Below are 72,089 nucleotides of genomic sequence, written 5' to 3'. Positions count from 1 at the left end.
AGATGAAGAAAAAGGTACCAGAGCCACGGTGATGACGCCAGACGGCAACAGTGTTTGACATCCTGGCCAGGGGTGTTGCAGGGGGGACGCCCTCGCTTGCATCGAGCGCTCCGAATGGCATGGTCAGTGTGTGAAAGTCCCAACCTCCCCACCATATCAAGCTCAGCTTCTTCTCAGTCCTGTAGAGTCCGTTCTCCTGTACAGCTGCGAATGCTGGACCATGAAGCCTGCTCTACAGAAGTCCCTGGCCACTGTGTAACACCAGAACGCTATGTGTAGTACTAAACATCAACCAAGCACCTGTATGGGGGCTACCAAGGGTGAGTGAGAAGATGGCAGTCGGGAGAATGAGGCTGGTCGGTGCCATTGACACCGGCAGCTCCCAGCAGGGTAGGAACGTACTGGCGAGCTAGCCAGCTGGATGGAGGATGGAGATGACTGGAGACGCCACTGGAGGGCACATCCAATGATGAACTAGAGAGAAGAGGGCTCTATCTCTATCTCCATGGGTTCATTTGACACTGGCCATCACTTACACAGCTGATGGAAGTCAAGTAGAAGACGACTCAAGGTAGGAACCTTGTTTGTTATTTTTCTTTGCTGCTTCTGCTTGTGTTGTATGCTGTATGTACTAATGTGATTCAAGCTGTCATTTTGGGACCCAATCACTGGGTGGCAATGAAACATGACTGTTTCTGGCTTTGGAATCGAATGCTGATGTGAATCTACAGCTTGTATGTTGTGTTGTGTCTGATGTTGAAGGTAGTGAGTTGTAGTAGGGAACAGTATGTGGATCTTGGTCACTTCAATCATGCTGTGTGAGTTTGCTATTTCCTTTTAAGTTCAAGCTTAGTTTTTGGTTTTTGGTTCTGACAAAACAGCCATTAATTCCAAATGTGTATTTGGAATTAAAGACGATGTGGATAGATGTGGATCTACATTCTGTCTGCTCTGTTGTGGCTGTTTATGAAGGTTGTGAGTTGTGACAGGGTGGGTGTATTGGTTCATGACTGTCTTGGTGGCAAAACCTGTCTATGTAGGCCTATTCCTCATGACCATTATTCATTCATTCATTCTTTCTTTCTCTAATACAGTAGTTCTTCACCTTTATTGTCTCCGCCGGAGGTGGAGAGTATGTTTTTGCTTCGTCCCGCTGTGTGTTCACCTCCCTCCTAGCCAAGCTAACATTGGTCAAGCTCCACGTGACACGTGTCAATATGTTGACACCAATGCCCTTGATTGGCTAGAGGGACGCATGACGAAATAAAATCCTATAAATAGGTGTGTCACTTCAAAAAGCCATTTATGTTATATTTTTTGAAGTGAGGTAAGACAGGATCAATCAGTCTTGATTGGAACAGTACGTTCCAGTACAAATCACCCGTCCGTGCGTGTGTGTGTCCCTCTGAGAACACCTAACATTGGTCAATCAACTGCTGAAACTGTTCAAGACAATGAAGATGACGAAGACAGACAAGCATTTGAACAAACCAGTCAATTACGAGGACTCCCATATGACACATTGCTTCAAGAAGATTTTTTTTTAGATGCAGACACTACATATTCAGTCGCCCCTGCAGAACACCAAAAACCACGCACATTCTACCAAGACGACCTGTGCTATTAAAATAGCACGGGTCTGCTGGCGGAGACTTGTGCTCCGAGGAGCACATTTTCTAGTTATTATTTATTTACTCCGGACCACAAGCATATTTTGAACAATCATCAAGGTACAAAGGGTAGTAGCACACATCCAACCTCTCATAGGCAGGTGCTTGTCAAGCTGAGGTTTTTGTACCCAAAAGCGGGGCTGAGGTTTTAAAATTAACAGTTCACAGAAGGTGTTCATACAAAGTCCATGAAAAGATTTCCACAACTGTAAATGCATATGTTACTCTTCCTATGAATGTATCTACTGTACTTCTAATGCCCTGTATCTGTAACTTAAACTGCTGTGCCTCTGGCGCCTGAATTCCCCCGAATGGACCCACACACACACACACACACACACACACACACACACACACACACACACACACACACACACACACACACACACACACACACACACACACACACACACACACACACACATAGAAGCGACTAGCACCAACCCTGTCTCCAATGTGGATCTCAGATTTCATGTGACCGGCCTGTGACATCAGTCATCTGTGACGTCAGTCGTCTATGACATATCGATGACATATGACTCCAAATTTAGGGAAGGTCTCAGTGTGATCACAACCCCCTCTGACTTCCTTTATAAAACGACATTACATATTAAAAAAAGGTATACAACATGTGAAAACAACTTGAGGAGGTACATCTGTGGCCTACTGGCAGTGTATAAAAGGTTTGGCACTAATCGGTACAGCAGATCGTGAGGTCAGCTGTTGACAGACACACGCAAACCCTCTGCATCTTCCAGAGCCGTACTGTAAAAAAACAATACAAAAAACACAACGTTAACAAAAATACTGCCAGTTCTAACATCCGTTTCCTGAAGTTCTCTTCCATAACTGTCAGTTCCTTTGCCCAAAGCATCTCTTTGTTTCTACATGAATCCCTGAAAGAGATTAAACCTGGGCGTAGAAGTTTTATTCTTACAGATCTTGGCAACCGTCATGGTCTGCCTTATAGGTGCAGTTCCGGTGGTAGTAGATAGACTTCTCTATTTCCCTGTATGATGTTGTTTAGTTCCTGGTAGGTATCACTGAACACATCCCCGTTCTTCGTTTCCTTTCCCATCTGAATGAACAAAGCATTTTAAGGACGGCTATCTCCTCATCTTCCCCTTTCTTATCTCTGTTTCTTTTGTTCCCTGCTGTTTTTGTGTTGTTTTCCCAGTGGGCTTGTTGATTCATTTTAGTGGGCTGTTACTATTTCTGTCGTTGTTGGTCGTGATGGATGCCAGTTCCCACCTGATGTCGTGCGGGAGTCCCGACAGCTCCAGACCGTACTGCATAACCTCTTTCTTGCATAACGTCTTCAGACTGGGACTTAAGTCTAGAAGGTACAGGTTATCATACACGTCGGTGTCGTCGTCATCATCTTCTAGATCTTCAACATCCACTCGAATGGCTGTGTATCTGCATCCACCAAATAGGATGACACGCTCTGCCACCACGCAGCAGCACATCCTAGACATCCATGAACGTGGGACCTTCCCCTTGGCTTCCACTTCTGTCCAAGAGAAGGTCGCTGGATTGAATTTCCACAGGTCGTTGAAGGTCCGGCCAAGAGAATAGTTGTGGCCACCGAATATGTACAGCTCTCCGTTGAAGGCGAAGGCTGAATGACCCTCACGTTCTTCCGGAAGGAACTGTTCAGAAGACATTCTCAGCCAGTAGTCGTTCTCGTAGGGGCCTTTGTAGAGGTGTTCTTCGTGGTTGTCCTCGTGGTTCAGCCAGCAGTCGTACTCAAGCTCGTCCTCTTGACTCAGCCAGCAGTTGTAGTCGTCTTCATAATCGTCACCATTTTTCAGCCAGAGGTTGTACTCGTCATCGCCCTCGTCCTCTTGGCTCAGCAAGCAGTTGGGCTCGTAGAGCTCTTCGTAGAGCTCTTCGTAGAAGTCCTCTTCGTCCTCATCCCCTTCACCCAGACAGCAGCTGTAGTCGCCCTCTTGGCTGAGCAAGCAGTTGAAATCATCATTGTCCACTTGGTTCAGCCAGCCGTTGGACTCCAGGTCAAACACTGTGATGTCGTTGTGCTCTTCGTTCGCCTCGTCGCCCTGGCTCAACAAGTGGTGGTACTCGTCCTCGTCCTCTGAGCTCAGCCAGCTGTTAGTCCCCGTGTCGAACACGGTGATGCTGTTGTTGTACTCAAACTGGTCCCCTTGGCCCCCGAATATAAACATCTTTGTCCCGATGATTGTGGCAGAGTGACATTCTGACGCTGGTGCTGGAGTGCCTCTGGTGTTAATTAAAGCCCAGACCATTGTGGTGGTGTCCAACGTGTAGATGTCATTGGTGCATCCGGTCTGGTGGATGAATCCTCCAAAGATATACATGACCTTCCCCAAGACACAGGCCGAGTGGTCGGACCTGCCCTTCGGAACAGTCCCGGAAACCTTGGGATTGAACCATCTGTGGGTGTTGACGTCGAATGCATAGAGCACACTGCAGAACTCCCACGTGTAGGTAATCCCGCCCCAGATGTAGATGACGTCCTCTATCAGTCCGGCTGTGTGGCGGTCGCGCCTGGAGGGAACGTCCAGGGGACGTTTTCCACTTTCAGTTGTCTGCGGGGGCAACTTCATCCAGCGTAAAGACACGGTGTTGAAGACGTGCACATCAATCTGGTCCATGGCACTGCTAGGTCCATAGCAGTACCCTCCGAAGGCATATAGCTTGTGCCCCACTGCTACAGCAGCATGGTCATAGTCCCTCCCTGGTCCTCCTTTCAGATGCACCGTCCAGTGCAACATTTCATACACAGACAACAGTGTAGTTAAAGGGGATGTATGAAGTACTGCTCTCTGAAATAATAGGTTTATTGTTCGCGTTAAACCTCTTATATAATGGTAGAGCGGCACCAATGCCACACAAAGCTTGGGCCAATCCCACAAAGCTGATGGGTTGGGTAAGGGGGTTGGCCAATCAGGGAAGCAGTAACGCCCTAATGTGGCATGTAGAAAGATGTGAACATTGTGAAGCTTGTCGTTCCCTTCAGACTTCATCTCATTCCAGTGTTTGTGACTGATGTGACTGAAGTGTTACTTTATTCGGTTGTTATATAGTTATGTGGTAACATATTTGGTTCTCAAACCTTTTTCAAATTAATTTCTAGGAGCATGCACCAGTATGCATTAGATCACGGACCCCCATAACCCTCAGAGTGTACACTCTTAGAGTTACAGACCAGTAAGGATCCATTTGGTTCCTATCTATCAAACATTTAGCTGGGGACCCCCTGGTACCACCTCAAAGGACCCCTGGGGTCCTCAAACCACACTTTGATAACCCCCGAATTAGAGGTCCTATAATTTGACGTTTAACTTTTTCTTAGTTTTTACATATTTTGGGGGGTCTGTGGTGTGTCTTTACCAAACGAAAGTAAGAGAGAAATAATTAAGATACACTTACAGAACCAGAAGTACTGTAAATACAGTAGGATAAAGACATCACACACAAAAGCACCATCAATAATGAACAAACAATACAACGGTATACTAGGGTGACCATTAATCCTCTTTTACCCGGACATGTCCTCTTTTGGGGGGCTGTCCGGCCTGTCCGTTTTTTTTTTTAATAAAATCCTTCAAATGTCGGGGGTTTTGAGAATTTGGGTAGTGTATACTGTATCTGTGTATCAGTAGGGGGGGACATATCTTAGCAACAATGAAAGCACTAACTCTCATTGGCCGTGTCATGAGCCAATGAGCTGCTGAGCAAACATCCAGACGCCAGGATCTTAGTGTTGCCATGTCCGCTTATTTACCAAAACTTCTGGACAAGTTTTGGCTGGTTTTTCTGGCTTGTTTTTTGAGGTATGCTTCCTTATTTCTCTCACGAGACTTGGCAACACTGCTGACAGGCTGAGACACACTCACACACACACACACACACAGCGCTGCCTGTCATTCATTGAAAAAACCTCCGACATCTTCTACACTTCATGGAGTAATTGTTTTGTACCTAATTACGCAAAATATAAAAGGTAACAAAAACCGCCCATAAAAGTAGCAAACCCGATAAAAAAAACGAGAATTGCTGTGAAGTGTCCTCTTTTTGGGAATTCAGAATATGGTCACCCTAAGTATACACCCTCACCAAAGCTTGCATTACGCAGGACAAAATAAATAAGAATACACACAGTAACCATATCAGACAGTGTCCTTACTGTAATGAACTTACTTCAGAGCTACTGTATAATATCCATGTCTATGAAAAATGATAACATCCAGTCATGGTTTTGTCTGCACCGATGTTGAAAAAGGCAACCCGTCTAACCCTTCTGGGTCTGACTTAAACAGAACTTGAAACTTCGGTTTTGGAAAAGGGTAGTGACTTGTAGCATTGCCAATCAAGTTTGTGGTTTATGTATATTTTAAACTTAATGTCACACACTAAAATATAAAAACACTGCTCTATTTAGCTGCTTTACATCTGTGTAATGTGAGCTCTGAGTTGCTGTTAAGTAGACATCCACTAGAGGGCAGTGTTGGCTCAGGCATCAGGTTTACAACAAAGTACAACACAGTGCAAAGAAGGGCTGCTATTAGTGGGGCGGCATGGCACGAGAAATCAGCCTAATCGTTAAATTTTACGAAGAAAGCGTCAAATTTGGCAGAAGTGTTGATTGATATATTGGGAACAAAACTGGATATTGGGACATCACAAATTCTCACCCTGGTGGGCGTGGCAGACATTTTTCTAAATGGCCACCAGCAGTTGATCAAATCTTCCTAGTTTTTGTCCTAGTAGGCTGAAATGTTGCTCAAGTATGTGAATATGAAGGTGTGTGGGTGTGCTCATGCTAATTGCCTAAAAGGGGGCGTTGCAATGGGAGTGGCCTAGTTAACAGCGATATTTTGGGAGAATTGTTCAAATGGTGATACAAGCGAGAAATTTGGTACAAATCATCTTTGGAGATCACACTTCGATTTAGGACACCGGGCCAGTCATAAATCAAAGATGGCAGCCATTTTTTTTTCCAAGATGGCTGCCAAAATCTGACAGTTTTTGCATTTCTGCATAATTTTGACTATAATTCTTTGAGGTAAATTACCAAATCACCAAAAAGCACTCCCATAGTAAGTTTTGAAAATGTTCAAATAGGAGTTACCATTTACGGTGAAGGTGCCAACTCAGCATATCGAGTAGCATGGCTTGAGTCCTGTGGTAGGTACTGGGAGCTGATGTAGGTGTGAAGATGAAGAAAGAACAATGCTCTGTGGAGCTCAGGGAGGAGATAAGAAAGGCAGCCAGAGAGATGAAGAAAGTAGGGAGGAGTACAAAGAGATAAGGGGTAAGGCGGAGAGAAAAGTGGTGAGGGTTAAGGAAACGAGTATGAGAAATTGTATGAAAGGTTGGACACCAAGGAGGGAGAAAGGGACCTGCACCGATTGGCTAGACAGGTACTGAGATGGGAAGGATGAGCAAGAGGTTAAGGTGATGAAGGATGGTTGGAAATGTTCTAGCAACCGAAGACCGAAGAAGTGTGTTGAGAAAATGGAAGGAGTACTTTGAGGGAACGGATGGAGGACAGTGTCGGTGTTATTCTATGCATAGTGGCTCATAGGAATAGACTATGTGACAACCAGGAATAGTTTGGTGACCACTGGAGAGACGGTAATATGGGTTAGCGCCCTAGCCTGTGTCTTCCGTGAGGAAGAAGCCCAACAAATCCACGGTGAGGTTTAAGGAGGGCTATTCAAGCAAGCTGCAAGTGGAGCCTGTAGTACCACCACGGCCCAAGAAACCATCACGCCAGAATGAAATGTTTGGAACAGGGGAGTCTGGTGCAACGCTCAGGTCCTGGACCTGGTGAGACGAAGGAGGAGCCCGGCCAGGAGGCCATCCACAGAGCCTAGTCCCTCCACATGCCAGATCCTCCGCTCTCCCCCAGTCCTGGCAGTGTAGCCCCGGATAAGCGGCCTGAGAGGCCCTGTCTTGCCCTAAGAGGACTGACCGTGGGTAGCTACTGGGATGTAAGTCGGGCACTTGACAAACCTTGTCCTTTTGTCCTTGAGTTTGACTCAAGGCGTGTTTTTGAAATATTTTAATTTATATGGTTATAAATGGTAACTCCCGTTTGAAAATGTTCAAAAACATACTATGGGAGTGCTATTTTGGTGAATAATTAAAAGATTATGCAGAAATGCAAAAACAGTGTTGGCGGCCATCTTGAAAAAAAAATGGCTGCCATCTTTGATTTAGGAGTGGCCCGGTTTTCTAAATCGAAGCGTGATCTCCAAAGATGATTTGTACCAAATTTCCAACTTGTATCACTATTTGAACAATTCTCCCAAAATATTGCTGCTAACTAGGCCACTCCCATTGCAACGCCCCCTTTTAGGTAATTAGCATGAACACACCCACACACCTTCATACTCACATACATCACGCAACATTTTAGCCTACTAGGACAAAAAAATAGGAGGATTTGATCAACCGCTGGTGGCCATTTTGAAAAATGGCTGCCACGCCCACCAGGGTGAGAATTTGTGATGTCCAGTTTTGTTTACAATATGTCAATCAACACTTCTGCCAAATTTGGCGCTTTCTTCACAAAATTGAACGATTCTCGTGCTACGCCACCGTACTATATCAATTAATTTCTTACAAATGTAACCATGGCACAAATATAACAGATCATGTAACTTCGACTACGCCACCTTGGGAGTTTCGCCCAAAGAATCAATTAAAGTGCTAAAGTAACTAAGTACAACACAGGTTCGTTTGTAATTGACTGGAGCAGAGACGTGCTTCTCAAGGTAATCAATAATATTTATTATAAATGCCACAGTATTATCATGCTATTATACTTTAATTAAACAGGTATATCACAAAGAAAGGTTAAATGAATCGAAAGCACTATAATAAAATATATCAGTGAAAGACCACAGTCAGACTGTGGGGGGGGGGGAGGAGAGACAGAGGAGTTAGTACAGTGACACTTCAAACACTTCAAACACTAAAAACACACTTACACACAACACTATGGTGGGTTAGGTGCCCACAAACCACACACACGGCATGCAGTGAATAGAAGAAGTTCTCCCCCACAGTGCGACTGCGGTCGCCTCCAACTAGTAGGGTACAAGAAATGGCAATTAGATAAAGATATATAAACAGTGGCAGAAACAGTGGCAGTTGGATGATCAATGCAAAAGTAAAATACAATACATAAGAAATGACTAACAAAAAGGGGCAAAGGCAGCAATGGAGCTAAGGAGCGCCTATAAAACAAAAGACAGCCGTTAGCCCCCACCAGGCATTATAATTATACATCAAAATACTTTCAAATCAAAATACAGAACATTAAGTACCTCAACAGTCAAGGTCTGTCTATACTGCAGGGGCACGGCAGCATACAGTGGCACCATAGCAGCAGTACAATGTCTGGAGAATACAGGGGCCTACAAGTACAGAATTGTGTTAGAACCACCATCTGAGGGCACAATATAATTATACAAAAGGCAACTACACACCACGTACCTCCGGTTATGTGAGGTTTGGGCCCTACACACACAGCCTCTTGGCCTCTGCTCTGATCCTCAACACTGAGGCAGAGAGGAGGGCGCCTGAGGAACATTACAGTCATTTAGCAGAACATAGGACCAGTAACCATAAATACCATGGTCTAAACAATGGGTTAAAAGCAGAACCACACTCCATTTCCTACCTTGCTCAGACAAGCCAGTGCATTACAGAGAGCCAAGCTAGAATGAGTGCATGAGCACCAGGCTTTATAGGGGAGGGGATAATCAGTGACTACCTACACCTGTGTAATTGGGGCGTGGACCCAAAAGCCTGCATGGAGACAGGTCTCCCTGTTACAACCTACCCCTCCTATTTGTATCGGCGCCCCGACGATAGAAAAAAATGAATTCAACCACTATTTCCATGGCCTATAAACGGCAGCTGTCATGTTGCTTGTCCCAGGAATCCGAGAGGTTGCAGCCCCATCTACCCTATCCCTCACAGACAGTGGGAGGTGGTGGATGTTTGCGTGCCTCCCGGCTATCTCCCGAGTGGTCCGGCGAAGTGACATTTCCGGTGGGCAGGCATCTGCATTAGCGATTACTGAGGAAGCCTCCTCTATAGGTGGTGTAACCGGTCTGACGTCTCCTGGGGCTGATGACAATGGAAGAACATGAGATGGGCCAGGTATGGGTGGATGTGCTACCTCACCTGGGGGCAGGGGCTGAGTCGTGGTCCACCATTCACCATCAGCATCTTCCTCTATACTACTGTCCATCGGGGCGGTGTGTCTGGTAGGACTCCCCCTCTGTGGGACACAGGAGTTTGGAGGTACTGGTTTAAGCTGTGTACGGTGGACATGCTTGGTCGGACCTGGGGCGGCGAGGGGTGTGATGGAATACACAGCACCACCCTCTGCAGGTGCCTTTATAACTCTGTACACAGTTGGGCCCCACAAATCTTGAATCTTCGTTCTACCTCGAACACTGTGGTCCCGAAGATAGACCTGTTCCCCCTCCGCAAGTGCATTAGGCACCAGTCGTTCATCATGACGCTCCTTTCTGCGATGGGCTGCTGCCTGTAGCCGGTCTCTGGCCCCATCGAAGGCAGTCTGGAGGCGTTGTTGATGTTCTCTCATCCAATCACCGATGGATCCTTCGGTTGGAGCGGTGATCCTACCAAGGAGGAAATCCACAGGCAGTTGAGGTTCCTGACCAAACATTAAGAGATAAGGCGTCTCACCTGTGGATTGATGAGGGGTCGTATTATATGAAAAGACAACCTGGGGTAGATAATGTGGCCAGTCCCGTTTCTTGGCCGGTGGGAGAACTCGCAGGAGGCCGTGTAGAGTGCGATTGAAGCGTTCACACTGGCCATTGCCTTGAGGGTGGTATGGGGTGGTATGGCTCTTTTGGATGCCATAAAGGTTACAAAGCTGCTGTATCAAAGAGCTCTCAAAGTTTCTTCCCTGGTCAGAGTGGATTCGAGCTGGTATCCCAAACTTATAAAACCACTCCTGCACCAGGACACCTGCTACTGTCGAAGCTCGCTGGTCCCTGGTTGGGATGGCCTGGGTGAACTTTGAGAAGACATCTGTCATTATTAACACATGCTCCCTCCCATCTTGGGAGCGCTCTAAAAGGGTGAAGTCAATTGCAAGAATTTGGTTTGGCCTACCTGCCAGCAAATGACCCATAGATGTCTTAATAGGGGGCAGGGTGGGCTTGGACAAGGCACACCGCTCACAGTTCTGGCACCACTTCTTGACATCTTCATACATCCCTGGCCAATAGCACCTTTCCCTTACGAGCTCTGTCGTCCTCTCAACTCCTTGATGGCCATGTCCCTGATGCAGCTGGTGCAAAATGTCCTTTCTCAAGGACTCTGGCAGGAGCAATTGATGCACTCCTTCCTCTCCATCCGGCCTGCGAATTCTACGGTGCAAGAGCCCACCCACTTCGGTCATTCGGTCCCACTGGCGCAGGAGCTCCAACACTGGTTTTGACAGTACTTGCCGCTCTGCACGATCAGGGCCTCGATTGCGGCGCCAATACTGATAGAAGATGCCAATCGATGGGTCCTCTCTCTGCAGCTTAAGCAAGTGGTTGGTGGAGTAGGAAGGGAAAGCAGTCATGCTCATTTGGGCTACCTGCCGTGGCCGCTCTGCTGCCGTCTGTCTCAGGAGTTCAGGGATGGACGTTCCAGGTAGGGCTGCCTCCAAAACAGGAGACCCGCTGGGGGGGCGATACTGCCTGGAGAGAGAGTCAGCATTGACATTAGTACGACCAGAGCGATACTTGAGGGTAAAATCAAAAGCTGATAACTCAGCAGCCCATCGTTGCTCGACAGCCCCCAATTTGGCACTATCAAGGTGGCTGAGGGGGTTGTTGTCAGTCCACACTATACATTTGTGTCCCAGCAGGTATTCCCTGAATTTCTCTGTCATTGCCCATTTTAGTGTCAGAAATTCAAGTTTCATAGAGCTATAATTGGACATGTTCCTTTCTGAATGGTTCAAAGCTCTACTAGCATAGGCTACTGGCCTCACCTTACCCCCTTGCTCTTGCGAAAGCACTGCTCCCAGGCCACTATGACTGGCATCTATCTCCAAGATGAAAGGGAGGGAGAAATCAGCATATGCCAATACAGGTGCGCTGACCAACCGTGCCTTGACGTTGTTGAAACTGTCTTCACAGTCAGTGGTCCAGTTATCCCCTATCGGCTTCCTGGCTCCCCTCTTAGTCTGCGTGCCAGAGAGCTCATTGACCAAGCGATGCAAGGGGGCAGCGAGCTTGGAAAAACCCTCCACATAACGCCTGTAGTAGGACGCGAAACCCAAGAATGATCTTAACTCTGACACATCCTTAGGGTGGGGCCACCGTGAGACTGCTGAGAGCTTTTCAGGATCTGTAGCGACTCCGTCTTTGGAAATGATATGACCCAGATTTTCACCTCAGTGCGGAAGAAGCAGCATTTCTCCAGTTTGGCTTTCAGGCCTTCCTCTCGCAGGCGGGACAGAACGGCATCCAGGCGTTGCAGGTGTTCATCTATAGAGGATGAAAACACTACCACGTCATCCAAATACAGCAACAATGTCTGGAAATGTTGAGCACCGAATATTCGCTCCATCAACCTTTGAAAGGTGCTTGGTGCATTACACAGACCGAATGGCATTCGATTAAACTCGAAGAGTCCAAAAGGAGTACAGAAAGCGGTCTTCAGTTTGTCCTTCTCCGACATCGGTACCTGGTTGTAGCCACTTGCCAAATCCATAGTGGAGAACCATCTTGCCCCAGATAGGGCGTCCAAGGACTCCTCAATTCGAGGAAGAGGGAAAGCGTCGCGCCGTGTCTTGGTGTTGAGCTGCCGATAGTCTACGCACATACGAATGCTGCCATCCTTCTTCTTGACGATGACTATCGGCGAGGCATATGGGCTGCAACTCTCTCGGATTACCTGGGCTTGCAACAGCTGATTAATATGTGCTTTAACTGCATCGTAGTCAGCGGGAGGTATACGCCTATATCTCTGTCGCACGGGCACGTCATCTAAGAGAGGGATGTCATGGATATTAGATTAGTGCAGCCCAAATCACCCTCATGGGTTGAAAACACAGATTCATATTGCTGTAGGTGAGATCTGATTTTAGGCTGTTCTGACTCTGGAACAGCACTTAAATCCATTGAGTCAAGAAGGCTTCGTATATTGCTTACCTGGCTTGTCTGAGAGTTCATAGTGGCTACCACCCTTGCCCCATCTGGCTCCCGACGGACCTCCTTAACACCTGCAGGTAAACTTACAATCTGGGCCTGGCTCAACTTGCCTATGGGGCAACGACGGGGTAGTTTGATGCTAGTGGTTCCTACATTCACTACAGGGATGTAAGCTGTACCTCTAACTACCTTGACCATTGCAGGTGAAACTAGGAGGCCGGCTGGGAGAGAATCAATTTCCATAAGAGGCTCAAAAAGTGCAGTGGTAGGTGCGCTGAACAATTGCTGAGCACAAGTGGTAGCCACCAACTTAACAGTACCCCCCAAAATATGAACTGTATGCCTGCCCCTAACCTTGGCTGTCCCACTGCTGCGTTCTGCTGGCTGCTCCTGGACTTGATGGCAATATTGGAGAGCTTGTTGCAAAACCTCTGGGGCCTGTGTCACCTGAGAGAGGGTAAAAAGGGCAGGGCCATACTCTACAAATAACTCATGGTAGCATTCACGAAGGATATTCATACCCAAGATACCAGGCACGTCTGTGGTAGGCAGAGAATTGGGCTGATCTTTCACAATCAGAATGCCTCGTTTGGATATTGCTCTACCCAACACCTGAACATCAAGCTCTACATACCCAATATACGGGATATCGAGACCATTAGCTGCCGTAAGCTGTAACCACTGACAAGCATTAAGAGTCCCTCTGAGGTTTTGGCAAAAGAATGTTTCGGTAACAGTTGACACCATTGACCCAGTATCTACAAGGCATTTCACGTCTACACCCCCAATCTGCACCACAACATGTGGGCATTCCCCTACTAATTGTGAGACTGTCTCAGTACTCACTTGACCCTGATGGCTTGAGCCGTTGATTGCCCCCTCTGAACTGTAGCTCGGCAGCACAGAGGGCGTCAGTTTTCCCCCTGCTGGCTGTTGGAGGCTGCCCGACGCATGGGATGGTTTGGAACCTGGGAAACCACTCTTTCGTTATCGCACACAGTGGCAAAATGACCAGGCTGCTGACAACGCCTACAAATTATTGGGCCATTGTGGGCAGGTTGAGGTCGCCTAGGGGGGTTTTGCAATACTAAGAGTGCCTCAGTAATCTCATTCAGTTGTTGTTGTTGCTTCTTAAATAACTCTTTCAACTCAGCCAATTCACTGTGGTGACTGGAGGTGTTCACTATACCTTGGGGCACCCTAGAAGTTTGAAGAGCACAAAGGGAGGGAACTGAGTAACTCCGAGGCCTACCTTCAGCTGGTCTTCCCTCCTGCTCCCACCTGAGGGCCTCGCTCCTAACACTCAGCAGTGTGGCATTGGGATTTGCACGGACCGCCTGCTTCAATGTCCTACGTAAAGTTGGGTCATGAACCTGCTCTACAAACTGATCTCTCAACAAGATGGCGGAATTAGGAACGCCATTAGGGGCACCCCTGACAACCCTTTCCATCAGGCTGAACAAGGCATGAGAATATTCCTGCAAAGACTCTCCTTCCAGCTGCTTCCTAGAAAAAAATAACTCCTGCAATGAAACATAGGATTGAGAACAGGCATATAATTCCTGCAGGATAGTTAAAACCCTTTCAGGATCCTCCCTCTCCTCTTTAGGCCTATATTTGATTTCGTCTTTAGCCTCTCCGTCTAGGTGGTCATAAATAAAATAGGCTTGGTCAATTGGGGCTAGGTGTCTGGCCCGCATACTAGCCTGGACTTCTTCAACCCATTCCATTACTCCTATACCAATATTACCACGGAACATGGGGCACTTTCTTTCTCTAGGCACATAAAGAAGACGCTCTGGAGCCATACTGGAGGGAGTAGAAGACCTAGAAGCAGCGTTAGTGGAACCTGAAGATGCAGGAGTTGAGGCCGGTGCCTCCGTACGCTCTCGTGTGAGACGTTCATTGTCAGCCCTAAGCTGTACAACCATGTCCCTTAGTTCCTGCAATTCCCCCTCCATCCCTACAAATGTCCAAGAGGTTAGATGAGAAGGCAATTAACAGTCTTGGTTGTTGGGTTCCGTCGTCCGATGGACCCTTCAGCTCCAATGGCAATCCAACTGCTTTGCCTCTTTTCAAAATACTATCAAGATTACAGTTAATATTCCAAACTTAATATATGGGAAAAAATAAAAAAATGTAAAAGCAAAGATAAACCAACTGCTCAAAAACTTAAGAAACACGTCTTTGCTTTACAAGTCCTGCCGACTATCGCCAAATGTAACCATGGCACAAATATAACAGATCATGTAACTTCGACTACGCCACCTTGGGAGTCTCGCCCAAAGAATCAATTAAAGTGCTAAAGTAACTAAGTACAACACAGGTTCGTTTGTAATTGACTGGAGCAGAGACGTGCTTCTCAAGGTAATCAATAATATTTATTATAAATGCCACATTATTATCATGCTATTATACTTTAATTAAACAGGTATATCACAAATAAAGGTTAAATGAATCGAAAGCACTATAATAAAATATATCAGTGAAAGACCACAGTCAGACTGTGGGGGGGGGGGGAGGAGAGACAGAGGAGTTAGTACAGTGACACTTCAAACACTTCAAACACTAAAAACACACTTACACACAACACTATGGTGGGTTAGGTGCCCACAAACCACACACACGGCATGCAGTGAATAGAAGAAGTTCTCCCCCACAGTGCGACTGCGGTCGCCTCCAACTAGTAGGGTACAAGAAATGGCAATTAGATAAAGATATATAACAGTGGCAGAAACAGTGGCAGTTGGATGATCAATGCAAAAGTAAAATACAATACATAAGAAATGACTAACAAAAAGGGGCAAAGGCAGCAATGGAGCTAAGGAGCGCCTATAAAACAAAAGACAGCCGTTAGCCCCCACCAGGCATTATAATTATACATCAAAATACTTTCAAATCAAAATACAGAACATTAAGTACCTCAACAGTCAAGGTCTGTCTATACTGCAGGGGCACGGCAGCATACAGTGGCACCATAGCAGCAGTACAATGTCTGGAGAATACAGGGGCCTACAAGTACAGAATTGTGTTAGAACCACCATCTGAGGGCACAATATAATTATACAAAAGGCAACTACACACCACGTACCTCCGGTTATGTGAGGTTTGGGCCCTACACACACAGCCTCTTGGCCTCTGCTCTGATCCTCAACACTGAGGCAGAGAGGAGGGCGCCTGAGGAACATTACAGTCATTTAGCAGAACATAGGACCAGTAACCATAAATACCATGGTCTAAACAATGGGTTAAAAGCAGAACCACACTCCATTTCCTACCTTGCTCAGACAAGCCAGTGCATTACAGAGAGCCAAGCTAGAATGAGTGCATGAGCACCAGGCTTTATAGGGGAGGGGATAATCAGTGACTACCTACACCTGTGTAATTGGGGCGTGGACCCAGAAGCCTGCATGGAGACAGGTCTCCCTGTTACACATATCATAATGCTTCTATGGATTTAGTTTTTGATTAATTGAATATTTGAGAAGCACTTTTACTGATAATTTAACAATTCTTATACATTTTGTTTCATAATCAACTATCAATTATCAAGTCAGTGTCATACACGAGTAGCCAAAATAGAAGATTTTTTTGTATTAACATTGATTATCAGTTATGTTTTATAATGGATTAAATCGTTTAGTTCAATTAATGTATGTTTTATAATATATATATATATATATATATATTTTTTTTTTTTCTTCTTTTTTTTTTCTTTTTTTTAATATTATATTGGATTCAGAAATCAGAGAAAGAGGTACTGAAGCCAAAACAGTATGAGAACCTCTGAAATAAATCATCGACACAGGAAACAACAACTCTGAAGAAAACTTGACCCGAATGAAGTAAAAATGGAATAGAATGAAATCTTGGAGTCAACTTTATTTATTTTTAATTAAAAGACAGAATACAACAAATAATATACATTAAAAGATTACTACAAGCCTTTATCTACAACTATATACAAAGAGAAGTAACACAGTTGAACATTGTTTTTATAGAATGAATAGAATCAATGTTTTCATATGCAAAGGTGATTCTGCACGAGGAGAGGCTAAAGGGCCGTCCACATCAATAATGATAACTATGAAGATAACTATAATTGAATATAAATATAATATCTATAAAGAAAACTATAATGACAATGATCATCCACACTGATGAAAGTGGAGGGGAAAAAGTCCTGTCAAAATGTTAAACATGATGGCTTGTAAATTGGCATTGATTGTTGTTATAGTTATAGTCAGGACGTCTAGGGATGCAGGAGCGTCCGAAATATTATATTACATTTCCTGAATGACGTCAGCATGTAGTTATTATCACCTCCTTTCCAAAGGAAAGTTGGGAAGTCGGAAGGAGCATGTGCTTAAAGGAGTTTCACAATATTACTAATTCACCATCAGCAGTCAGCTCCACATTCAGCATTAATACAATCATTAGCATAAATTACCCTAAAACAAAAATGTTATCTAGGTAAGCGAACAACAACAGCAAAGAGAGGAAAAACCAAAGCAAAAAATAAAAAATAAAATAAAGCATTCCTGTCTACAGCGTCTCTGGTTTCTCCAACCAAAACCCTGACAAATCCATCCAAGCTGCTTGTTATTGACTCCTCATGGTCCAATACCACCAAATCCCTATTTTATATAGCTACCAATAATAATACACATTATATTGCATTAAAGGAGTAGTTCACCCAAACAATACTTATTTCCATATCAATTACACACCCCATGAAGCATTGAATTAATGGGGAAAACATATTTTTTGTCGCATTCCTAAGCCAATAATTTGATGACTGCCGGCCTAGTGTGTAGAAAATGTACACAAAAAATAAATAAAAATAACGGTTCTGTATGATTGGTTGGGACAGTCTACTGCCCTCCACCAGATTGTTTTTGTTGTTGTTGTTGTTGTTCTGTAATGCAGAACATTTTATAATGTACATTCTACATTGTAAAATGTATACTGATTGAGTGGGCAACACACATGTCTGGGTGTGGTGAGCTCATCCTGCGTCTGTCAGCCCCTCTCACACCCACACTACACTGAGTACAGTATGATTCACAATGCCTTATCGCATTGGTTCTCAAAGTGGGGTCCTTGGGGAGGGGGTCCCCAGCAAAATTAGTTAATATAGCATCACAATATTGAAATTGAAAGTTGAAAACAAATTTTAACCACTTTAAACATATTTTATACCATGGCTATTCAAAAATAGCATATACAAGCTCATAGCTATGAGTTTGTAGATCTGCTATTTTTGAAAAATCGCTGGCACAAAACATTTTTGAGATGGGGTACGACGACAACGACGACCCCCCCATCACAAAAATGGGGCGTCTGACACCTCAGACCCCGATCGGAAGATTATTCGTGCCAGGGACCCCCAAAAGAGAAGATTCAAAATTGGGGTTGTTGAAATTAAAAAGGTTGAGAGCCCCTGGTTAATTTAACCTTAAATGAAGTCCTTGTTTATCAGCAGAGGCTGCATAGCACACAATCTGTTTTAATGAGTTCAGATATTATGATCCAGTTTGTGTGTAAGATTCATAATATCAAAGTGAATATAATAAATACAACTCTGATGCTTCCATGCTGTTCTTCTCTTCACCATGTTTTTTTGCATCTTCATTTATCATCCTGGAAATAAACAACATACAATACAAATCACTGAAGTCGGCCAGAAACCTTTCCATTTCCAAAACTATTACTTTTCAAGAAATGCAAAAAAAATGTGTTCCAATGTAGTTACTATTTAAGCTTTTGTTAATAATTCATATTTATTCAATATTTATAAATACACACACACTTAACCACTTTCACGTAAATAATTTTTCAAACATGGTAAGAATAGCAGATCTATAAGCTGTAGATCGGCTATGTTTGCTACTTTTGTGTGCCACTGTAGTATGACAAAGTAGGGCATTGATTTACAATTTTTTTTTTTTTTATGTTGACATATGGAGATACTAGGTTTCTGCCCGACAGTACTGAAATGTAAACACTGTAACCCAGATACACTGACTGTCATTGTATAAGATATTTGCAGTTTCTATATAACTTCTGAGGTCACAGCATAAACACACAGCTAGACATGGCAGCATCAGCTCTTTGGTAGTGAAATAAAACAGTATCTTACCAAGAGACGTTCCTGGTTTGACCTGAGCATAAACGGTATCTTCAGTTTGCTCTGGAGCTGGTGATTCTGTGAATGGAAAATAATACACAGAACATGTTAGCAGAAAGTATAAATAGTGCATGTTAATTCACATTATGTTGATTTTCTGTCTAATTGCACATCTTAACATTTAACCACATGAGGCTGTGTCTGCTTGTCTTTTCAGCGCTGGCTGTGTTTTCTAGTTGTTTCAATGCAACATATTCATTGATAAAATAATCCTAGGATATTGTGATTGCTCTTATAGGTTATATTGCTCTTTCTTATCCTATTATAATAGGTGGATATGTATTTTACCTACCTTTATAATTCTATTATACTGTATGTGGATACCTCATCTACCTTTCTTATTGTTGGCTTTGGCTTTGTTTTGGTAGTTCACTTGGGCGTAGGTTAGATCTGGTTCTATTGCTCCTTCTACAACACACACACACACACGCACGCACACACACAGACGCATGCACACGCACAACATTTTTAATTACTGCACTTTCACTGTTGAATTTATATCATATATTCCAAATGTGACAGGAAAATGCAGTGAATTGACGCTCTGCACTTTAGGCCACGTGTCCACGGGCCTTTTTTTCTCAACTAAAAACGCCAAGGTGCTCGCCTAACAGCGCTTCTAGGCGTCCGATTCGTTAATATTTTAGCTTTCGTCAGGCAGGGAAAAGCGCTGCATGCGGACACGCCGACAGCAAGATAAATGCCGAGCGCAACGCCAAGCTGCTGGAGTTTACAAAAACGCGGTGCTCCCGTTATAAACAATTAAAAACATGCTCAGGAAAAAAACATCTTTTGGTGGGCATGGTGCCTTACAATACCTCTCTTATTGTTGGCTTTGGCTTTGTTTTGGTAGATAACCTGGGCGTAGGTGACATCTGGTTCTCCTGCTCCTTCTGTAACACACACACACACACACACACACACACACACACACACACACACACACACACACACACACACACACACAGTCAGAGAATAGTATTAGCAGTATTAGTATTAGCAGTATATAGATAGAGACAGACAGATAGACATAAATATTTCTAGCATAGAGTGCATTAAGTTGGAGTGTCTTATTGACCATATCGACCAGGAACGAGGGTGTCAATCCCTTCTTCAATGCACTAGACTAGACCACTGGGAGATGGATTGCTGAGGTGAAGCGCAACACCTTCCATCAGCTCCCAATACTTACTGTTGTACAACACGTCTTAGTTACCAAGCCGTGATACTCAAGAGGTGCCTGGGATCGAACCCACGACCGTGTGCTCCAAAGGTTGAGAGCTCTGAATAAATCAACTGAATGTTCATAGAAGGTTATACATAATACACGATGAAGACGACCTAGTCTTCACCAATACAAAGACTTTCAAGTGGATCAGCAGGATTCTCTGTAGAGGAAACTATACCTAAATGTTTTATGTATTTACAATTTATTGTGAACCCACTCGTACCAAGTGTGAACTGTGTTAACAATCACCACTCTACATTCCATAACCTCCATCTTTATCATATTTCAACAATCAATAATCACGAATCAATAAGTTTTTATTTGTCACTCATACCAGGTACAAGCAGCGATTTCATGTTCATACATGTTGTGTTTATTTGTTTTGTTTGCCCACCCTTCTTCTTGCTGATATTCTTTAGTTCAATCTGTGAATATGTCACGTCACTGGACTCAGCTGCATTCTTATCTGAAAGACAGAACATAGACATCAGTAAATTAAATTACAAATGCATTTATTATCCACCATCTCTGCAATTCTGTAAAATGTGTTACCTCTTTGAAAATCCACATTTTCAGTCAATTGAGGGCCTTGACAACTTATTAGGGCCCGAGCACTGCACAGTATTGCGGAGCCCTATTGAAACTGCAATGATTATTATTCTTCCCGATAATGAATCGTGTTTTTGAGGGGCAAAGCGTACTCCAAAAGTTGCGCAACTTTGTACACACATACAAATCTGTACATACCTGTATCATGTCCCGACTTACAAAAAAGTCTCTTGAAGCCATGACCTTGTCCTAAACCCAGCAGGAAGTGGGCCATTTTGAATTTATAGTGCCGTTTTTGTACATTTCACGCCATTGTCACGGGTTGTACTTTAACAAACTCCTCCTAGGCGGATTGTCAAATTTGCTCAGAGTATGAAAAGTTATCAAAAGCTTGAGTTTCCTTAAAACTGTGTGTCCGTGGCGAAGTGTCAAACTTCAACGCCAAACAGGAAGTGAAAATAGTCGATCTACAGTTCTTATTGGCTGGGCTTTAAACAGCCATAATTCCGGTTCCTAGCATGGTAAACCTCCGAAACTTTCTAGGTGCACTTAGATGGCCAATAGGGACAGGCTGTAATCGCTTAAGCTATGGAGCCTAACTTTTCAGCTGATTGCCACACTGACTTGTATCGTGGACAGAGCTGCGAGGGCCTGGTCATCGCTGCAGCTTTACTTAAAATTATATTTGCTTGTGTTGCCTGGTTTTATAGCTACCGATTGATTGATTGATTGATTCATTCATTCATTAATTCATTGAAGCCTCATTCTCAAAGCAGAAACATCAGTGCTGGGGCTAGTGATCAGCTGATACTGTATCTGAGTGAGTGAGTGAGTGAGTGGGTGGTTGAAAGGCTAACCATGCTGAAGTGGGGCATGCACATTGTCTGGTCTTCCTCTCTGGTTGGTCCTCTGGTCTGCTGAGTTTTGATTGGCTCCCTGGGACTCTACAGATCTATTTCAAGATCAGCACAAAGTAGTAAAGAAAACAGGATCTACTGTGGTCATGCCATTTCAAGTGTGAAGTGAGACAGACAGGGCTGACCCTTCATAGATGTTAGCCCACAAATTAGTTCTTGGAGTCTTGGTGAATATAGTTTTAGATAGTCAAGATACACAAGTGTGTGTGTGTGTGTGTGTGTGTGTGTGTGTGTGTGTGTGTGTGTGTGTGTGTGTGTGTGTGTGTGTGTGTGTGTGTGTGTGTGTGTGTGTGTGTGTGTGGGGCAGTCCGGTGCTTACGCAGCCAACTAAAAACAATCACTGTTTAAAATCACTGTTGAATCCAACAGCAGTAATATTCCACACAGCAGTCAGTGGAATATTACCTAGAGACAGATAGTTGAACATACCTGACACATGGACCTGTAATAAAAGAGTAAAATATGTTAACCCTTGCATTGAGTTAGAAAACTGCATCCACTTGTGGTGTTAGCGGGTCAAATTTGACCCGTGATTTAAATCAGCCCAAAATACTCAAAAAATAAGTATTTTAGTTTTTTTCTCCCACCTCATAGCTGACTTGTAATGCATTCATATCCATGTAAACACTTTTTAAAATATTATGTTGGGTTAGGGCTAGGGTTTCATCTTTCAATATATCTCGTTTTCTATTATACAAATGTTAAAATTCATTCATTAAATTTCCTATAATGAAGGCAATGGATAATGATGTTATCTAGCTATAATAGAATAATTAAGAATAATAATTAGAACACACTTCCAAAAAAGAAATGTAAAAAAAATACTCCGAAATGACCCGTATACCATAGAAGGTAAAAAGTCATTTATTTTTCATAAATTCAAACTTTATTTTACTCCTGATAGCAAATGCTAATTGAGGACAAGTCTCTCTCACTCTCAAACATGTAAACATTGAATATTGACAATTTGGGGGGAATTGAGCCACACTTCTCTGCCGGGTGATTTCGGACCCTAACACCACAAGTGTCACTTTTTTTTGAGACCATCAGAATTAATTAAAATGATGATAAATAATTTTGTTGCGTTAAAATGGCTATTTCTGAGGATATCATGAAGCCTCGTTCCAATAAAGAAATGTAAAGGGTACTTTTTACCTATTCAAACTTGAAAACGGGTCAAAAAAGACCCTAACATAATGGAAGGGTTAAATGGTGTTTTACACTGAAAGCCAGTCCTCTGCTGTTCAATGTCACAACATACCGTAGGAGGGATTTTATTTAAAATATATAATCAATATGTGAGTGTTTCTCACCTTTAGATTTTCTGTATTGACACAGCAGGAGCAGCAGGATGGCCAGTACAAGAAGAACAAGAAGTCCTACAATCAGACCCGCCACATATCCAGACACTGAAGGTTGAGACAGTATGATAGCAAAGAAAATAGCATTTTAATTACCTTTCAAATACACATTTAGCTACAGAACTGCTTCAAGAACAATGTAACTAAGATATTGACTTGGCATTTCCTGGTAGCTGTGATTGTTCTACTTTTTGAGGGACTTATTTACATATACAGTACATAATATACAGGACGTACTGTACAGTATGTGCTCACGCACGTACGCACGCACAGGGTTACTAATCCAACCAGGTCATTACTGTAAGCATGAGAAGTAGAGAGTAAACTAGAAAAGTGTACTCCTGGAAGTGCATAACTCTGCAGACTAGGACTGTAAGTCATGTGTCGCAGTCATCAGAGCCCGAGGAAGCTGGAAGGATAGCATTTCTACAACATACTTTATACGCATTTGTAGGCAGAAGTGAAAGCGCTTTTGGAAGGTGCTCTACAGAGTGTGCAAGCAAATTATGACATTGAAATTAGCTGTGCACATACAGACGACGGACACGGTCACTTTGCGTGAACATATGGGTGAACATTTGGGTGAACATTGCTTTATTTGATCTGTTATGTATCAGCAATTGACTGCACACAGAAACACTGCTAAATATTGTAAGTTACTGCGCCTGTCTAGTCCCTAAGTGTTAGTTTATAGTCCTATAACTGTATATGTGTATATACGTTTTTATTATTGTCATTCTATTCTAATTTCTTTTTTGCTTTAATATATTTTTCGTTATATGCAGCACAATCTGCATGACAAGTCCCAAAAACATGTCACTGCTTGTGCCAGTAAGTGACAAATACAACTTCTTAAATCTTGATTCTTGGAAAAACATAATCTTTGCCCCCCGGCCCTGAGATAATTACTCACCACCAGGTGTGTTCAAGGTGAGAGCATCACTGTACTCGGTGTAGTAAACTGGGTCTCCTCTCCCTCCTCTGCACCTGTAGACTCCACCCTCTGACACACTGATTGATCCATGATCAGAGTATTGAACAGCATCTTGCATGATCTGTGAGTCTTTGTTAATTTCGTACCAGTACAATTTCCATCCAGATGAGCCCTCCACAGAGCAGTTTAGAGTAACACTGCCCCCTACTGGTATGGTTGTTTGGTCAGCTTTCGGTGTGGCCTTGGGTTTTTCTGTTGTTCAGATTAGGAGGAAAAACTTAAAACTAGAGAATAAACTTCTCGGAACTGTGGATTTGCTGAAAGTTACACTGAATACTGTATATAGACTTTCAGTCATAAATACACTGGCTCAGTAGGAATAGCATTTGGCTAGAATATACTTTTAACACATATAACAGTTTTTGCATTTTTGGGGTGGGGGGTATTTCTTATGAAAGTAGAGAATCTAAGCAATACAATTAGACATTCCTTATTTAGACTAACTCAATGCTTTTGTAAAGTACAGCTCTGAATAGCAAGCATTTGTCATAATCTCACTCTTCAAATATGCTTTTCTCAGAGTATAGAATACTATCCCAAGAATACGCGCCTGAATAACGGAGCACCAGAGAGCGCGTGCCCCCCCCCCCCCCCCCCCCCCCCCCCACACTACCATTGACAGTTGCCGGGCTCCCGGTTTAGTCCGAATATCACTGTCTGCGCATGTTGCCAAGTCTGCTTGTTAGGTGATACATTGGGACATGTATTCATAGACCTGGTTGCTTGTCTAGTGTGATTTGACTTTGGCTAGTATAGTGCTTGGCAACGTGTCGTCACCAAGGGGGCGTGGCATATTAGCTGCAGACATACTGGTGGGGGTCAATGTTAAGTCAACCTGTTTATCCCCCACCAAGATGTCCGCCGCTCCAAATGACAGTTGTTGATGCGCCCTTCAGTATTTTTTGCTACGCACTATAGCCAGAAAACAAAAGAGCATTTTGAAGCAAGCACTCGCTTGCTGAAGCACTTCTCAAGGCCACGCTATTGTTGTCTACCTTATTTTCAAGTGATGTAAAGTCATGCACTTGCACATACCTTGTGCAGGACATTGAGTAAACCAAAACTTTGAGTATATCCACTTTTGCATATGATATATGACTCGTGAATATAGCACCTGTGTGTGTTATTGATGATAACTGTCATGTCTCTATCTACTCTTTAGCATTACAACCTCCAGAGTGTCTGTCTGTCTGTCTGTCTGTCTGTCTGTCTGTCTGTCTGTCTGTCTGTCTGTCTGTCTGTCTGTCTGTCTGTCTGTCTGTCTGTCTGTCTGTCTGTCTGTCTGTCTGTCTGTCTGTCTGTCTGTCTGTCTCTCTCTCTCTCTCTCTCTCTCTCTCTCTCTCTCTCTCTCTCTCTCTCTCTCTCTCTCTCTCTCTCTCTCTCTCTCTCTCTCTCTCTCTCTCTCTCTTATACAGTGTAACGGTATACAGAGTACAACTCTGCACATACCTTTAGCAGACACGGTGATGGTATTGCTGAGTTTGGACCATTGTTTGTCATCTTTGCGTTCACCTGCACACTCGTATTCACCACTGGGGTTTTCAGGACGACCTAAAATGTATTCAGATTCCCCCATGGAAGACTTTTTATCCTTCCACCATGTGTACGTCCAGTCAGAGGCACTTCCTTGAATCGTACAATTCAGAATAAGAGTCTCTCCAATGAAAATCTCAGGCCAGTCATGGTGTATGTCGAGTACAGGAAAAGGAGCATCTATAGAACACACAGACACACACGCACGCGCACGCGCACGCGCACGCACACGCACACGCACACGCACACACACACACACACACACACAGTTAACTTGAGTGATACTTTATTGATAATAAATTCATCCTCTGTATTTAACTCACCCTCCTAACCTTTGTAGAGTAGCCAATTGTGTTTTTCAATTTTTTTTCCAAAATGTTGTCGTAGTCAAGTAATCCTCCCCACACATATTTCTGTATTACCACTACAGCAGTGGTAATACAGAAATATGTGTGGGGAGGGGACAACAGCTGTGCCTGTTCATTATTTCCTGTGATGTACATGCAATAATACCACCTTTCTCGCCCGGCTTCCCTCTCCGAACACGACCAATTGACGCTTGACAAAGCCGGATGCCTTAGATGGATTCAAACCCCAGAAAATGCAGTGGTGGCCAGGTACTTTAACCCTGCACTGCCCGAGGGCCCTGAACAACCACAGAGCAGCATCTGGACACCAGATCCAACTCTAAAATGTGCCTTGTTCAAGAGCACTGGCAAGTGAATGTCTCTAGCATGTAGTTGTTTTTATGTAGGAGAAAACAATACACAGAGGCAGTTATGAGGCATTTTAACAATTTCTGTACACTTTTTTGAAAACAATCTTCCTCCTAGTATAACCATAATACCTGATGATTATGTTTTAGTGGGGGGGAAATCACTGAAAAGCAAGGCACCCCGTCTTTAAATATGGTCGAAACGTCCCGATTGTACGAAGACAAGAACCGGAATAAGACCCAAAATGTATGGAAAACCAATAAGAAAGAGCAACTTCTCCGACGTGGAAAGTTTCCCACGCCTCACCGTCCAACCCGTCTGTCATCTCCGCGGCCTCACACACACAGCACATTGTCATGAATGGGATACTTTTTGTGTATTCATTTAACCCATTATTACCGAGCAGTGCACAGTGTGCGCTCGAGTTACACTGCTGTTTTACAGAATAAAGCAGTCATGTATCCCCTGTGAGTCACGGGGCGCCGTGACACCACGTTTATAATTCATAATCTGAACGTTCATGGAGTGATTGATGAAATGGCTGGTGTGTGGTGGGATGGTTTCCTGTATGTGATCTCCCACTGAGGTCCCGGTGGCCCAAACCCACAGCGTGAAGATCACCTGCGCACAGGCACAGGTTTTTATCCTTAACCCAGCTTGCACATAACTCCAGAGGACATAGCTACTGTATATACGTTTGGAGACCTCACTCTCCATGAAATTATTGCAGTGACTCCCACAAATCCTCTTGCATAGCGTTTGTATAGCCAAGGTCTGAGCCAGATCTGCAATCTGAATCACTGTTAATTAAAGCACTTGTTTAAATGGGTGAATGATTAAGCAACTAACTTATAACTTAGCAAATATGTTAGATTGTTTTCATTGCTTCATTTTAATTGCTTGTCATTGGCACTTGGACATTTGTATAGTCTATGTATGCCTTTATAAAATGTTAAATCTTCACAGGGATTATTTATTAGTGTGTTAGATATACATTTTGGAGTGGATACATGTGTCTAGTATTGTTAGACTGTCAAATTGTTAGACAATGCTGCACCACATGTCTAAGATGTAAAACATTTGCGTACACGTCCTGGAGACCTGACGTGAGATTTGAGTGGGCCGTACGCTCAAGTCAAAGTGACGATGGAATGATAAATCCTGAAAGTTACGGTGATCTCGGTGTACAACGTTTTTCAGTCTGAGCAAGTTTGATAAATGAGGGCCATTGTCTAACAGTGTGGACTAGCCTCCACATTGTTGGCTAGTCTGCACTCTCGCATCGCATCGCTGTACCACACATATAGAAACCAAACTTCACTGTTAGCTCAATCTCAATGGCCCCGATTCACTAAGCAATTTACAACAATATTTTGATCTTACCGGCATTTAAGACAATTCCTACACTAGCAGTCAGATTCATTAATGTTTTTCATTCATGTTTTTTTGTCTGTGATTTGAGCGTAAAGTCCGACCATTCTCAAGTCAGCCCAGAGGCTGTCTTACCAGGGATCAAAGCTGTGCGTATGTCATAGAATGCTTTATTCTTCATGCAAAATCAATTACAACAGTGCCAAGCCTCAAATAAAATATGTATGCTGCAAACATTTGTCAACACATATATATACAAAATAAAAATGTAGATTCCACCGCTTTTTATTTATTTTTAGGTCCCTCAGTGTGTTTGCCAGCGGGCCATCTCAGCCAAAAAAAAAAAGAAAAAAAAAAAAAGTCTATCATGGCTTAATGTCACTGCGGAGGCGCAGACACATGTCCGCACGGTATTAATTTATAATACTGTAGGCTACTGTATATTGATCACATGAACGCCACACACAACAGCCTAATACATCTTACCATCCGATGAGGAAACTATAGTGGATGAAAGCTGTGTCCAGAAGATCCATTCCCCATTCCGACGTAGGACATTGATATATTAATCCAAAATTAACTAATTTAATCAATAAGTAGGCCTAATCAATAAGCTCTGGTCCATAATCGGATAGCAGCGTTCCACTTGTATGCTGGATTTTCATTTACCTTGTTAAAGGTGAGCAATGTTCATTAGAAAAGGCTTGTATAATATCCTTTCCATGTTTTATTAGCCTTTTATTTGGTCATTTGTCTGTGTTTTGAGCGTGAGGTGCGCTTGTAAACGTCTTTATTCCCCTTACACATGAAAGCATTTATTACTTGATCCATCGTGCGATCGAAGGACTCGCTTCCAGACAGAACAGTTGTACAAGTTGTCAAGGCGATGCGACGCCGCATCTGTTATGTTTAGACGAGAGACGCACCAGAGAACTTGCACCAGCTTTGCCAGATGTTGTGAGAGAAATAAGCAACCAGATCTAGGAAAACAAGCCCAAAAGAAGCAACTATGGCACTAGGCCATTATGAGCACTTTAATTAAACCTGTATACGTTGAAATTATATAGGCTACTGCTTATTTCTCTCACAACATCTGGCAACGCTGGTGCAAGTTCTCTGGTGCGTCTCTCGTCTAAACATAATAGATGCGGCGTCGCATCGCCTTGACTTGTACAACTGTTCTGTCTGGAAGCGAGTCCTTCGATCGCACGATGGATCAAGTAATGCTCTCATGCTCTCATGTGTAAGGAGAATAAAGAAGTTTACAAGGTTTAACCCCATGACCAAATAAAAGGCTAATGAAACATGGAAAGGATATTATATAAGCCTTTTCTAATGAACATTGCTCACCTTTACTGAGGTAAAAATATGATGAAATCCAGCTACGCTGCTATCCGATAATGGACCAGAGCTTATTGATTACTTATTGATTAAATTAGTTAATTTTGGATTAATATATCACTGTCCTACGTTGGAATGGGGAATGGATCTTCTGGACACAGCTTTCATCCACTATAGTTTCCTCATCAGATGGTAAGATCTATTAGGCTATTGTGTGTGGTGTTCATGTGATCAATATACAGTAGCCTACAGTATTATAAATTAATACCGCGCGGGTCTGCGCCTCCGCACTGACATTCAGGCATGCATGATAGTCCATTTTCATTATTACGTGACACTTTGGCTGAGATGGCCCGCTTGCCCGAATCTGGAAAACACACTGAGGGACCTAATAATTCAGCTCTAAATGCAACTAATATCCTACAAAATAAATAAAAAGTGGTGGTATCTGCATCAAGTCTATATTATGCATAGGCTACAAGCAATTCATCGTTTGACATATGTTTTATTTTTTATATATGTGTTGACAAAAGTTGGCCACATACATATTTTATTTGAGGTTTGCCACTGTTGTAATTGATTTTGGCATGAAGAATAAAGCATTCTAAAGACATTTGATCCCTGGTAAGACAGCCTCGGAGCTGACTTGAGAACGTGGGCACCTCACGCTCAAAACACAGACAAAAAAACATTAATGAATCTGACTGCTAGTGTAGGAATTGTCTTAAATGCCGGTAAGATCAAAATACGGTCGTAAGTTGCTTAGTGAATCGGGGCCAATGTAACTAAGATAACCGCTTTTTTAGGACAGATTTTGCTAGTCTGTGAACTTTACATTCTAGGACTAGCTGAGTAGCACTGTGCAGTGTGTCACCAAGACACTGACTCACACAGCTGATGAGAGCTGTTGGCTACATTTCTAATCAGTGGTGGATTAATATTTATATTGTGCTAAGGCTATTCTCAAAACTTTAATTTGAGAACTGCTAGGTGTGCTGTCATGCTCATTTAAGCATGGCTGGAGAGACATTACGAGAGACATATGGATTGCTTGGTCAGATTTACCTGTTGTATAATTAAAATCAATCAGTGAGTTTATAACAGGGGTGGCGGGTAATGCCACCCCTGTCTACTACAATTATTTGAAAACTTTAGTTACTAGTTACTTTGTAGATTGTTATTGTTATTACAAAACATATATTAACCTCTTCAGCCCCCCCTGTATACTGTATACTTTGGCTATTTGAAATGAGCAGATCTACATCTGCTATTCTCAAAGGACTTTAATACAATTTATACATTTGAAAACTTGTGAAATGGGACATTCTGCACAATGAGTACTTTTACTTTTGGTACTTTCAGTATATGTTGATGCCGATACTTGTGTACTTTTACTCAAATACATTTTGAATACCGGACTTGTACTTGTAACAGAGTATATCTATATTGCGGTATTAAAACTTTTACTTAAGTGTAACATAATATGAGTAGTAGTACTTCTTCCATCACTGTGGTTAAATCAATTAATTTTATTTAATGGTCAGTCATTTCATCCTGGTGCTGTCGGTCAAATATTAGCCTTCTCAAACGTCACACTATGGATTATAATATAAATGTATAGTTTGTATATAACTCACCAGAGACAGAGATATCAACTTGGTTGCTGTATTGTGTGTAGTATGTTGGGTCTCCTCTCCCTCCTCGACACCAGTAGATTCCACTCTCTGAGACTCTGGTGGGAATGAATTTGTAGGTTGTCTGTTTTGTCACATTCTTCACTGGTTTAGAGTCCATGTAGTTTTTGTACCAGTAGATGTTCCATGAAGCTGTATTGTCTTCCACAGTGCAGGTGAGGGTCACTCGGTTTGATGTCAGTACACTTTTTCTGTCTGATTTCAGTGTAGTTTTTGGTTTATCTGTTATATATGAAAGATACATAGATTAGAACTGTGCAACTATTGCGTCTCAGTGTTTCTCTAACTGCTAAAAAAAAAATATATATATATATATATATATATACATATTACACAAAGAAATACAAACTTAGGAAAAATGGGTAGCCTACATTAACACACACGTGCGCACACATCAATGAAACACACATAGAAAAGAAATAGAAACCTAGTAAAAATTGGGTCTAGTAAAAATGTATTAAAACAAAATAAACACACTTTCCCACCTCCTTGATACAGGATATATTAATCTATTCATGGGTACAGAACCATTATTAATCTTGTTAGTAAAGCTAATAGAGCTAGATGTTTCAATCCCTGTGGTGACATTGATATATGAGTGCTGTAAAGTATCTTAAACATAATGTCAGTGATGATTAAGTAAGATGATATGACTCACCTGATACAATCAAAGTGACGTTATTGCTTTTTTTTCCAACCCCTTGAGCTTGTGTATGGTGACCGATACAATGGTATTCACCACTTTGGCGTGGCTGTGGTTGAACTTCAAAATAATTCTGACCAGAGGAGCTGAAAAAGGAACCATCTCTGTAGAAGAAATAGCCCCAGGCATCCACCTCTCCTTCTCTCATGTTACATTTGAATGTAACAGTCTCTCCAGCAAATGTCGGGTTGGGTTTCACGGTCAGAACAGCCTGTAGTCTCCCTACACAAACACACAAGTAGAATTAAACCAAATGCTACAAACAATCTCTCAGTCACTAAATCACAGAAACAAGTAAGCTGACTAGAAGTACAAACATGATAGTAGAAAACTGACATACATATACTTTATGTAATAATTGAGAGGATGAAGTGCAGGTGTAAATATTAGATATTACATTAATTCTCACCTTGACTGAGTCCATAATCCTCACCTTGACTGAGTCCATAGGAGAGGAAGCTGCTCACCACTGAGAAATGTGATGAAACATTATCAAGCTAAGCATAAATATCTGCATTACATTTTTTCCTAATTAACACCATCATAGACAGCTGACTCAAGTTCAATCAGAACAAATAAACAATAACTTAAAGGGGTGTTTGACTTTAAAACACTTCTGGGGTCATTTTAACATCTATACTCAGGCTTTTGTGTGCACCGGCCAGACAGTTTTTTAGAAAAATCCCATTAATTATACATGAATTACTGTATACTATCGAAGTAGACACTAGATGGTGTCTCTATACTGTATAGTTGCATCATCACTGCTGTACTTTTAACTTATTTTTATTTGTATTGCTTATAGTAATTTCAAATGATAAATCTATAGCAAGGTGAAAACATTGGTCAAGATCCTAAAAGAATACAATGTACATTCCACTGACATAATTTGATGTATTCAAACTAAGCAGCCTAACTTTAACAAAATGTTAAGTAAAGCCATATATTCTTTCACAGAATATTCAAATACTAGTTCAATAGACCTGCTAGTAATAATATTGATATAATAGACCTTCTATTAATGATATAAATATACTCACAAAGAAGAATGCAGGGAAGTGTGTACCCCATCGTGGTGAACGGCTCTGAACAACCTTATATTTCCTGTTCACTGTGAAACTCAGAGAGAGAGAGAGAGAGAGAGAGAGAGAGAGAGAGAGAGAGAGAGAGAGAGAGAGAGAGAGAGAGAGAGAATAGAGTTGTGACATGTTTTCGTAACTTCTTCTTTAGTACGTCAATTCAGATCTGCTCTTCCTTCCTCTTTTTTGGAACAGATTTAGAAGTGAGCCTTACCCCTTATCCCTAAACTTAATAAAGAAACCTTGAACATTACAAAATGTCTTTGGCCTACAAATACATAAACTTGCGTCAGTGCAATGAATGGAGGAGTCTGATTTCACCTTCCCAGAGTAAAACGTATTTGGTACTAAACCCAATATACTTCTAATATCTGATAATATCTAATAATCTGATCCTGATAGCATTGTTGCGGACGCATGCGCAATTGCACACAACAGACAAATACTTAAACGATCGCCCCAAAACACAGTCGCCCCGGGGCAAATCCGGCGGTATTCACCTGGTATTCCTAAACACCTCAGTAAACTATGCCTAAACCTAACCTTATTCCTAAACGTAACCTCAGTAAAACTATGCCTAACCCTAAACTTATTTCTAACCTTATCCTCAGTAAAACAAATACAAGAATACAAGAACCGCTGGGTAGCGTACGTACGTGTGTGCATGCACGTGCACACATAGACATAAAAGGGGGCTTGAGCCCCTGCCCTTTTACCCGTTGGTAAAAAGGTGCCCTCTCCAGACCATGAGACCAGCGCGACTAGTTGTGAGCTTGTAGATCGTCTATTTTCGGTACGCGATACAGCGCGCAACGAAGTATGTCCAATCGAAACCTAACCCTGCCGGGCGCACGCACTCACATGTCCATTGTCCATTCAATGAGGAGAGCAGATGCACACAGAGAAGCGCAGACAATCAGTGATCTGTCTTAATTTGAGACAGATACAGTAGGTATTTGTGGATTCAAAATAATTATACTGTTCATTTCCTCTCTCTCTCGCTCTTTATCTAATATAGCCTTAGATAAAGACTCTCGTAGATGTATTTTATCGATTTTACTATGTTTTATCTCTACGAGAGTCTTATCTACCTACCACCCCCCGATTGCCCTGGAATGTCAGCTCCAAAGACCGTACTTCTCCAAACATGTACAAATGCTAAATATAAGGTGCTTACCCGCTTGCCCCAAATGTTAACTCGGTGTAAGGCGTATTTGTGCAATGTATTAGTCCATATCTTTCAATAAAGAAGTGTTTTAATCCCGTCTGTGACCAATTCTGTCGGTTCCCAATAGGCGGTGGTGACGGGGCGCATCCGGTGAAATCCGAAATTACACTCAATGTAAACAGGAAATAAACGAGGGGGGAAAATGGCATTCAGCCACAGACGGGAACAAAACACTTCTTTATTGAAAAATATGGACTAATACATTACACAAACAGAACGGACACCGAGTTAACATTTGGGGCAAGCGGGTAAGCACCTTATATTTAGCATTTGTCCATGTTTGGAGAAGTACGGGCTTTGGAGCTGATATTCCAGGGTAATCTGGGGGGGTGGTAGATAAGACTCTCGTAGAGATAAAGGATATCAAAAGCGCTAAAATACATCTACGAGAGCCTTCAGTATTTAAGGCTACTTAAATACTTAATAACTGAAACTGCTCATTTTACATTGTTAACCAGCAATGTAAGGCTATACTGGATTGTGAGGGCAGGCTGGGTGGTTGTTGTGGCTGTTCTGGCAAAGATTGTTTTTTGTCAATGTGATCAGGGCAAGAAGGTTGTGTCCCACTGTTGTAGAGTAATATGCTGAATTGCTCATATAGATTATCAGTGACAGTAACTTTTGTATGAATATTGTTCATGTTTGTTTCAGTATAACCCTCGATTCATAGTGTTAATTTAAAATGAGATATTCCTCTATATCTGGATAGAAATGTAATGTAATGTCCTGTAATGCCCTTTTGAAATTCCAGCCCCTGCCTCTCCAAATCCCTCTGCACGTCTCTGCGTGTGTGTGTATGTACTGTGGCAACCCAGGGGAATACAGGTGAGATTCACAATAAAACAAGAGGCTCAGAGTCAGTTGGCTTGTTAAATTAAATAGTATTTTATTCAAACGATTAGGGGAAAGGGTAATTGGGGCAAAAGCAACTTAGGAATCCTCCCGTCCGGGGCTTGGGCCTGTACATACGCTACACACAGGTGGGGGCTCCACAATCCTGGGGGTAAACAGAGAGAGAGCAGTGACTACTATGTTTCAGGGTTCAGTAGGTTTGGAGCTCAGTCGGCTTGCAAGATGTCCTTCCTACTAGCTTCCATGTGGAACAGAGTGACGTGGCCTGCTTCCTCATACCTCCAAACCCACTCTCCAGCCCATAGATATAGAAACCTAGATACCTCATTGGCCTCTGCAGTTCATTGGAGCGACTGGTATCTCAATACAAGGCTCTTCCGCAGGGCTGTTTCACTACTGACCAATCACATCGCGTTGACTACTGGCCAATCACAGCGCGTCTAACTGACTAGTTGCTGCGCGAGAGAAAAGACCCGCCCCACCTGCCTCTGATTGGCCTACCGAACACCCCCTGCTGAAGCGGAAGGAAGTGATAGGCTAGCCCTGCGGAACAAGGAGGCGCGCCCGAGATACGAACGCTTCAGCGCCGAAGGAGGCGTCTACCTTTATATGTCTACGCTCCAGCCGGCTTGTGAGCCGGCTATTTAAAGGCTCCCCTTGATTGCCTGACTGGCTGCCGGTGAGTCCATTGCCAGGCTCCCAGTGGCTGCAATACCTGGACAGGATAATACACTCCACCTACCACCTCCCCCAGCCTGAGCTTAGGGACCCGCCCTCTCTGTGGAATAGGCCTGGCTGTTTCCCCTGGTCTGCCACAGTACGTATATACATATTATGATATTATTTATACAATATAATTATTGGCTACGTTTATGCACCTGCTTGTCATTCATGTCCGACTTGTCCGTTATTTTGATCAGATAAATCCGATAAATTGAAATCATTCCGGACACGGCGACCGGCAGTTTAAAATCCTAGCGCGACCCCTGATGACCGGCTTTTCGTTGCTACAGTAGAATCAGTTCTGCTGTATGGGCCCGAGACATGGACGTTCACAGCATAGCAGGAAAAGGCCCTGGATGGTGTCTACACATGAATGCTACGAATGAAACGTGGACCTCTACGGGTCATGTACAAGGTCAGAGAGAGAAGGAGAGAAGGATGAGGCTGGCGGGGCACTGTGTCAGGCACCCGGAACTGATTTTGAGCCTGAATCCTCCAACCCATGGTGGCACGGCTAGGAGGGGAAGAAGGCACACCACCTACATACACACTGTCTAACAGTGTGGAGTAGCCTCCACAGTGTTGGCTAGTCCGCCCTCTCGTATCGCATTGCAGTACCACACATATAGAAACATAACTTCACTGTTAGCTCAATCTCATTGCAACTAAGATGTCTGCTTTTTTATGACAGATTGTGCTAGTCTGTGAACTTAACATTCTAGCACTAGCTGAGCTGACCTTGAAAAAGTGAACCATGTCATCAGGGCAGCCTACTGACCATTCTCACAAAGTTTAATGAAAATCAATCCTCTGTTCTGGATGTTGACCTTGACTGTCACTTTGACCTCTGAGTCTTTGGGTGTAAAGGTAAAAGTTGTTTGTGTCTAGTAATTTGTTAAGTAATGGTTAATGGTTAATTGGTCCTATAGATTTTGTCTGGGGGGTTAAGCATAGGCATCGTTCACTTAGTTATACACTCTGTCGGGGCATGTTTCTCAAACAGACCTGTGAACATGTACTGTATACATAATACAGCACTTGGGAGTGTATGTGCAAGCCACCCTCGCCCTCTCCTCACAATGTTCTGTGCTGAAGTGTGGGTCCATTTTGCGTGGTTTTCAAAGCTGAAGTGCGAGTTCATTTTGACAAAAAAAATAATGCATTTGGCAACTTGACGAATAATAATGAAATAGTGAAATGTTTGTTTTGATCTCTTATGGAATGTAGATATATAGTGGAATGTAGTTATTAAGTTAATGAGTGAATTCATACATATTGCAGCAGTGATGTTATTACGCTGTGTCTATCAGGGTAGTAGAGGTAGTGTTGTAGCAGTCATAACTTGTAAGCAACTTAGTAGAGTGATGAAATATATTTAAAAAGTATTTAATAGGCAAAGGCCACAGCTTTTGACTTTGACCTCTGAATCGATAATACATTATGTAAAAATACATACATTGTCACACAATTGTCAAAAGGATAGGACGCAAAATAGCTGAAAGATGACTCATCATTTGCAACGTGTCAGAACTTAAGGGAGGATGTGATTTTGGACAGGACTTGTTTTTGTGAAGGTTTCCTGCCTCTCTACATGCTTATAATACAGCAAATATGTAAAATAGAAACAAATGTATTGGACAAAGTGATGAAGTGAAATGATCACTAGTAGGATGTTGCACAGAACTTGGAACTGGGGTTTTGTAAAAAGGGTAGTGACTTGTAGCATTGCCAATCAAGGTTTTGTCACACACTAGTATAAACAACACTCTGCAACACGGTGGTATAATGCATCATTTTCATCAAAGACCAGTGAGAAATGCTGTATCTGCCTATATATTATAGTTACTACAATTATAAAAGAATGCTTAGAAGAAAGACGCTTTTTCAACCCTGTTTGAAAATAGCAGATTTACAAGCTCACAACGCGTTGCGATTATTTATAATATAATAATTAATATCTGCAAGGTAACTAGTAACTAAAGTTTTTAAAATAATTGTAGTGGAGTAAAAGTACAATATTTACCTCTGAGATGGAGTGGAGTAGAAGTAAAAGTATTGAACATTGGAAATACTCCAGTAAACTAAAAAAAATACCTCAAAATTGTACAGTACTTGAGTACATGTACCTAGTTACTTTACACCACTGGAAAAGGGGGCACCTTGGATTCAGAAATCAGAGACAGAGATACTGAAGCCAAAACAGTTTGAGAACCTCTGAAATAAATCATTGACACAGGAAACAACAACTATATAGGTCTGAATAAATCTTGACCTGGATGAAGTCATCTACAAAATGGAATCGAATACAATCTTGGAGTCAACTTTAATTTGAATTATTTTATTAATTGTAAAAACAGATACATAAGCACTTAAACCCTTTATTTATACTTTTTTGACCAGGGTCCCCCAAGGCTCTATACTTGGTCCCCTCCTTTTAACAATTTAACAAAGCTAAAGCTGCTCAATCAACGTCTAAATAACGTGCAATGCTAGAAGGTAATATCATTCACATTATAACTGAAAGGTGTCAAAGAAAACAGCTAAATGAGGCCTACTGCCAAAATGTCCATTTAACCATGTATGTCCATTGTTTTGTTGCTGTCCCGCAGAAACCTGTATCTCCATATTTCAACTTTGTGTGTCACACAAAAGTAGTGAGAATAGCCGATTTACAAGGCATTGTGAGCTTGTAGATCGGCTATTTTCACTATTCTAAATTGATTTTAAAATAATAATATGCTTTGGACTTCCACCCGACAGCAACAATGTATTTCTGTTTGTGGATCCCCGTTAGCTGCCACTAGGGTTGGGATCCGGAACCGTAGGAACCAGATCCAACATTGAGGAACCGGAATCAGTTCCATCACATTTGGAACCGTTTCTGGAACGGGTTTTATCTACACTGTCAGAGCTGTCTGCTATACATTTACAATACCGGTGGTTCTCAAACATTTTAATTTCAAGGACCGCCATAACTCTGAGAGTGTACAAATGGAACCAAATGGATCCGTGAGGGTCCATTTGGTTCCATTTGTCCATTTGATCCTAAAGGATCCTAAAAGATCCTAAGGGATCCCAAACCCAAGGTAGCAGCTACTCTTCCTGTACAGTAGGTCCACACACACAACAACACATAACAATACTTATCACATGTAACAACTCACTAAAAACATTCTTTAAAAAGTCTTAATAAAAACACACAACATATCAAATTGCGTTATTACATTACATTATTAGGGTTTATCAAAAGATTACTACTGTACAAGCCTTTATGTACAACTATGTACAAAGACGCAGGTGAACTTATTTTATAGAATGAATAGAATCCATGTTTTCATACGCACAGGTGATTCTGCACAATCATCAGAATGAATTACCCTAAAATAAAAATGTGATTTATAGGTAAGCGAACAACAGCATGTCTACAGCATCAGTCTCTGGTTTCTCCAACCAAACCCCTGACAAATCCATCCAAGCTGCTTGTGTTTGACTCCTCATGGGCCAATACCACCAAATCCCTATTTCATATACAGTAGCTACCAATAATAATACACATTGTATTGCATTAAAGGAGTGGTTCACCAAAAAAAAAACGAATTTCGTATCAATTACACACCCCATAAAGCATTGAATTAATGGAGTTTTTTGGCCAATAATTTGATGACTGGCGGTCTATCTGGTAAAGAGTCTCCTACCGGATACTTAAGCACCTTTATTATTATCATCAAACTGGCTTAGGAATGCGACAAAAACAAAACAATCTCCATGAATTCAAGGCTTCATGGGGTGTGTAATTGATAGAAAATAAGATTTGTTGGGGGGGTGAACTACTCCTTTAACACTGGCAGGAATAGCATAGTCTAAAATACAGTTGTCCTTTCTCCTCAATATTCACGAATCGTGTTTAGACCGGTTTCTGTAGAGTGAGTGTGTAGAACTCACTACGATAGAAGAGTGTGTAGAAGATTTACAGAAAGAAACATAAATAACGTTGGGACAGTCTACAGCCCACTGCCCTTCCACCAGATTGTTTTTGTTGTTGTTGTTCTGTAATGCAGAACATTTTACAATGTACAATGTAAAATTAATACTGATTGGGCACGCTGGGCAAGACCCAGCTGGTAGAGTGTCTAAAGGGAAGTACCGGAATTTGGCGGAAGTACCGCCCAGGGCAATGACGTTGATGCTTCACAAATCTGTTAACATTCTCCATGAATGAAACGAGTGTTGTGATTGGACGAAAAATATAACTTCCGGGGGAAATACGTACGACGGAAGTCCCGCGCTCCTATAGACACTCTCTGCATTAGGTCGTGACCTGGCTTTTCTCTTCGCAAATGAGTAAGGCTGGGAACAAGGCTACTGATTGAGTGGGCAACACACATGTCTGTGTCATGTCAGCCCCTCTCATACCCACAGTACACTGAGTACAGTATGATTAAAAAAAAATGTTTTGGGTGAACTATCCCTTTAACCTACAGTAACTGGTATCTCACTTGAATTTATGTTTTTTAATCACTCATTCTCAACGTAGCGTCTGGGGACCATTATGGGTCCAAACGAACCCTTACTCTTCTGTAACTCTGAGAGTGTAACAAATGGAAGCAAATGGACCAGTAAGGGTACATTTAGTTCCATTTGTACACTCTCAGAGTTACACTATCGTATCAAAGATACGATAGTGTAACTCTGAGATAAAAATCGTATCAAATGGGGGTCCTTGAAAAAAAAAAAAGAGAACTACTGGTTTTAATTTAACCTTAAAGGTATAGTTCACCCCCAAAATGACTTTTTTTTCTATCGATTAGTCACCCCATGGACACTTGAATTCATGGATATTGTTTAGTATAAGAATTTGTTGACCATTTGATGGCAGCAGTTCCAGTAGGAGACACAAAGAGTCTCCTTTGTGTCGCCCACCGGAACCGCTGCCTACTGATCCGTTGGTCATCAAATTATTGGCTTAGGAATGCGACAAAAACTAACAAATATCTATAAATTAGGACTGTTTTAATTAGTTCAAATATGATCCAGTTTGTGTGGAAGATTCATAATATCAAAGTGAATATAATAAATACAACTCTGATGCTTCCATGCTGTTCTTCTCTTCACCATGTTTTCCTGCATCTTCATTCATCACCCTAGAAAGAAACAACATACATACAGTTATACACCTTTCCATTTCCAAATTTGTTACTTTTCAGGAAATGTAAAAGAACATGTGTTCCAATGGATCCAATGTATTGGATTATTATTATTATTTAAACTTTTGTTAATAATTAGTATTTGTTCAATATTTATAAATAAACACATACTTAACCACTTTCACTTAAATTGTTTTTAAAAAATAGTAAGAATAGCAGATCTACAAGCTGTAGATTGACTATGTTTGCTACATTTGTGTTACATGTTACAACTAATTTGAAATCAAATTAAAATGTTACATTTCAGGATTCCAATTAAAGATAGATCGGCTATTTTTGCTACTTTAGTGTGACATACTAAAATGACGAAGTAGGGCATTAATTTACGAAAAAGAGTTGAAATAATGGAAATAAGTGTTTTCTGTCCAACTGCAACACTATCCAATGTGGCCCACTGGAATAAGTTTGGAAATATAGTGGCCCTCTCCATCATCAAAGTAGGGCATTAATTTACAACACAAAACAAATATGTTTAAACATGGAGGTTTCTGCCCGACAGTACCGAAATGTAAACATTCTAACCCAGATACACTGACTGCTATTGTATAAGATTGCAGTTTCTATGTAACCTCTGAGGTCACAGCATAAACACACAGCTAGACATGGCAGCATCAGCTCTTTGGTAGTGAAATAAAACAGTATCTTACCAAGAGACGTTCCTGGTTTGACCTGAGCATAAACGGTATCTTCAGTTTGCTCTGGAGCTGCTGATTCTATGAATGGAAAATAATACACAGAACATGTTAGCAGAAAGTATAAATAGTGCATGTTAATTCACATTATGTCTAATTACTCATCTTAACCTGTAACCACATAAGGCTGTGTCTGCTTGTCTTTTGGGTGATAGCAGAATTTCCTTGTTATGTTTCAATGCATCATAGTTATTGTTGAGGAAAGAATCCTGGCATATTGTGATTGACACTGTATAAATGTATTTCACCTACCTTTCTAAACTCTTACTGGTGGATATGTATTTTTTACTTTTCTTATATGCTATTATAACTAGTGTATTATGTATTTTACCTACCTTTCTTATTTTTGGCTTTGTTTTGGTAGTTAACCTGCGTGTAGGTCACATCTGCTTCTCCTGCTCCTTCTACAACACACACACACACACACACACACACACACACACACACACACACACACACACACACACACACACACACACGCACACGCACAAATGCAGAGCATTTTTAATTACTGCACTGTCACTGTTTCATGGTTTTAGAGTCATTATTCCAAATGCAACAGGAAAATGCAGTGAATTGACGCTCTGCGGTTTAGGCTCTGTGTCCACGGCTGAAAACGCCAAGGAGCTCGCCTGACAGCGCTTCAAGGAGGCCGAGTTGAAAATATTTTAGCTTTCGGCAGGCAGGGAAAAGTGCAAGGTCAATGTCCAGTTCAACACCAAGCTGCTGGAGTTTCCGAAAACACAGCGCTCCCGTTATAAACAATTAAAACCATGCGCTGCACTCAGGAAAAAAATCTTGGTGGACACAGGCCTTACACTATCGTACTATACCTTTCTTATTGTTGGCTTTAGCTTTGTTTTGGTAGTTAACCTGGGCGTAGGTCCCATCTGGTTCCCCTGCTCCTTCTATAACACACACACACACACACACACACACACACACACACACACACACACACACACACACACACACACACACACACACACACACACACACACACACACACACACACACACACGTCAGAGAATAGTATTATTTATGCAGTATATAGATAGAGAGACAGACAGATAAATATTTCTAGCACAGAGTACATTAAATCAGAGTGGCTTATTGACCATATCGACCAAGAGCGAGGGTGTCAATCCCTTCTTCAATGCACTAGACTAGACCACTGGGTGATGGATTGCTGAGGTGGAGCGCAACACCTTCCATCATCTCCCAGTACTTACAACACGTCTTAGTTACCATGCCGTAATACTCAAGCGGTGCCTGGGATCGAACCCACGACCTTGTAGTCCAAAGGTTGAGAGCTCTACCGACTGAGCTACCCGGACACAAATGGAGTACAACCTCTGTCAAATTTGTGAATTAAACAACTTCACCAGCCAGTCAGTTTGGTGATTATGTTAATTTCCAAAATTATCAGTGGAGTTATTGATGATGAAGCATGAATAAATCAACTAAATGTTCATGGAAGGTTATAAATAAAACACGATGAAGACTATCCAGTCTTCACCTTAGAATACAAAGACCTCTCAAGTGGATCTGCAGGATTCTCTGTAGAGGAAACTCTACATATACATTATTTTATTTATTTACAATTTATTGTGAACCCACTCGTACCAAGTGTGAACTGTGTTAACAAACACCACTCTACATTCCATAACCTCCATATTAATCATTATTTCAACATTCAAGAATCATACCAGGTACAAGCAGCGATTTCACGTTCATTTCATGTTGTGTTTATTTGTTTTGTTTGCTCACCCTTCTTCTTGCTGAAATTCTTTAGTTCAATCTGTGAATATGTCACGTCACTGGACTCAGCTGCAGCCTTATCTGAAAGAGAGAACATAGACACCAGTACATTAAATTACAAATTAATTTAATGTCCACCATATTAATCTCTACAATTCTGTAAAAAAAAAAATCCTCATTTAAATAAGCATGTGCTATCATGAAGTACTCTATGTGCTCTACACTTCTGTCAAATCAGTTGCCTCTTTTTGAAAATCCTCTTTAAAAAAAAACATGTGTTATCATGAAGTACATTTTCAGTCAATTGTGGGCCTTGACAACTTATTAAAATTATATTTGCTTGTGTAAAAGAATGCCTGGTTTTATAGTGAGTGAGTGATGCTTAAAGGCTGACCATGCTGAAGTGGGGCATGTACATCGTCTGGACTTCCTCTCTGGTTGGTCCTCTGGTCTGCTGAAAGGCAGAACACAAGTACATTAAATTACAAATTAATTTAATGTCCGCCATATTAATCTCTACAATTCTGTAAAAAAATTAAAATCCTCATTTAAATAAGCATGTTCTATCATGAAGTACTCTATGTGCTACTGTAACATTTTCAGTCAATTGAGGGCCTTGACAACTTATTAAAATGAGCTTTGCTTGTGTTGCCTGGTTTTATAGCTACCGATTGATTGATTGATTGATTGATTGATTGATTGATTGATTGATTGATTGATTGATTGATTGATTGATTGAAGTCTCTTTCTCAAAGCATAAACATCAGTGCTGGGGCTATCAGCTCTCTATGTGAGTGAGTGAGTGAGTGAGTGAGTGAGTGAGTGAGTGATGTTCAAAGACTGACCATTCTGAAGTGGGGAATATACACCACCTGGACTTCCTATCTGGCTGGTCCTCTGGTCTGCTGCAGAGTTCTGATTGGTTCCCTGGGACTCTATAGATCTATTTCAAGATCAGCACAAAGAAGCAAACATGATCTACTGTGATCATGTGTGAAGATGAGACAGACAGGGCTGACCCCTCATAGATGTTAGTCCACAAATTAGTTCTCGTAGTCTTGGTGAATATAGATTCAGACAGTCAAGTTGTTGCTGTGTGTGGGTGTGTGCGTGCGTGCGTGCGTGCGTGTGTGCGTGCGTGTCAGTCTGGTGCTCGATCTGCAGAAGAATGCAGTTTAAAATCCGCAGTAATATTCCACACAGCAGTCAGTGGATTGCAAGGGTTGCTCTAGAGACAGATAGTTGTACCTACCTGACACAACATGGACCTGTAATAAAAACAAATAAAATATGTTAAATAGTGTTTTACACTGTGAGCAGTCCTCTGCTGTTCAGTGTCACAACATACTGTAGGAGGGATTTTTCTTTTTAAGATTCAATCAATACGTGAGTGTTTCTCACCTTTAGATTTTGTGTATCGACACAGCAGGAACAGCAGGATGGCCAGTACAATCACAACAAGAAGTCCTGCTATCAGACCCACATGTAGAGGACTCAGTCCCACAGATCCAGACACTGAACGTTGAGACAGTATCGGCAAAGACAATAGCACTTTAGTTACGATACCTTATGAATAGGCCTGCACATATAACTACAAAACGCTTCACAAGATCAATGAAACTAAGAGATTACCGGAATTGGCATTTCCCGGTAGCTGTGATTGTTCTACTTTTATGGGGACTTATTGACATAATTATTGGACATAGCACATTATTTAAAATGTTAAGATAAAGGAAAAGTGTGCCCCTGGTAGTGCATCCTCTACAGGCTAAATTGCCTAGCTAAGTAAGTCGTGTGTCATCACGGCGCAAGGAAGCAGGGGGGATAGCATTTCTAAGACATACGGTGCGATTTCACGCATTTGTGGTCACCCACTATATATGTTCCCCTCATGTCCGGCTCTGCAGGGCGTCTATACAAACACAATTGGCCTGTGTTTGGCGGAGGGAAACCGGGCGGGGAAGGGCGATATTTTTCACTGTACGTCCTACACGGGATGAAGGCTCTACGTCCTCCCGGTGGGGGCTCCTCACTGGCAGGTGAGCCAGTAAGATACAACAGCAGTGACAACACACAAATGTTTGTGGGGAGGAATTAATTGGACAAAATTGGGAGAAAAAGGGGTGAAAAGCAACAAAAAAATATAGCTGCAAGCAGCGATAATACGGGGCCAGAGAGAGAGAGAGAGAGAGAGAGAGAGAGAGAGAGAGAGAGAGAGAGAGAGAGAGAGAGAGAGAGAGAGAGAGAGAGAGAGAGACATGGAAACGGAATAGACCACCGAAGTCCTGACGTCACTCGTTCATCCCCAGGTTTGCGGAAGTAATTTCTCTATGGAGAATAACATTGGGTCATCTTAGAATCGTCTCATATAAGAATTGTGGTCCAAAAATAAACACACTGTCCCGGCGTTATTGTCAGGGAGGAGGTTCTGTATCGTTTATGATAGTCAGTCACTTATATTTGATACAGTCTGTTTCTGGCGAAAATGTAACTAATTCGGCGGAAGTAACATTAGCGTTTTCTCACCGTCAGTTGATGCTTCATATCCATAAGAGTCAAACCGCCGGGGTCATTTGTTTATTTTTGGAACACAGTTCTTATTTGACGCGATATTAAATACGTCTATGGGATTCAGAAGGGGGGTGGAAAACTGCGAACCAGGTAGACAAACAAAGGATGTGTAAATGACGTCAGACTTCGGTGGTCTATAGATTGAAGATAGAGAGAAAGAGAGAGAGAGAGCGAGAGAGCCATGGAAATGGAATAGATTGAAGAGAGACATGGAATCGGAATAGATTGATGAGAGAGAGAGATGGAAACAGAATGGATTGATTGGACATCTCAACCTATTGCCATTAACAGGAATCGAACTCTCAACCTTCGGACTAATAGGCTGCAACACTACCTATAGTGCTATAGCTTTGTCCAGGCTGATGTTGTCTGTTGAAGATCATAAACTCTTGCCTTCTGTCATCAACCAAGCCCCTGTTTCACTAACACTAAGATCACTCGTTCACAAACCATTTACCAATAGAGACATTGTATGTCTCCTCGCAACCGAAAACAGTGAAAGCAGCCGATCTACAAGCTCAGAAACACGTTGCTATCTGAAAAGTTGTGAGATTGTAGATCAGCTATTTTCACATTGAAGTATGTCATACATTGACAAAAAATACTCTCGTTGCTATCTGAAAAGTTGTGAGATTGTAGATCAGCTATTTTCACAATGAAGTATGTCATACATTGACAACAATACTCTCAAATAAGCATTACATGTTATCTTTAACAATTGCACATGCATTATTTGATGCATTCATGTTGTGTGCAATGCAACTTAAATGAAGCCTGCATCAAGTGAGGTTTGAACTGGCGACCTTGAGTTTGTGAGGCACACATTTAAGCGAGCAGCCATTGGACAGACAGACCTGAACTGGTGAAAAAGCATTTCACACAGATGATATAGTTTCAAGCAAATAGCTGACAAATCCTGGGTTTAAGCCTATTTCAAACTGCTCAAAATTGCGGACAATCTAAGGGCGGCAATAGTTCAAATCTATCTCCACCTGGGATTTTCGAGTAATCTGCACGAAACTCTTTACACATGAACGTTGGACCTCTGCCGACATAACGATGGGAGCGGATTTTTTCTAAGTGAAAAAATGCAGAAGTTAGGAGCCAATGACTGTTTTTCATATAATTCAAAATGGTGGGAGATCTAAAGGTCAGAGGTTAAAAGTCAGAGGGTGAAATTTGTTCAGCATGAGGAGACGCATATGTGTATCCAAGTTTCATGGCTCTAGGTCAAACAGGGCATGAGTTGTACCTGTTCAAAGTTGCCATTTTCAATTGAGTGCTATAGCGCCACCTTTGGACGAAAGATTGTGAGATAAATTTTTTGATAGTTTTTCATGAACATCTACCATATGGCCGAGTTTCGTAAAAAGCGACAGCACGGTTCAGCCAGAACTGCCAAAAGTGGCAGAAGAACTAAAATAAAGGGAACATGAATACAGGTCCAGAGCTAAGCTCTGGCCCCGTAAAAAACATAAAATAGTATTAGGCCAAAACGAGAGGCCTGGTATAGCCACCGATTTGGCTTTGGGACGGTGTGTCTTCCTTATAGCCTTTACTGGGAGCGTGCAAGCACATTATGACACTGATCGGTCCATTGGTGTCCAAGATTAGCTGGGCACATACAGACAGACGACGGACACACGGACAGGGATGGGAACATAATCACGGCCTATCGGCCTGGCAGAGATAACTCACCATCAGTTGTGTTCACGGTGAGAGCATCACTGTAGTCAGAGTAGTAAACTGGGTCTCCTCTCCCTCCTCTGCACCTGTAGACTCCACCCTCTGACACACTGATTGGTCCAGTAGAGTACTGAACAGCATCTTGCATGATCAGTGAGTTATGTTGGTACCAGTAGTAGTTCCATCCAGAACCCTCCACAGAGCAGTTCAGTGTAACGCTGCCCCCTGCTGGGATGTCTGTCTGGTCAGCTGTCAGTGTGGCCTTTGGTTGATCTGTTGTTCACATTAGGAAGAAAAACGTAAAATGATAAATGCACTGGCTCTGTATGAATAGCATTTGACTGGAATGTACATTTAAAACGTATATGTGGGCGGATATGACAAACACTGGTGTTTTGAAATTGCGTCTTTCTTTCTTTTTCCCCCCGATTTCATATGAAAGTTGAGAATCAAAGCAACAAAATGAGATATTCCTTATTTAGATTAGATATTTTTGGAACTAAATCTTATACAATGAAACACACTCAGAAAAATGCATTTGAATACTGAGCTACTGTATACGTGACAATGCCTGCTATTCAGAGTCTAGAATACTATCCCAAGGTACTTTGTGTTAATGAAGGTGTGAAATTCCCCCACTCCCTCCCTCCCTCTCTCTCTCTCTTTGCTCCCTATCCCTATCTTTCTTATCTTATGCATGCATACCTTTGAAAGACATTGTGATGGTTTCGCTGCGTTTGGACCATTGTTTGTCATGTTTGCGTTGACCTCCACACTGGTATTCCCCACTGGGATTTTCAGAAGAACCTAAAATGTATTCAGATTCTACCCTGGAAAACATAGCCTCATTATCCCTCCACCACATGTACGTCCAGTCAGAAGCACTTTCTTGTATCGTACACTTCAGAATAAGAGTCTCTCCGATGAAAGTCTCAGGCCAGTCAGGGTGTCTGCTGAGAACAGGAACAGGTGCCTCTGTAGAGGTAACACACACACGCACACACACACACACACACGCACACGCGCGCGCACACACACACACACACGCACACACACAGACACACAGACACACACACACACACACACACACACACACACACACACACACACACACGCAGAAAAAAGTTTAATGACACTTGTGTGTAAATATATCCTCTGTATTTCACTTGCTGTATTTCGAATCAGTGGTGGACTAATAATTATATATTTTTTTAGGTCATTCTCAGATCTTTTGTTCTGTCATGCTCATTTGAGCACGGCTGGAGATCCCATTTCTACCAATCGCATTGCTTGATTGATACTTATTATACAACAGGTGGTTCCAATCAGATTATAGTGTACAGTATATTTTAACTCACCATAGACAGTGATATAAACTTGTTGTCTGCTGTATTGTGTGAAGTATGTTGGGTCTCCTCTCCCTCCTCGACACCAGTATCTTCCACTCTCTGAGACACTGGAGGGAATGAATGTGTAGGTTGTCTGTTTTGTCACCGCCGTCACTGGTTTAGACTCTTTGTTGTCTTTGTACCAGTAGATGTTCCATGGAGCTGTACTGTCTTCCACAGTACAGGTGAGGGTCACACTGTTTGATGTCAGTACAGTGGTCCTGATTGGTGTCAGTGTAGTTCTTGGTTTAGCTGTTATTTTTAACAGAGAAATACATGAGAACTGTGTAACATTGAGTCTCAGTAGCTATTTCTACCAACTGACAAAAAAAGAAAAAAACATAACTTAGGAAAAGTGGGTTTATAAAACATGCGGGCACACGCACGTACGCACACACAACTCTGCCCCCCACACTGCCCCAAGCACTGCTGATTATCAAGTCCCATTTCCCACATCCTTGATTCATTCATTCATATCTTTATGGCTACAGTAGTACAGAACCATAATTACATTATATGACTGTTGTAAATGATCATAAACATAATGTCAGTGATGAGTAAGTAAGTGATGATATGACTTACGTGATACAAGCAAGGTGACTTTATTGCTTTGTTTTACAACCGAGTTATCCTCTGTAAGACGACCGGTACACTGGTATTCATTTTCCTTTGTGCTTGTTGTTTTAAATACATATTGATTCTGACCAGAGTATCTGTCAAGGTAAACACCATCTTTCTCTAATGTATATGACCAGTCATCGTCCTCTCCTTCTCTCATGTCACATATTAATGTAACAGTCTCTCCAGTAAATGCCGGGTTGGGCTGCAGGGTCAGAACAGCTGGTGGTCTCTCTATGGGTCAATAATGTATTATGATTAAAATGTATACAACCAGCAGTGGAATAAAGTGGAATAAAGCTGTGAAATAGTGTGTATAAAATTAACTCACCAGAGACAGAGATATTAACTGGGCTGCTGTAATGTGTGAAGTATGGTGGGTCTCCTCTCCCTCCTCGACACCAGTAGACAACTGTCCCTGGGACACTGGGCCTGCATGTGGTGGTTGATCGATCTGTCACTGTTGGTTCAGAGTCTATGTAGTCTCTGTACCAGTAGATGTTCCATGAAGCTGTTCTGTCGTCCACAGTACAGGTGAGGGTCACACTGTCTAATGTCAGTACACTTGTTCTGTCTGATTTCAGCGTAGCCGTTGGTTTAGCTGTTATTTATGAAGGACACATAAAATAGAACTGTGTAACTATTGAGTCTCATTGTTTTTCCCATATGCTAGAATTGAGAACAGAACAAAACATCTCAGAAAAAAAGTTTCACCAAGAAATAGAAACTGAGTCTAGTAAAACACACGCACGCACGCACGCACGCACGCACACACGCACGCACGCACGCACACACACACAGACAAACCCCACCACCCATAATGTCCCCGTCCGCCCGAGCACTGCTGATTATCAAGTGACATTTTCCATATCCTTGATACAGACACTCTTTTTGGGTACATGACCATAATTAAAGGGTTCATATATGAGTGCTGTAGATGACCATGAACATAATGTCTGTGATGAGTAAGTGTGAAGATATGACTTACCTGATACAGTCAAGGTGACATTATTGCTTTGTTTTACAACCTCTGGAGCCGTTTTAAGGCGACCCACACAGTGGTATTCACCACTGTGGGCTGGCTCTAGTTTAACCTCAAAATCATTCAGCTTAGAGGGGCTGGCATGGCGACCATCTTTGTATAAGAAATATTCCCAGTCATTCTCCTCTCCTATGTCACATGTGAATGTAACAGTTTCTCCAGCAAATATATGGGTGGGTTCCAAGGTCAGAAGAGCGGGTGGTGTCTCTAAACAAACACACAAGTAAAATTAAATATTAAATATACTATGTGTAAATATGTAGATACATTGTTGTTTTGTATCTCAAAATCAATGGAGCTCGCACAAGACTCGCTTCACCCACTGCTTTACACCTGTAAACCTATGATGTGACAATAAAGTTGATTCTACAGTCCCTACAATATGTCTGTCACTAAATCACAGCAACAAGTAAGTTGACTAGATGTACAAAACATGATTTAATAGAAAACATGACATAAATATACTCTATGTAATAATTGATAGGATATGTGACAGGTGTAAATATGATCTTTACTGAGTGAATAAAGACAACAGATAATACATTAATCCTCACCTTGACTGAGTCCATAGGAGAGGAAGCTGCTCACCACTGAAATACATTTGATGAGACAATATCAAGCTGAGCATAAATATCTGCATTTTAATTAGTCCTAATTAACACCAACATAGACAGCTGACTAAGGTTTAATCAGAACAAATGAACAATAACTTAAAGGGAGATTTGAAACGCTTCTGGATTCATTTTAACATCTACTCTGGCTTTTGTGTGTACCCCAGACAGTTTTTATGTTGCTTGATTCAATAAATATCTGAATATATTTGATATCGATTTGATCAGATCTAATCATTGGAATTGCACGTTGAGGGGTCTCTATAGGGGGCAGTTCCAAAAGCACTTTCACTTCTGCTACCCCACAAGTGCTAAAGGTTTCACTTTACATCATGCAGTTTCCTCACTGACAGCAGCTGCAACCCATGACTTACACAGCCCTGGCTAACGCCCATTTAGTGTGTGTTGACAGTGTTTTGAAGAAATTGTTGAAATCCTTTCATAAAGTATGACAATAACAAGCTTACAATCTGAGGCTGCAGATTAATGCATAGTTTCAGGCTTGATGTTGAAAAATGTAAATGCAATAATAGGTTGATATCCAAAGATTGTTTTGCAGCTTGTAGCTATAATCATAGTGTGTAAAAAAAAACCTCATTATTTATACATTCATTATTGTATACCATAGAAGCAGACACTAGATGGTGTCTCGGAGTACACATCGAGGAGGACCTCAAATGGGAGACGCACACCACACACGTGAGGAAAAAAGCCCAGCAGCGACTGTACTGGCTCCGCCGCCTGAAGAAGCTCGGAGTAGGACATCGCATCCTCAGGCTGTATTACAACAGTTCTGTTGAAGGCATCCTAACAGGCTGTGTCACTGCCTGGTACGGGAACTGCACTGCCCGAGAAAAGATCAGCCTACAGCGAGTAGTGCGATCGGCAGAGCGAATAATGGGAGACGAGCTCCCAGCGCTCCAAGAACTGTACAAAAAGCGCTGCGTGGTCAAAGCCAAGCGCATCATCAAGGACAAGCACCACCCAAGTCACAGACTGTTCAAACCCCTACAACGACCGCGACCGGGCAAGGGGCTCTACCGCAGTATCAAGAGTTCCACCACCAGGTTCTGGTGTAGTTTTAATCCGGCTGCTGTCAGAATGCTGAATGAGGCATAAGCCTTGTTCAGCAGTCTGACAACAGGCGGTGCAGACTTTTCTGGCTCTTCCTGAACACACCTGTGGATTACACCAGGGACAATGACTTGGACTTAGCTCCCCCTCGGACACACCTGTGGACTACACCAGGTACAAATTACTTTTTGTTGCACTCCCTCATGGAGCTACTTGCGGATTATACTAGGGTCAGTCCACCCTAGGTGGACACGCACTGACCTTTTGCACCTTAATCCCATGTATAACGCACTGACTTTTTTTTGTCTTTTTTATTGTGCTCTTTTTTTTCTCTAAGCACCTTAACGTCCATATGTATATCATGCACAGTATAAGTATAACATGCACAGTATACATACATTGCTGCTATGCTCAAACACCTTAGTTTTTTATTATCTCAGGTACTTTGTAAATATGTAGATAACTTGTCTGGCCTTCTGTTGCTCTCTTGTTTTGATCTCCTTCCCACTTGCCCCCCACCCCTCTTCTCCCTCCCCCCCTCTTCTTTCTATGGAAATTAACGTTGCGATGGGAACGATGTACAAAAACGAATTTCACCCACTTTTTTACCTTGTAAACCTGTGATGTGACAATAAAACTGATTCTGATTCTGATTCTGATTCTCTGTACTGTATAGTTCCATCATCACCGTTGTACTTTGGCTTATTATTTTGTTTTTTATTGCTTATAGTAAATTAAAACATTGTTGAAATGACAGCAAGGTGAAAACATAGGTAAAGCCGTATAGTCTTTCACAGATATGGTTCAAATACTAGTTCAATAGGCCTGTAATAATGGTGATATTATATACCTTAGTAATAATAGAATTATACTCACAGAGAAGAATGCTGAGAAGCATGTGCCCCATCGTGATGAACGGCTCTGAAAAACCTTATACTTCCTGTTCACTCTGAACTAATAGTTACAAGAGAGAGAGAGAGAGAGAGAGAGAGAGAGAGAGAGAGAGAGAGAGAGAGAGAGAGAGAATTCAGATTTCAGATCTGCTCTTCCTTCCTCTTTTTTTTTGGAAGAGAGGCTCAGATGAAGAAGGGAACTCATTCCTTGCAGGTCCAAATATATTTTGTCCTATTAGATGCAGAAATCAATATCTTGCAGCAATAATATGTCATCTTCTATGATTAGACACAGTCTCCATGCTCATTCATAAATTCATTATTTAATTGTGACCCTGGCTTTTTACCTTGTTAACCCAACGCCAGGAATGGGTGTGTGGTTGTCATGGTAACATGGTGTCATGGTTACTTAGGTACCTGGAGATCCAGGTGCCCGTGATTATTGTACCGTCATTTCCTCCAGTAAATGTTTGCACCGCAAAACCTCTCGTGTCTGTGACTCTCCTTGAATGTATCCCTTTACCTAAACTGGCGTGGTGGCAGCGGTGGGATTGGACTTACGTCTCATGCCGAAAAAGGATTTCATATCAAAAGTCTTGTGAAGAGACGGTCGCACTGTGGATTTATTCTACCGTCAGAACGCGAGAGGATTACGAGCGTGCAGCTCGCAATATGGCAACGTCACTAAGAGCTCCGAAACAATGGTGCTTAACCAAGATAGAAAATGTGAACTCGTTTGAGAACTGGCGACAGAATCTCCGTTACACACTGTTACTCGACAATGAATTCGCCCGGTTCCTTGTTGACGGCGCAGCGTGGGAGAAAAAGACAAGAGCGTCTCCTCACAGAGGTTTCCATGACGACGGGGAGGACCTCCCCCTCGCGCAGCAGCGGACAAAGGAACAAAAAGTAAGCATGTTGGAATTAATGCTTGGACAAATAGCCAATTATTGTCCTGTGATTTCACGTCAAAGTATAGTGAAAAATTCTACATCCATTGACAATATATGGCAGGCTATCCGTCAGCATTATGGATTTCAGTGCACAGGAGCACATTTCATTGACTTTGCTGCTATTAAATTGGAACCTAATGAAAGACCAGAAGACTTATTCCAGCGCTTAATGGCGTTTGTGGAGGACAGTATGTTGCACAAAGACTCTGGGATTAGTCACATGGGAGAAATTGTGACAGAAGATGAGGAGCTGTCACCATCACTTGAGAACTTTATTGTGCTTACATGGCTCCGCCTCCTGCATGATGACCTACCCAGACTTGTGAAGCAGCGGTATGGCACAGAGCTACGCTCACGGACGCTCGCATCCATTAAGCCAGAAATTTCGCAAGCCCTTGATTCCCTATTAAATGAACTACAGGCGTCAGAGGAGGCAAGGGCTATGCGCACAGCTGTTTCCGGATTCTCCAGGTCTAATTCTAGATTTTCTAGCTCTAGATTTTCCAAGCCAAAACAGATGAATCATGTTCCGAGGAGGAGCGTGTGCCCTCTGTGTAAGGAGGCCAGAAGGCCTGATGAACATTTCTTGAGCAAATGCCCATTTCTGCCCCCTGAGGACAAAAGGTTCATGGCAAGGACACGGCAGGTTACAGGGGAGCAGAGTGAGTCTGAGGACGAATCAGACAACTTCGCTGGTGGAGAGATGACTGCAGCCAGCGTTGTTCAGCGGGTGGTCATCAAGTCATCACCGTATCTTGACACCTTTCATGGACATCGAGCTGTAAGACTCACTATTGACAGTGGCGCAACAGGAAATATGATGAAGGCATCATGTGCCACAAGACTGGGCGTCACCGTCACAAAGACCACACAATTGGCCCATCAGGCAGACGGCTCGTCCCCGTTGAAGGTATTGGGAGAGATAAGAACATGCTTTCAAAGGGCCGGGCACAACCTCTACTTTGAAGGCCTTGTCGTGGCGAACCTTGATTCAGACATCTTGGCTGGGATCCCGTTCATGGTGAAGAACGACGTGTCGATCAGGCCAGCCAAACATCAGGTGTGTGTGGGTGAAAACACCTATTATTATGGCACCCAGCACAAAAGCGATAGACATGTGGTGCGGCGTGCACATGTACTCAGTGCACCTGACAAGTCTACAGTGTGGCCTGGGAAGTACATCGAGCTTGATCTGCCAGCCGACCTCTGTGACGTGGATGGCGAGTTGGCTGTTGAGCCGCATGTTGATCAAAGACACGCACACCAATGGCTTGCCCCAGTGTTACTGCACGGCGTGGCAGGGAAGATCCGAGTCCCTAACTTCACCAGGGAACCGCAGTTGATCCAGAGACATGACCATGTATGCCGTGTTAGAGCTACGTTTGCCCCATCATGTGAAAATGTTCCAGTAGTAGTTGAATCTCCGAAGTCTGGCCTTGTGTCCAAATCTGCCCCCTTTTCTGACCTTGTAGCTTTGGATCCAGACAACATTATGCCCCCGGTCATCAGAGACAAGTTCCGTGTGTTGCACAGAGAGTTTGACACTGTGTTTGACCCACAATTCAAAGGATACAATGGTGCTGTGGGACCCTTCCAGGCCAAAGTGAATATGGGGCCTGTTCAACCCCCACAGCGTAAGGGCAGGGTCCCGCAGTATTCCAGGGGTCAGTTGCAGGAGCTTCAGGCTCAGTTTGACACTTTGGAGCAGATGGGTGTCTTCAGAAAGCCTGAGGATGTTGGCGCTGCAGTTGAATACGTCAATCCATAATTTCTTGTGAAGAAGTCGGGGGGCGGATCTCGCCTCGTCACAGCATTCGCAGACGTTGGCCGGTACAGTAAACCTCAACCGTCACTTATGCCTGATGTTGACTCCACCTTACGTTTGATAGCTCAGTGGAAGTACATTATTGCTACTGACCTCACCAAAGCCTTTTATCAAATCCCCTTATCCAGGGACTCATGGAAGTATTGTGGAGTTGTTACACCGTTCAAGGGCGTTCGCGTGTACGTGCGTAGCGCCATGGGCATGCCAGGGTCTGAGACGGCGTTGGAGGAGTTGACGTGCAGGGTGTTCGGGGAGCTTCTTGAGCAAGGCCACATAGCCAAAGTGGCAGACGACATGTACTGTGGCGCAAATACTCTTGACGACCTGTTGGCCGTCTGGAGGAGGGTATTGTCAGCGTTGCAGCATTGTGGATTGAAACTTGCCGCCACCAAGACCACCGTGGCGCCCATACAGACATCTATTCTAGGCTGGGTGTGGCGTCAAGGCACTATCCGAGCTACCCCTCACCGTGTATCCGCCCTGGCTGCGTGCCCTCCCCCAAAGACTGTGACTGAGATGCGGTCATTCATTGGAGCGTACAAGGTGCTGGCTCGTGTACTCAAAAACTGTGCTACCACACTTGCTCCACTTGATGACGTGATTGCTGGGAGAGACTCAAAGGACGTGATCCAGTGGTCAGACGAGCTGCTGTGTGCTTTCAGTAACTCCCAGAAGGCCTTGTCCTCGGCCCACGCCATTACATTGCCACGACCTGCTGACCAGCTATGGATTGTTACTGATGGTGCTGTCAGGGATCCGGGTTTGGCAGCCACGCTGTACATCACCTGTAAGGACACTGTGAAAGTTGCAGGGTACTTTAGTGCTAAATTACGCAAAAATCAGTCCACCTGGCTGCCCTGTGAGGTTGAGGCCTTGGCCATAGCAGCAGCAGTGAAGCACTTTGCCCCCTATATTATTCAGTCGTCTCAGAGGACATGTGTTCTGACAGACAGCAAACCATGTGTCCAGGCCTTTGAGAAACTGTGTAAGGGGGAGTTCTCTGCAAGCCCGCGTGTTACTTCATTCCTGTCAACAGCTAGCCGGTACCAGGTGCTTGTCCGGCATGTGGCGGGGGCATCTATCTTACCGTCTGATTTTGCTAGCCGCAATGCACCAGAGTGTGACAATCCAACTTGCCAGATATGTACATTCGTTCAGGTGGCGGCTGAGTCTGTTGTGCGCCAGGTGAGCACCGGGGACATTATGAGGGGAGCTCAGAAAATGCCGTTCACTTCTAGGTCAGCGTGGTTGGCTATACAGTCGGAGTGCTCGGACCTCCGACGTACAGGTGCTCATCTCCGTCAGGGTACACGACCATCGAAGAAACTGACAAATGTGCGTGATGTGAAGCGTTACTTGAATGCAGCCACGTTGTCCAGGGATGGTCTCTTGGTTGTCCGTCGCCACACTCCTCTTGCGGCATCAACTGAGTGCATTGTAGTGCCCAGGGCTGCTCTGGATGGCCTACTCACTTCCCTCCATATTAAGCTGGACCATCCAACCACCCACCAGTTGAAGACAGTTGTGCAGCGTTACTTCTATGCTTTGGACATGGACGCGTCTGTGCAACGCGTCGCTGACGGGTGTCATCAATGTGCGTCCCTGAAAAAAGCCCCTGTATTCATGCTTGACCAGTCTACGAGTGACCCACCCGAGGTCGTTGGGGCCGCCTTTGCAGCCGATGTGTTTAGGCGTGAACGCCAGTTCATTCTTGTTGTTCGAGAATGTGTGACATCATTCACGTTGACGTCCATCATTGAGAACGAACGCGCAGAGACACTCAGAGACGCTTTACTTCGCCTATGTGTAGGCATATGTCCACTTGATGGGCCCTTTGCAGTAATTAGAACTGACCCAGCTCCTGGATTTGCTTCGTTGGAAGGAGATGAGGTTCTTGCTAAACACAGGATTGTCGTGGAAGTGGGCAAGGTCAAGAACGTCAACAAGAATCCGGTGGCTGAGAGAGCTATTCAAGAACTGCAAGGTGAGATCTTGCGTATGGAGCCAAATTGCAAAGTTGTTACCCCTCTGCTGCTCTCTGTCTCCACAGCCCGCTTGAACAGCCGTGTTAGGTCACGTGGGCTGGCTGCCCGTGAGATGTTGTTTCAGCGGGATCAATTCTCCCATAAGCAGTTACCTGTCGATGACCAGGCTCTCATCAGAGAACAGCAGTCGCAGCGTGTTGCCAACCATCCATACAGCATGAGGTCGAAAACACCATCCGGCCGTGCAGCTGTGCCAGTGTCTCTCCAGCCGGGAGATCTTGTGTACCTATACGGGGATCGGAACAAGTCGAGAGCCCGTGACAGATACCTGGTCGTCAGCGTTGATGGAGCATGGTGCAACATTCAGAAGTTTACGGGTAATCAGCTGCGCCGTACCTCCTACAGAGTCAGATTGAGTGATTGCTACAAGGTGATAGGCCCTTCTGCAGTCACGGGTCCAGTGGACACTGGTCTGTCGTCCGATGAGGATCTAGATGAGTCTTCTCTACGTGGCCCCGATACACCACCAGCTATAGCAGAGCCTCCTATGTCACCCCGTTGTCCCCATGGTGGCATGTCAGCAGACGTGTCTGAGCCCCTGTCGACACCGGTTCCGCTTGGCGGGGACATGGACCAGTCAAACGAGACTGTGTCGCCTCCCGAGGCACCCAGGTTGGATTCTGAGAAAGGGGTCAGTCCTCCTGGACCGACCCGTGACCCGTGTATAGTGCCTCGCCGATCGGGGCGCGAGCGGCGGGCACCAGATAGGCTGCAGTTGTGAAATGTGATAAATGTGATAAAATTATGATATTATGTGATTGGACTATGTTCAAAAGGACATTTTTTGGGGGGGAGAGTGTGGGATGCACAATGTGTTGTAAGATTAATGGGGTGTCTTAGAAATAGGGTGGGATATCTTGGAGAAAAAAAAGGGTGGCGCCAGGAATGGGTGTGTGGTTGTCATGGTAACATGGTGTCATGGTTACTTAGGTACCTGGAGATCCAGGTGCCCGTGATTATTGTACCGTCATTTCCTCCAGTAAATGTTTGCACCGCAAAACCTCTCGTGTCTGTGACTCTCCTTGAATGTATCCCTTTACCTAAACTGGCGCAAAGTGAACCATATATTCAAGGCAGCCTACTGACCATTCTCACAATTTTAATGAAAATCCACCTGTCTGTTCTGGATGTTGACCTTGACTGTCACTTTGACCTTTGAGTCTTGGGTGTAAAGGTAAAAGGTGTTTGTGTCTAGTCATTTCTTAAGTAATGGTTAATTGAAGGTGACCATACGTCCAATTTGTGGTCCTAAATATTTTGTCTGGGGGGGGGGGGTTTATGAATTCCTTAAATGTGCGGGTGTTTGCTTAGCGTTTATCACAGACCATTACGCATACGCATTTACAATACACGTTCACGAGTTCATTCAGTAATACACTCTGTAAGAGGCTCTCAGAGCATGTTTCTCAAACAGTTAAACTTGCGCTTCCCAAGCCACCCTCGCCCTGTCCTTGCAATGTTCAGTGCTGAAGTGTGGTCCATTTTGCGTGGTTTTGAAATAGCCTGGCATGGCCAGACTATATATCACTGCGTAGATATTAGTCTGGAATCTCTGTGTGGAACCTGCATTTCCGAGGGGCAAATAAAAAAATGCCTCTGGTGATAAACCCGTCCCATATTTACATACTGGGCTCTGATTGGTCCCTCACAACTTCGGAGGGAGAGAAATAAAATCTCTATTGAGAGGGGCCAGACCTAATCTCCCATGGGCAATTTGTTTTTGCAATGGCAGATTTGTCTGGATCCAGGCTAGTTTTGAAAGAAAAATATGTATTTGGCAACTTGATAAAGTTAATAGTGAAATGTTTGTTTTGATCTCTTATGCAATGTAGATATGTAGTGGAATGTAATTATATTGTGTTAGAAAACTGCATCCACTTGTGGTGTTAGCGGGTCAAATTTGACCCGTGATTTAAATCAGCCCAAAATACTCACACCTCATAGCTGACTTGTAATGCATTCATATCCATGTAAACACTTTTTAAAATATTATGTTGGGTTAGGGCTAGTAGCGGAGCAGATAATGCTACGATCTTTCAATTTATGATAAAAGCGTGAAAATTGGCGTGAGCAGTCTCCATGGGTCACTTGACAAGAAAATTGTCTGAGCCATTTATTATAATTTCAAGATGGCGGCCATTTTTCAAGATGGCCAACACTTTAGTGGAGCAATTAAGTTATATAATGGTTTATTTGGTGATACAAGCATTACATTTGGCATGAGCAGTCTCTAAGGGTTGCTTGACAAGAAAACACTCCCAGCCACTTTCTATTTTCAAGATGGCTGCCCCCTGGATCCTCAAAAGATACATTTTCTCATAGAAATTTATGTTTTGTTTCATTAAGGACGATTATACGATTATTATTATTATGCTAAAGAACAACTTTTAACACATCACAATACAGTTGTGTTGATTTGTTGATCATAGATAAGAGTGAATATCTGCACTACCAGGGCACACTGGTGATATATCACTGCTGTTAAACTCAGAGTGGGGTTCAATGTCAGCTAATTGAAAGTTAGTATCCCAAATGCTGTCTAATTTACCCCAAAACAGTTACACTAGCCGCACCTGAATTGACAGGTTGTGCTAGCGCGGGAGAGCCGAGCCAAGGTTAATGGGGTTTTAGTTAACCGGATGGTGTATAGATCGCACAGGATTTAAATGGCATTGGATGAACGATCGGACTAAGTGTAGGGTTAAGGCACAAACTTAGTTGTATCCCATACATCAAAGTGCTTGGTAAAAGGTGGTAAAAGGATAAACCCTCGGCCTCTGCCTATGCTGCAGACATGGCAGAAGCCATCATAACAGTTGTGAAAACTAACTGGGACAGATGTTTCATTTGTCAGCAGGTCACCAAGGAAAAACTCATTCAGCTGAGTTTATTCAACAGAGAGCACGATCGTACTGGTTATGATACCATTGCAAGAAATGTTCCATTATTTCATAAGATCAATGCTCTGCCTATCTTACTTAGTCCAACCCGACTAGATGAAGGCAATGGCATAGAAAGCACATTGACAAGAAACAAAGCAAAATATCATTCAAGCTGTAAACTTAGGTTCAACAACACAAAGCTGGAAAGGGCCCAAAAGAGAGCATCTACATCTGCTGAAGGCACCGAAGATACCAAAGATATCCATGTCAAGAGGTCAAGAAGATCTAATGTATGACAGGTCCAGCGATGTCACAACTGTGAACGAGGCCAGGCTTGATCTCTTTGCCAGAAAGCAAAGACAATATGACTTGATCCCACCAACTCAAGCAGCACTCAAAGAGCATGCCAAACGTGCTTCTTATGAGGCTGGATACGTGTGGGGACAGGCATTGAAGCGACATCCACAAATTCCGAGCCCATCTGACTGGGGATGGGTGGAACAGGACGAGAAGTGGAAAGTCTTCTGGACTCCACTTCCACCTATTGCGGAGAGTTGTTGGGAGTTGACCAAATGTGGGTGCACCAAGGCATGTACTGGAAGGTGTAAGTGCTTCAGATATGGACTCAGTTGGACATGCCTATGTAGTTGCCCCTGCTAGAACATATTTGCATGTTTATTTTGCCAGAGTTATTTCCCGTTGTACTCTGTGTTTTCAAGTGTAGGCCTATGTTTTACGTTTTATCTAGTCTATTACTGTGTAATTTTCAGTTGTTACTTTGTAACATTGCTTCCACTGCCATATCTAACAGTGAAGCACATTTTCAGTTTAGTTCCTTAGTATCGTTTGTCATGGTTCCGTGGCTATTGCCATTCAGTATTAGCCATTGCTCATAATTTGGAGCACTGTCCGTTCAGCACCACAACTGTGCTTATCAGCACCACAACTGTGCTAATTTATTCATCTTATTTTTTGTTTCCATCATCACCATCACCAAATGAACCATTATATAACTTAAATGCTCCACTAAAGTGTCGGCCATCTTGAAAAATGGCCGCCATCTTGAAATTTCAAGTAGCTGTGGGTGGCCTATTGTCAAGTGACCCACAGAGACTATTCATGCCAATTTTCATGCTTGTATCACCAAATAAACCATGTCACTTAACTGCCCACTAAGGTGTCGGCCATCTTGAAAAATGGCCGCCATCTTGAAATTACAGACAATTTTCTTGTCAAGTGACCCATGGAGACTGCTCATGCCAATGTTCACGCTTTTATCATCAACTGAAAGATTCTGCCAGCTAAAAGCATTATCCGCTCCACTATAGGGTTTCATCTTTCAAAATATCTCGTTTTCTATTATAAAAATGTTAAAATTCACTCATAAAATTTCCTATAATGAAGGCAATGGATAATGATGTTATCTAGCTAGAATAGCATAATTAAGAATAATAACACACTTCCAAAAAAATTAAATAAAAAAAATACTTGTTTGCGTTTTTTAACTTTAAAAATTGTTAAAATTATTAAAAATAGTGACACTAGTGATGTTAGGGTCCGAAATGACCCGTATACCATAGAAGGTGAAAAGTCATTTATATTTCATAAACTCAAACTTTATTTTACTCCTGATAGCAAATGCTAATTGAGGACAAGTCTCTCTCACTCTCAAACATGTAAACATTGAATATTGACAATTTGGGGGGGAATTGAGCCACACTTCTTTGCCGGGTCATTTCGGACCCTAACACCACAAGTGTCACTTTTTTTTTGAGACCATCAGAATGAATTAAAATGATGATAAATAATTTTGTTGCGTTAAAATGGCTATTTCTGAGGATATCATGAAGCCTCGTTCCAATAAAGAAATGTAAAGGGTACTTTTTACCTATTTAAACTTGAAAACGGGTCAAAAAAGACCCTAACACAATGGAAGGGTTAAGTTAATGAGTTAATTCATACATATTGCAGCAGTGATGTTAATACGCTGTGTCTATCAGGGTAGTAGAGCTAGTGTTGTAGCACTCATAAGTTACAGTAAGCAACTTAGTAGAGTGATGAAATATATTTACAAAGATCATTTGTAAAAACTAATTAATTTGGCAAAGGCCAGAGCTTTTGACTTTGACCTCTTAATACAGGTAAAACTACATACATCTGTCACACCATTATCAAAAGGATAAAACGCATAAAAGCCAGCGGCTTATTGTGCAGTCCTTTTCATCATCTGAAAGATGACTCATCATTTGCAACGTGTCAGAACTTAAAGGGAAGTGGTTTTGTGCAGGACTTGTTTTGTGGTGGTTTCCTGCCTCTTTACCTGCCTATAATATAGTATACGTAAAATAGAAACAACTGTATTAGACAAAGAGATGAAGTGAAATGATCATGTAGCACAGAACTTGGAACTGGGGTTTTGTTAAAGGGTAGTGACTTATATCATTGCCACTCTGCAACACGGCGGTATAATGCATCATTTTATCATCATGGAGCCATATTTAAAGAAAATAAAATCTGTGTGCTTCCTGGTATACCACACCAATATCCTGATGATCAAAATGCAGATTAAAGCAATGGAATAAAGTTGTATTATTTTCTACCAAAGACAGTGAGTCTATAGTGAATACAATTATAAAATAATCCTTAAAAGAAAGAAGCTTTTGCAACCCTTGGTGGACCCTACATGTGCGAAATAGTGTTACTCCAAACATTAAAAAATATATACATCCACATTTCAAAACAACAACACAATGAAAAGCTAAAAAGCGAGCCAAATCATGACTCACGATGTGACTTGTTGTGAGCTTGTATATCCGAATAGCCAAAGTTTGTCAAATAAAAGTAGTGGAATAAAAATAACATTTTCCTCCGAGATGTAGCAGAGTAGAATTTTAAAATATATAATAAAGATATACTTGTATATTGAAATACTCAAGTAAAGTAAATGTACTTCAGAATTGTACTTACTGTAAGTACTGTACTTGAGTAAGTACAGTACTTGAGTAAATGTACTTAGTTACTTTCCTCCACTGGGTAGTGTGGGTAGTAGTCTGAGAAACACTGCTCTATTCAGCTGCTTTACATCTATAATGTGAACTCTGAACTGCTGTTAAGTAAACATCCACTAGAGGGCAGTGTTGGCTCAGGCAACATGTTTACAACAAAGTAAAACACAGTGCAAAGTAGGGCTGTAACTATCAATTCATTTCTTAACTATCATAATGCTTCTATGGATTTAGTTTTTGATTCATTGAATATTTGAGAAGCACTTTTATTGATAATTTAATAGTTCTAATAGATTTTGTTTTCTAATCAACTATCAATTAGTCCGATTAACCAATTAAGCCCTAATTTATATTTAGTTATACAACAGTGTCGTACACAAGTAGCAAAAATAGCCAATCTACAAGATCGTTTTGTTTTAATGTTGATTATCAGTTATGTTTTATAATGGATTAAATCGTTAAAGGCATACTAGTTAACGTTTTCAACAAAAATAAAGTTAAATTGTATATCTTTTGTGAGTGGCAAAAGTTTCACAACACCCACTCCATGAATTTCACCCCCGGAAGCCTTTTATTTATATATTTACTATTGAACGGTGAAGGGGGGGACTTTCCCGGGGAAATGACGTCATCTGGCCGGAAAACGGAGGCGGAAATGCACTGGTTTCCTGTTTGGCCAGGAACTACCGCAACGGTTTCCTGTTTGGCCAGGAACTAGCGCGCTAATAACAAAAAGGAACCTCACGCTGATTTTAAGAGAATGTAGGATTGGAAGATCGAAAAAGAACAGAAAAAGAAAGCACAGCTCATGGTAACTAATGCTCCACTGGCTAAGAGAAACGATCCGTAGATAGTATAAAACAATTAAAAGATCGCTTTTTGAAACGCTTCCGGCTTCCGGTGAAAACGAATGGAATTCTGGGTAATCGAGGACTACGGAAATTGTATGCAGTGACGGTAGTGACCAGCAGAGGTTGCTAAAAATCGTTATTTGTGATTTTGCATTGTACAACTTTAAGTTAAATTAACTGTCGCACCCTATAGTGCACAGGGATTTGACTTTGAGGCAGAAAGACACATTTGAAGCCCAGCCAATCAAAAATACCAGTGGTGGAAAAAGTACTCACATTTTCTACTTAAGTAAAAGTATCAATACTGCAATGTAGAAATACTCTGTTACAAGTAAAAGGCCCCTGTTCAAAGTGTTACTTGAGTAAAAGTACAAAAGTATTGGCATCAAAATAACCAAAGTACCAAAAGTAAAAGTACAAAAATGTATGGAAATAGCAGATCTACAAGTAGATCGGCTATTAGTTGGGTCATCTGTGGCACTTCCGTGACCGTGGAGAGCAAAGGTCCGTTTCTCAATGGATTTGTCATCTAGGAGGGTTATTAAACACATTTAGCCGGGGTGTCTTTTTAAAAGGGGCGGGGAAAATGTGTGAGAGACCAAAATCCAAAATGGCTGCCGTGAAAATGAACTTTTTAATGGTTTGACCTACAAAGATGCACAATACATGGTTTCAGAGCATATTTTGGTCAAGGAATACATATTTGGTGTTTATATAATGATTTGACCTATTGTTGACCTTCAAATGCAAAAAGGCTGCCAATTATGAGCTCAACGTTTTTTTTCCCCAAAATCGTCACAGAGCCTTCTTATTAGGCTCTAATGAAAGTTCTGCTCATGATGAGTTGAATAATATACGGTATAAGTACACAGAAGTAATCTCTGAGGTCAATAAAGTCAATGTTTGTGTGTAAACAACAGTTACTGATTTGCAGTTTACCATTAAATAGTGTAGGCTACTGAGATTATGGTGTCCAGTTCATCCCATCACATTTTCATAATGAACCAAAAATAAATGAGCACTATAGCCTAACATAAAATAGTATTCTGTATGCAAAGCTCTTGACCTGGATTAAGTCAGCTACAACATGGAATTGAATACAATCTTGGAGTCATTTTTATTTTTTTATTAATAGTAAAATCAGATACAAAAGTACTTAAACACTTTATCTACATTTTTTTGACCGGGGTCCTCCAAGCCCCTATATACTTGGTCCCCTCCGTTTAACAATGTAACAAAGCTAAAGCTGCTCAATCAATGTCTAAATAACATGCAATGCTAGAGGGTAATATCATTCACATTATAACTGAAAGGTGTCAAAGAAAACGGCTAAATGAGGCCTACTGACAAAAATGTCCATTTAATATGTATATCCATTATTGTGCTGCTAACAGGCAAAAACCTGTATCTCCATATTTCATGTTTTTTGTAAATGAATGTCTTATCATACAAGAGTGTCACAAAAAAGTAGTGAAAATAGACGATTTACAAGGCGCTGTGAGCTTGTAGATCGGCTATTTTCACCAAAAAGGGCTTGGCTGCTGGCATAGCCGTCTAGGCACCTAGGCTCAATGTAGTGTCGCGGGTTCGAGTCCCGATCCCGATAGCCATAGCTGCATCACTCCCCATCTCTCTCTCCCCATTTCCTGTCAGCCTACTGTCCTATCAATAAAGTCATAGCCTACAAGCCCCAAAATAAATCTTTAAAACATAATAACAATAAAAAGAGAACAGTTTTGGACTTCCACCCGACAGCAACAATGTATTTCTGTATTTGGATCCCCGCTAGCTGCCACTAGGGTTGGGATTCGGAGCCGGCGGAACCGGATCCAACACTGAGGAACGTTGAATCGGTTCCATCATCACATTTGAAACCGGTTCCAAAACGGTTTTATCTACACAGTCAGAGCTGGTTATGTGGACCTCATGTCTGCTATACAATTACAATACCGCTGGTTTTCAAAGTGTTTAAAAAAATTCAAGGACCTCCCATTTGTACACTCTCAGAGTTACACAGCTGTAAGGGTCCATTTGGTTCCATTTGTACACTCTCAGAGTTACAGAGCTGTAAGGGTCCATTTGGTTCCATTTGTACACTCTCAGAGTTACAGAGCTGTAAGGGTCCATTTGGAACCCCCTTTAGGAATCGTGAAAGGGAACCGTTAAGCAATGGGACCGTTAAAGGGAAAACACCATGAATTTATTTTATTTTTTTGGGGGGGGGGTATTTTTTGGGCTCCCCAGTGTCTCTTGTACCCCAAAAAATATTTGTTTTGGTATTGCAGCTGAAAGTGCTGTATAAGCCAGAGACAATTGACTTGGGATGAGTATATCTGAGTGATGATTTAACATGGGAATCGGCGGTTCGCGTAGATCTACGCGACTGGCACGCTGCGGCTTTAAATAGGTTCGCGTAGATCTACGCGATTGGCATTCAATGTGTTAAAGGAGTAGTTCACCCAAAAAATTACTTATTTTCTATCAATTACACACCCCATGAAGCCTTGATTTCATGGATTTATTTTTGTATTTGCGGCATTCCTAAGACAATAATTTGATGACCGTGTGTATTTCCGGTAGGAGACACAAATAATCTAGGGGAGGGCGGGGTCGAACGACGCACCCTTTTCTATTTCCCTCCCTGCACAGAGATTACTTAATTTCATGTAACCATACTTTTTTGTGAACAAGAGACAATTGTCCTCTCCCATTACCCACAGTCCGTTTTAATTTTAGTGAAACGAGTCGAACGCAATCGGTAAGTAAAGTGACGTTGCGCTACTCTCCGCACACGGCCGCCAGTCGGGACGAACGGTGCATACACGGGGGTCGGACGGCGCGGTCGGATGAAATGTCCTATAACAAGCACATACGTTACATTTCTGGCATCTAACTCTCATTGATGCTTCAGTAGAACCCTACGAGCAAATGACCATGCTGATAGTCAAATAAATGTATCATGTTAATGTCCCCTCTGTCTGTTTCCTCAACTTTGTGTTTTACACATGCACCGTTCGTCCCTCCCTGTCCGTAATGCATCGAGTGGCTTAATGCGCCGTTCGTCCCTCCCTGCCCTCCCCGGATGTTTTGCTAGCTAGCACAAAAGCTAATGAATATTTTTCAATGGAACCTTCACTGAGAGTTAGCCCACAGATTAGCCTAACAGACAAAATCCATTTACAATCGGCACCAAATAAACACAGCAGTACAAATGGAAAACACTCAAATAGGGTATTTTTTACTACAGTGTGGAAATACACAAAAGTGGCTTCAACTCTGCCAATTTTGATCAGAACTGGAAAAAAAAAAAAAAAAAGACTTAAAGGGATACTTCACTCTTGGGCCGGGGACACATTTAAAAAAAATATTAAAAATAAATGAAAAAAGTTATGGAAAATTCATGGCCCCCTCACGCATTAGAGTGTCCTACTAATGCGTGAGGGGGCCATGAATTTTCCATAACTTTTTTCATTTATTTTTAATAATTTTTTTAAATGTGTCCCCGTCGGGAGAGTGAAGTATCCCTTTAAGTGTAGCATGAAAAAAGGTCCATGTTGCAACCGTCCCTGCGCGTCGTTCGTCCCGGTTCTACCCTACTTTGTGTCTCCTACCGGATACATTAGCCGGTAGGAGACGGGAATCAAATTATTAGCTTAGGAATGCGACAAAAACAAAAAAGGCTTCAAGGCTTCATAGGGTGTGCAATTGATAGAAAATAAGTCATTTTTTGGGTGAACTCCTCCTTTAACACCTACACTGCCAAGTGTAGGTGTTACACAGTCACACAGTCACAGTCACAATGGACAATTGATATGCATCTAGGCTTATTCCTATGTTAATTCTCTAGGTGTGAGTCGGGAGCCTTTGAAAACTTTGTTGAGGTGCGAATTTAAAGTAGTTTTAAATCTATGCGTGTGCCTGCGTGTGCTCCTGGTCAAATAGGTTCCGGCACGGCGTGCAAGGCTCCAGTGAGCATTGCACCCCTGCATGTAACACAACTCACTAAAAACATTCTTAATAAAAGTCTTAATAAAAACACTACATATCAAATTGCGTTATTACGTTACATTACATTATTAGGGTTTATCAAAAGATTACTACTGTACAAGCCTTTATGTACAACTATATACAAAGAGAAGTAATGCAGGTGAACACTTTTTTAATAGAATTAATAGAATCCATGTTTTCATACTCAACGGTAATTCTGCATAATCAGAGGCTAAAGGTCCGTCCACATCAATAATGATAACTATGATAACCATAATTAAATATAATATCTATAAAGAAAACTATAATTACAATGATTGATCATCCACACTGATGAAAGTGGAGGAGAAACAAATCCTGTCAAAATGTTAAACATGATGGCCTGTAAATTGGCATTGATTGTTGTTATAGTTATAGTCAGGACATCTAGGGATGCAGGAGCGTCCGAAATATTATATCAGATGTTCTGAATGACGTCAAAATGTTGTTACTATCATCTCCCTTTCCAAAGGAAAGTTGGGAAGTCGTAAGGAGCATGCGCTTAAATGAGTTTCACAATACTAATTCACCAATCAGCAGTCAGCTCCACATTCAGCATTAATACAATCATTAGCATGAATTGTGCCAAAATAAAAAAAATGATCTAGGTAAGCAAAACAGCAAAGAGAGGAAAAACTGAAGCATAAAAATAATATAGAAAAATAATAGCATTCCTGTCTACAGCATCAGTCTCTGGTTTCTCCAACCAAACTCCTGACAAATCCATCCAAGCTGCTGGTTTTTGACTCCTCATGGTCCAATACCACCAAATCCCTATTTCATATAGCTACCAATAATAATACACATTGTATTGCATTAAAGGAGTATTTCACCCCAAAAACTTCCTATCAATTACACACCCCATGAAGCATTTAATTAATTGAGATTTTTTTTTGTTTTTGTCACATTCCTAAGCCAATCATTTTGATGACTGGTGGTCTATCCGGTAGGAGACTCAAAACATAAGCATCTTTATTATTATCATCAAATTATTCAACACATTTTTGGGTGAACTACTCCTTTAACACTGGCCAGAATAACATAATCTAAAAATACAGCTGTCCTTTCTACTCAAAATGCAGGAGTCGTGTTTAGACGGGTTTCTGCTGGTAGAGTGAGTGTGTAGAACACACTACAATAGAAGAGTGAGAAGAAAATTTACATAACACCCCCATAAATAACGGTTCTGTATAATTGGTTGGGACAGTCTACAGCCCTCCACCAGATTGTTCTTGTTGTTGTTCTGTAACGCAGAACATTTTATAATGTACATTGTAAAATTAACACTGATTGGGTGGGCAACACACATGTCTGTGTGTGTGTGCTGAGCCCCTCTCATACCCACAGTAGGCCTACACTGAGTACAGTATGATTCCAAATACATATCATTTGGCAGTGGTTCTCAAACTTTTTCGTGCCAAGGACTCCCAAATTCATATATCTTTGGCCGTAGACCCCCATCGGAAAAAATGATGAAAATGATTTGTGCCAGGGACCCCCAAAAGAGAACATTTTCGTTTTTGTCAATAAACCAATAATTTGGTAACCGGTAGCGGTTCCGGCAGGTGACCCAAAGGGGATATAAATACAACTCTGATGCTTCCATGTTGTTCTTCTCTTCACCATGTTTTCCTGCATCTTCATTTATCATCCTGGAAAGAAACAGAAACCTTTCCATTTCCAAAACCATTTGTGAAATGTAAACTTTGCACTTCAGGCAGAGCATGTGAGCGGAGCGTAGCGGGGGGATAATGCCGCTCCACGCTCCAGGGGGCTGTTGTCACGCTCGCTATCCGCTCATGTTGCCCCCCGCCCTACCCCCCCCCCCCCCTCCTCTCTCCGGCGCTCAGACCGGTACACTTTCTCTTTTGGCACAAATGTGTCCCCATGAGCCTAGATATCATGCCATCCAAGTTTCCTTTTAATGTAGGCAATAGGCATTGTATTTTTTAATAAGACGGACAATATTAAATCCTGTGGGTTAATGATTAATCCCCAGATTCAAGAGCGGGGGGGGGACTCCAGTCACAAAGTGTGACAAAACCTGTCCCTTTCGTTTCAAATAGTATCCTTTGATCGGCTGGTGATATAACTTAACTGACACAAAGTATTTATAAACATACTTGTGTGTATTACGGAGACATTTGAATGAAATCTTGATCCTCACGTCTGTTACAGTGTTGAAGATTTCTCATGTGGTGCGCGGCCCCGACCGGAGCGGCTTGGAGCCGCAAGCGGTCCTCGCTCCGAGTTCCGCTCCTACCTCCGCTGCGTTAAAAATCATCCTACTCCGTTCACATGCTAGTCGAATTTTTTTTCATGTTTGAATCCCGTGCCATCGAACAAAGCTTCCAATATTCGAACAATTTGGGTCAGCCCTAATACACACACACTTAACCACTTTCACTTAAATTATTTTTAAAAATTATGTCATTGTATAGCCTAAGATATTGCAGTTTTGATATAACTTCTGAGATCAAAGTATAAACACACAGCTAGACATACAGTAGCAGCATTAGCTCTTTAGTAGTGAAATCTTACCAAGAGATGTTCCTGGTTTGACCTGAGCATAAACGGTATCTTCAGTTTGCTCTGGAGCTGGTGGTTCTGTGAGTGGAAAATAATACACAAAAAATAGCAGAACGTATAACTATAAATAGTGCATTTTAATCCACATTATGTTGATTCTCTGTCTAATTACTCTTAACCTTTAACTACATGAGGCTGTGTCTGCTTGTGTTTTGGTTGATATCAGTATTTCCTTGTTATGTTTCAATGCAACATATTTATTGTTGAGGAGAGAATCCTACACACACACACACACACACACACACACACACACACACACACACACACACACACACACACAGCATTTTTTATTACTGCACTGTCACTGTTGAATGTATGTTGAGTCATATTCCAAATGCAACAGGAAAATGCAGTGAATTGACGCTCTGCGGTTTAGGCTCCGTATCCACTGGTTTTTTTTTCTTGGTTGAAAAAAACCAATGTGCTCGCCTAAAAGCACTTCCAGGAGCTAGAGTCGAAAATATTTTAACTTTCGGCAGGCAGGGAAAAGCGCACGAGCACAAGATCAAAGCCCAAAAACGCAGCGCTCCTGGTATATACAATTCAAAACATGCGCTGTCCTCAGGAAACAAACATTTTGGTGGACACGGGGCCTTACACTATACCTTTCTTATTTTTGGCTTTGTTTTGGTAGTTAACCTGGGCGTAGGTCACATCTGCTTCTCCTGCTCCTTCTGTAACACACACACACACACACAGAGAAGTCAGATAATTGTATTATTTAAGCAGTATATAGATAGAGACAGACAGTAATACATATTTCTAGCATAGAGTACATTAAGTCAGAGTTGCGTATTGACCATATCTACCAAGAACAAGGGTTTCTATCTCTTCTTCAATGCACTAGACTAGACCACTGGGAGATGGATTGCTGAGGTGGAGCACAACACCTTCTATCAGCTCCCAATACTTACAACACGTCTTCGTTACCAAGCCGTGATACTCATACACTAAGTTGCCAGTGCCTGGGATAGAACCCATGACCTTGTGGTCCAAAGGTTGAGAGCTCTACCGACTGAGCTACCTGGACACACA

General features: G+C 42.2%; 4 protein-coding genes across 4 annotated transcripts in view; 1 reads left to right on the top strand and 3 right to left on the bottom strand.

Moving 5' to 3' along the window:
* Positions 1-259, top strand: part of LOC308102606 (lysozyme C-like) — a gene marked incomplete at both ends in the record, with an annotated part of 12,031 nt that extends 11,772 nt beyond the window's left edge. The window contains one exon of the mRNA XM_080452390.1: positions 205-259. Coding sequence (XP_080308516.1) covers positions 205-259 — 55 coding nt within the window. The remainder of the gene's footprint in view (positions 1-204) is intronic.
* Positions 260-311: 52 nt separating this feature from the next.
* LOC308102578 (kelch domain-containing protein 3-like) lies at positions 312-4,426 on the bottom strand (the record flags this gene model as incomplete). The annotated part of the gene is made up of 2 exons (XM_080452345.1): positions 312-417; positions 2,922-4,426. 2 exons carry the CDS (start codon positions 4,424-4,426, stop codon positions 312-314), a joined length of 1,611 nt encoding a protein of 536 aa, XP_080308471.1.
* Positions 4,427-18,428: 14,002 nt separating this feature from the next.
* Positions 18,429-49,650, bottom strand: LOC308103689 (uncharacterized protein). Its single transcript, XM_080453811.1, has 13 exons — positions 49,590-49,650; positions 47,958-48,227; positions 47,265-47,525; positions 44,397-44,510; positions 44,248-44,263; positions 43,868-43,938; positions 43,390-43,416; positions 43,005-43,076; positions 42,068-42,142; positions 19,868-19,942; positions 19,383-19,457; positions 19,002-19,067; positions 18,429-18,502 (listed from the first exon to the last, which is right to left on the bottom strand). Exons 2-13 carry the CDS (start codon positions 48,115-48,117, stop codon positions 18,498-18,500), a joined length of 1,017 nt encoding a protein of 338 aa, XP_080309937.1. The 5' UTR covers positions 48,118-48,227; positions 49,590-49,650; the 3' UTR covers positions 18,429-18,497.
* Positions 49,651-69,673: 20,023 nt separating this feature from the next.
* LOC308102576 (uncharacterized protein) overlaps positions 69,674-72,089 on the bottom strand; it is a gene marked incomplete at its 3' end in the record, with an annotated part of 6,295 nt that continues 3,879 nt past the window's right edge. Inside the window, exons 7-9 of the mRNA XM_080452343.1 lie at positions 71,660-71,725; positions 71,007-71,072; positions 69,674-69,708 (exon numbers count right to left, since the gene is read on the bottom strand). Coding sequence (XP_080308469.1) covers positions 69,674-69,708; positions 71,007-71,072; positions 71,660-71,725 — 167 coding nt within the window. The remainder of the gene's footprint in view (positions 69,709-71,006; positions 71,073-71,659; positions 71,726-72,089) is intronic.

Source organism: Gymnoscopelus braueri (genome assembly GCF_963280865.1).
Source record: "Gymnoscopelus braueri genome assembly, chromosome: 16".
Taxonomy (NCBI): Eukaryota; Metazoa; Chordata; class Actinopteri; order Myctophiformes; family Myctophidae; genus Gymnoscopelus; species Gymnoscopelus braueri.
Note: the sequence above shows the minus strand (reverse complement) of the source record. Positions and strands in the feature narration are given on the sequence as shown.

Bases quoted from the DNA above. Each gene is read 5' to 3' on its own strand.
- LOC308103689 (XM_080453811.1), bottom strand. From the start codon at position 48,117: ATGTGGTGGAGGGATAATGAGGCTATGTTTTCCAGGGTAGAATCTGAA. The intron at 43,417-43,867 runs GTGGTGTATATT...GAGGAAGTCCAG, and splicing joins CAGCCAGATAGGAAGTCCAG to ACGATGTACATGCCCCACTT. The intron at 42,143-43,004 runs GTGAGCAAACAA...TGTGTGTTATAG, and splicing joins GAATTTCAGCAAGAAGAAGG to AAGGAGCAGGGGAACCAGAT.